Source organism: Seriola dumerili, unplaced genomic scaffold (assembly GCF_002260705.1).
Source record: "Seriola dumerili isolate Sdu_G_001 unplaced genomic scaffold, Sdu_1.0 BDQW01000216.1, whole genome shotgun sequence".
NCBI lineage: Eukaryota > Metazoa > Chordata > Actinopteri > Carangiformes > Carangidae > Seriola > Seriola dumerili.
Genome location: NW_019174471.1, coordinates 1,819,089 through 1,891,177, shown reverse-complemented (window position 1 = coordinate 1,891,177; position 72,089 = coordinate 1,819,089). Strand labels below are relative to the sequence as shown.

At 44.5% G+C, this 72,089-nt stretch overlaps 1 protein-coding gene across 1 annotated transcript; it reads left to right on the top strand.

The window, feature by feature from the left end:
- Positions 1-11,816: 11,816 nt before the first annotated feature.
- zeb1 (zinc finger E-box binding homeobox 1) lies at positions 11,817-61,146 on the top strand. Its single transcript, XM_022754080.1, has 8 exons — positions 11,817-11,880; positions 44,769-44,924; positions 50,788-50,949; positions 52,030-52,232; positions 52,780-52,885; positions 53,351-55,053; positions 56,164-56,344; positions 57,040-61,146. The coding sequence occupies exons 1-8, from the start codon at positions 11,823-11,825 to the stop codon at positions 57,807-57,809; spliced, it is 3,339 nt and encodes a 1,112-aa protein (XP_022609801.1). The 5' UTR covers positions 11,817-11,822; the 3' UTR covers positions 57,810-61,146.
- The last annotated feature ends 10,943 nt before the right edge of the window (positions 61,147-72,089 follow it).

Genomic DNA, 72,089 nt, shown 5'->3' with positions numbered 1-72,089 from the left:
CCTATTACTGATGCAACTGATTATGTCATGGCTGATACCTGATGCACTTAATAAGGTCATTATTGGCATTCATACCAATCCAGTGTATCAGATATATGCATCCATAATTTTAAGTATTTTTTATAGTGGTGGGTAATTTAATATCCTGTATAACCACCAAGACGGAATCACATGGCCTGGAAAACTGGCAACTGCCCCAGACTCCATGTCAATTGGTTATAATAATATAAATAATTGTAAGCTTGTTTGGAAATTTGCACCACTAATGTTCACTATCAGCTCAGGTAGGATTTGCATTATTACTTGGATAGGTAGTCTTTATTGTCCCAAGAGAGAGAGGTGTTTTCAAAGCCTGCACATGTTCAATTTGCACATGGAAAGCATACTGATACATGCAAAACACACATTGGACATATGGTCACATATACATATATACATTCATCCCCCTACATGTCTCCCCACATATACTTATATAGGCCTGTCCACATGCCCCCATACACATCTGCTGTTCACATAGTATTCAGTGGGGTATATTATTTAACACTGCTATACCCCTAATGGTCAAAATCTGTGTTAAAACCTAATTTAAGAGCTTATTATATATATATATATATACAGTGTATTTTCCCAAATGAGGTTTAGTTAAACACAGACTATAACAGCATATGAGTACTATTACAATGGAGGGAAATGGGTACATATACATTGCAATAAATGTTATGGGGTAAAAAGTACAATATTTTTCATGGGAATGTAATAAAAGTGAAAGTATAAAGAGTGTGATGATACTTGGAAATTTGAATGTGCACGTCTTGTGTCATGTATCTTGTGCTTTATGTCTCATGTATGTGAATGTACCTTCATTTCATGTTAGCCTTAATAAGAGATTGTAAGCAAACCCTCATGGTGGAAGGCATGAAATTGAATAAAGAGAATTAAACCAAAAAAAGATGATATTTTTCTTATTGTTTTGTTTATGCTGCAGGCAGCTTTAGGAATCATATGAAAGTCCATATTAATTAATGAAATACATTATAAGGTGACTCAGCTATGACACAATTGCATACCCATAAACACACACATTTAGACACAGATGTAAATTGACACACACATACACACACGTCCTTTCTGCTGGTGTTTCACACCACGCTCTTGAAGCAACGAAGCATGGTGTTGTTAGTTTTGCAATTTGAGTCACCTGGGGCTACACATGTCCTGTTGTGTTAACCACTGTCACAGGCCACAGTGTATAGTTTGTGGCAGGTGGCAATGCTCTCAACCCTTGCGTTTGTTTGTGTGCGTGTATGACAGACGGACAGAGACAGAAAAAGGTGCATTCAGTTGCATTAGGATTTCTCTGTGTCTTTTTCTGTCTCTTTGTTTCACACACACACACTGAGAGGCGCCAGCAGCGACAGAAGCCTTGAGAACAAAGACGTGTGATCAGGAACTTCAGTACAGGTGTTGTCACTGCTGCTTTTCTGAAAGGCTCTGTTTCATGCTGATAGTGCTCGGCGAGTAATATCAATATTTCTCATCTCCCAAAACAGGATATGAAAGAGGGCTGTTTTTTTCTGTAACCCTTGATGAAACACTGAGGTACCACTCACTCGCATTTGCGTTTCAAGACTGTAACACTTGATAAAATCTTCAGGTATCACTCTGAAACATATGTTTAAACATTTACAATGATATTCTTCTCTTCAGTAGCATGTGTGTGGCAGCGTATTGAGCTCTGGACTATGTGAGCTGGGAGCTTCTTTTTTTTAAACAACACATTGAGGTCTTGAATATAGAAAAAAAGTAGTTGTGGCATCTCTACTTTGTGATCAATACGAGGATCTTTAGCTCAGGGCCAAATAGAATTAAGAATTGCTTTAGGATAATGACAGTATCGACCAGCGCTCAGTAAAGCGTTTCAAGCTGTGGCAGGTTAATTCCCATCTATGAAGGTGTACAGGGAGCCAGTCTGAGTCAGGTTTGACGGTCAAAGTAATTCTCTCCACCATGCAACTATTTCCCCCCCTGTACCACACAGGCATTTTAAGCTACTGCAATATAATTCATGACCTATTCTTTGGAAACTGAGACATTTGAGAGTGTCTGTGCCATCACAGAAATAGAGAAATTTTGGCAAAAGCTGCGCTCTCATAGACCACAGTAGTAAAATTCAGCTACTGCAAGGTTATGCAGTAATTCATCCTCTCCATTGGCATGTGCCTACATATCTGGAAACCCAAAAGTCCTGAGGCGACTCATGGATGACATGTCATGAATTAAACGTCAATATGAGTTATCGCAAGATCAGGCTACAAAGCATTAAGGCTGACACAGTAATATAACATAATAACACAATTACAGTTTAGGAAGAAAAAGGGTTAGGCAAACAATCATAGGAAAGAATTAGCTCCTTTTGCATGTTCAAACAGCTAGTTCCTCCAAGGACACACAAAATTATGGCAAAATGCAAAATAAGTGGTATAAGTTGTTGCCTCTAGTCCCTTCTCTTCTCTGTGCTGATATATTTTTTAAGCAAGGTACTTTGAGTGAGCATTCCTTCTTGCATATTCCCTCTGTGAATAAAAGTAATTTACCTTGCTCTTGTGTGAGACGTTGAGGTGTTTTGATGTTTGGAGATGAAAATGCTTTGAGATGAAATATTCATTTTTTTAGTTGGCTTAATTATGTATGTGTCCACTGTCAAGTTGAAAACTGCTGCTCCTGTGAGGGATGTTTCAAGCGTACCTTTTTGCCATTGGCGCAGAATACATTACCTCCTTATTACAGGGATTGCCTGGCGTACACTCATATGCAACCTTATGGAAATATTAAATGAAGAGGCTGCACACCTCAGTGGACACACTGAATAAGCATGAGCATCTCCTGCTCGTGACTCATAATCTGAAGGTTGGGCTGATTGTCATTTACTATGTCATCCATTGTTTTAGCTAGGACTTCTTGTCATATAGACAGAGAGTATACCTGTGCATATACCTGTACTGTTTGTTCTTAATAACCTTATTCCAACAGTGATATAATGAATAGTGCTCTGGATTATGAGCAGATGGTAGAGGTGCCTGAGGTGTAATTTGCCTGACATCATGGAAGTCACATCTCTGTGAGTGTGTGTGTGTGTGTGTGTGTGTGTGTGTGTGTGTGTAGGGGGCATTTTCAAAAGGGTCAAAGGATTAGGTCAACCAGTATGGGAAATTCTCAAAATGAGAGTAAGATGAAAACACTGAAACCACACCACATAAAGCTACAACTATCAGCCAATTTATCTTAGCTTAGCTCAGAGACTGGACACAGGGGAAACTCTTCTGCTGTTTTTTACTTCCTGTTTTTGTACTGATGACATAAACAAGATATGCCATGCCAGTTAGTGAGCTGTCCAGCCTCCATTAGCATTAAAACTGAAAGCAGGGGGAACAGCTAGTCTGGCTTTGTCCACTCTGCTATAGCTCCCTAATTAACAAGTTGTGTGTCTTTTTTATAATGCATACACAGAGAAATGACTATTCTTGAGTCAGGTTAGAGACCTAAGCTCCAGCCATAGACGCTGCACAGAAATGCTCGACAACTCACTGAACCATTTTTCTTTAAGCTAGCTGCTAGACACAATTCCTACCAAAATCACAAGCTCTCATTTTGACATTTGTTTGTCCAAGTTTTTAAAAAAAAAAAATAATAATAATACACAAAAAAAACAAAGACAAGTGTGTTAATTAGTGAGCTTTGGAAGTGCTAGTCGGCTGGTTTGCTCTGTTTCCAGTATTTATGCTTAGCTAGGCTAAACATGTCCTGACTCCAGCTCCATATTTAAAGGAAGGAGTTTGACAATTTTGGGAAATACATTTTGCTTATTTGCTTATGTCTTGTGACTGTCTGGACTTCCTGCTGGTTGTCTGGAAACCTCCAAGACTCCAGGAAACTAATGCTCTCCCCCCTTAAAACTAAGCTAATCAATTCCTGGCACTAGCTTCATTTACAGTTAAGATATGAGAATGGTATCAATTTTCTTATCTAAGTCTAAGAAAGCAAATAAAATCTCCCAAAATGTCGCAAGCTTCCTTTAAACAACTAATCCCACGATACAAAGGAGAAAGCTGACTCAAATATCTGCAAACTGAAAGAAGGTATGACACTTTTTCTTGTTGTTGGATTTTCTGGCTGTGTTTAGCGTGTGTGTGTGTGTCCCAGCATCTGTGCACGTGCTATTTGTATGTAAGGTTTCCAAAGGCTTGACCTTAATGGCTTTGTTGCTCTGTGGACCTCTCCTCCCTTCCAAGCCATGAAGTCAAGGCCCTCTCGCACTCTCCAAGTTGTAAAACATGAAAATGAAACACTAGTCTATCTCACTTTCGGTTTTGTCCAGATGTCACATTGTGTTTTGATGTGTGATGCTCGCCACATGTTTCCAATAGGAACTTTTGGTGCATGCTTGGCTTACACTTTTGGGGTGAATACTCAAGAGGTGGTCAGGAACAGTTAGGTTACAATACACGTGTACATATCTGCAAATGGCAAGAATGCCCAAACATAAGCATACATTATACCTGCCAAGTTAATCATACCTAGTGATTTAGTAAAGTAAACTAAGATGCACACTCAGTGAGATTTATGCCATATAATATACATAATACTATCTTTTTAAATACTGCCAGGAAAGGCTTTAGAAGAGTTCAGTGTTTAACCAAATCTTGTAAATGCATCACTGATCATTTCCATAATATAAATACAACAATCCCACTTGATTTTTTTTGTAAAAACCTTTCCACATCAGATTACTGAATCTACTCACTACTGAGCGAGTCCCCCGCTTCCTGAACACTTCATTACAAACACTAAATGAGGACTATCTCTGTACATGTTTATTTCCAAAGCCTTACTGGCTGCTTTGTTATTATTGCAGTCATTTCCCGTGCTGGAATTTCATTTTGGGGCTCCCTTTCCGCTCCTAAAACTTACTAGTGGCCCGTCACCCTTTCAGCACCTCTCATTGGCTCTTGTAAAGGTGTGGGTGGCCATGGTTGGACCCTGAAGTGGCCACATGGACGCTGAGCTGTGAAATTACATTAAGCCGCCAGCCTGAGGCCCATGGCAATCCTCCCTTAATGAAAACTGTTTCACAGCGCTAGCTGCTCGGAGCGCCGGAGACAATCTGTTTGACAACTAGGGCTTAATATGGAGAGGTTGAGTAAAGGGACACCATAGTAATTGGCTGGCATTTTGGATGTTCATTTATAGTGCTCCGCCGCTATTCATGTGCAGAGAAAAATGTTCTGATGTTCTGTGAGTGTGTGTGGGAAAAGAGTAGGTGTGTGGTATTCATATTCATCCAGTGAAAATAGCAGTGGCCTATCACAGACTGAAACATAAGCACATACACAAACATATACCACCCACACACTATTCACTCATCGCGCCTCACCATTGTACCTATATAACCACGCAGTTTCAGATGTATTTCCTTGTAATGGAAATGATAGATTTGTATCTTCACTCAGGAGAAGGGCAACATATTAATTAAATTCATCAATGAAAAGTGAGCTAAATAAAAACATCTCTGCTATTAGTTTAAAAAAATGTATTCACCTTTCTCCCTCCATCCTATAAAAGTATTGAAAAATGAAATTACACTTAGAACTACACTTCTCTATATTTGTAATATGTAATATGTGGTGTGTAATAGTCAAAGGGGTCGCTTGTGATGACTATCCTACTGAGAATTATCACCAACTCCGTGGTTACGCCCTACAGAGCTTTTTAACTTCACTTAATTTTATCATTCGGACCCACAAACTGCTTTTGTCAACCCCAATTTCCAGCCGCAGCAGTCAGCTGTTTTCAGCATAGAAGCTCTGATAAAACCTGTACAAACCTGCCTAACGACAAACAGCAGACAGACAAAGCTAGCAATTAGCTAGATAACAGAGTGGAGCATTTAGCGGCTGAGGAACAGCTCAGGAGTTGGTGGAGGCCGAAACTGAGTTAAAGGAAAGTGAATATTTGACTTGCATTCACCAAATGGTGGAAAACCCGACTATGGGGCTATTTGTAAGTTTTCTCTGCAGCTAAATGCAGTTTCTTGCTGGGAGCAAGTGGTGGCGACAAGAGCTTCAGCCATCGTTGTTTTTATAAAGCGTGAGGTTACAATACGACCTCGACTTCATTTTTTTCAGCCCCGAAGGTTGCAGCTTGCTCTACCCCAAGGTGAGCACAAAAAATGTAAAAGTTAATGCAGCTTCTGAGAGCTCAACAGAGACAAACAACTCACAGCATGCTGTGAAAAGTTTTGATTTCTTAGTTTAATTGAACGAGTGACGTCCTTTTGTAATGTCTTCAGCACCTAACATGAAATTCCATTTAACTCCACCTCAGAGTCAGATGTCTCAAAACCTGAGCACATAAAACACAAGCTATCTGCATGGGTAGATCTCACTTATAACCCTTTAACAATACAGACATGAGGAAAAGCAACCTCTGTGTCTTATTTCAATTCCTCACAGACAAGGATTAAGCACACTCTTTCAAGATAGAGACTGAAAAATATATCTTTGTCACATCACCTGACTAATGACATCATCTTGTCACTGCAGTACACCTCAGTTCACACGTGTTATTTCACCACAGACTGGTTTCAACTGTGAGAGAAGATGCCTCCAAAAATAATGCCTTGATGGACTGAGTTTGACAAACCTTGCAGAGCACACAAACGCTGTTCCAGCCACAAGGACAAATGAACAGTAAAATGCAACAGGCGCTCCAATAAATACAGTATAAATTTAAACTGGGCTTTCCAGAGGATGGCTGTCTCCCTTTGACAGTCAGTGTGTGGGGAGAAGTGAGGGGAGAAGACTGGGGCTAGCCTGACCCGAGCACTGAGGCTGTGTGGGTGTATTCATTTCTATGTGCATGCATTTGTGGAGGATAAGTCCTCACACAAGTCTCCTCAGCCAAAACAAGTATATATCTTGGCCAGCAGTGTAGACAGGCAACGTTACGTTCACCCACAGGTCAGGAGCTCTCAGCCCTGTGGCCACCCACCCCTGTGGAATCATGGGAGTGGAGGAGTTTATGTTTGTTTGTGTAACTCTGAGCCTCAGAAGGGGGCTTCTTTTTCTTCTACTTCTTCTTGCATTTCAAATCCTTATTGAGTGTTATTATCTAATCCTGATTTTTGAGTCATCGAATGAAAAAAGAAAGGGAGTAAGAAAATAAAATAAAGGAAATGCTTATTTCTCAGTGCCCAAAAATAAAGATCTGTTTACTTGTCCTATTCAGCCATTGAAAACAGATATAACAAAATAACACTGATGTTGTCATTGTGGGTATCTTGGATTGGGCTTGAGACATTTTATGATGGCACGCAATAATGGTTGTCAGGGTCGCACAATTGTAATGCAAGAGAAAGCCTACGTTTGAGAGACATGGATGTTTACTAGGGAGATTCTAAGGCCTGCTGGGTCTGTGTGCCAGCTGAAGTTATGTAATTGCATGTGCCTGTCAAACACTGAAACATTGTAGTGCATCTGGTAATTACAGCAGTGGAGGAAGTATTTAGATCCTTCATTCAAGTAAAAGCCCTGCATCTAAAATGTTACAGTATGCAAATAGTTTTAGAAAAAATGTCTCAAAAGTAAAAGTATAAGTACTTAATGCAGAAAAACAGACCATGTGACTGTTACACAATTATATCATTATGCTTATTAGATCATTTCATTAGATTATTCTTACTGATGCATTAATGTGTAAACAGCATTTGTGATTATAGTCGAGATTATAGCTGTTTTTTAGAGGAGTAGAAAAATAAAATATTTCTATCTAAATTAAGCAGCATGAAATGAAATGGTAAAGCAGGGATATGGTAAAAAGCACCTCAAAGTTGTACTTATGTACATTACTTGAATAAATGTAATGCTACATTTGACCACTAAATGCTCATGCCTTTTAAAGTTTGTAATTCAGGCTTTCTGCTAAAAACTTTGAGACTGATAACAGTTGAAGTTTACAATCTGTGGCGTGCCCCTTTAATAAAGGAAGAATATTAAAATAGTTAGTGACGTCTGACTGGTGTTTTGGTTCTGTCCTGCTCACCTTTCCCCCTGACTAATATGTTTGGGGTGTGGCTCACTGACCAGCATGTCAGCTACTTCCTGTCTCAAGAAAAAAATCCATAGAGACGGAAGTGAGTTGAGAATACTCCGGCTTGGTTGAGAGGAAAACCAAGAGATTGACATCTAGTCCTCAAAACATTGTATTGTTGGCTTTCAGACTCTGACAGCATGCATTCAACTACTGTGAATACCTCAGCTGATATTTGTTTTAGGATTTTCCTCTAAGGAGCCAACTTGACCCAAAGAGAGAGACAGGAGAAAATTCTCAGGCGTGCAACAGGATCTGTTTATTTGCCACAAGCCAGATTGTTAAAAGAAGCAGATTTTAAATCAAAAACTGCTTTTCCCCTTCAAACTCTCACGGCTTTTCTGTGCACTGTGTGTGTGTGTGCTTCACTTCTGGGCTGAAATTGATCTTTTCTCTTCTCACAGTATCAGTTGCATCGTAGGCTCCACCTGAGCACTTTTGCAGTGCGTGTGTAGGTGTGTGTGTGTGTGTGTGTGTGTGTGTGTGTGTGTGTGTGTGTGTGTGTGTCTTTTAGATGGATAACAGCCCTGACTGCAGCTGAGCAGAATGTAATGGTGGTGATGGTGTTGTGTGGGGGGTTGGTGGTCTGTGGAGAGGGGAGGAGGAGGAGGACCTCACATTTAGCTGCCGTCTCTTGGGAGAGATTAGGCAGTTTAGTCTTTGCTGTGTCTCTCTCTATCAATGCCACTACCCCCTGTTTCTCCTCTCTGTTTAGAGCAGGGCAGGGTGTACCTTTTCTGTCGACCTCCTTTAGTACTTTCTGTTCCTCTCTTCTACTCTCGTTTCCTCTCTTCCCCTGCTTGCTCATTTTCTTTCCATCCATCCTGCCTGCTTCAGACACTCTGAGCTCTTGTGCATTCCCCCAGACAGTTTCTGTTTTACACCCTCTCGCCTTCTCACTTTTTCAATCCTCTGACCTGATAGAAATTCAGCTGATTCTCTTAGCTGACAGCGCAGATGGCTGGGTGTATGGGACAGAGCAGCCCCCCCCCCTCCAACAACTGCACACAAGGACCTCTTTCCCAACTCACCGATAGGCTGCTTCGGCTCGACTGTCCCACTGAGCTGATCCCCTGGTCCTGCATGGAGCACCATGAAGCTCAACCTTTAATCTCCTAAACGATCCTGGACCTAAGAGGATCAATACTCATTTTCAGGGAGCAGCATGATCCCTTAATGTAGTGTAGGATGGCTGCTTATCCCTCACTGTCCACCCTCCATTCCTCAGTTTTAACTCCCTCTAGCAAGAGCAGGAGTTGGCCTTTCATTTTATGGCCAAGTTTAGTTCAGACAATATCTTGGTTTTATTTCTGATATAATTTTCAGGTGAATAGCACCTGTATGTTGTCTTCAGGGGGGCTTTATGAATAAAGTGGCTCTGCCTTAATTAGCTGAGGTTCAGTTTCAGTGTGAAGAGGATGTTTTTTTTAATCAAATTACATTAATGTCTTGTAATTGACCTGTGACCCTGCTTTAATCCAAATTATAGGAAGCTTGCATGTGTCTAACAACTTAACCAGCTCTGTGTATTTCACATTTGCTCCAGTACAAAATACACAGAGATTTGCCAGAGAAAATAAATCACCCAGTTTTAGTCCAGTTGCTCTGAAACACATCAGAGATGTCTTCGGGCAATTTCGTATTAGTAGTGGTCGTATAATTGTTATTCTTTTTTTTTTCCACAGACGCTGAAAAATGACTTCATGCTAATAGCGGTGTGATCCAAGGAAAATGGGAAAGATCGGACTTTCCATTGGATAACAAGCATCCTATTTTTCCAGGCTCAGTGTGCAAGGGAGCACCGCTACAACCGCACAGTTAGCTGAGCGTCTCATCATTGATCTTTGCTGATGCAGACTGTTTCTGGGGCCTTTTTCATCAGGGAAGGGAGTGAGAGAGAGAGAGAGAGAGAGAGAGAGAGAGAGAGCGAGAGAGAGAGAGGGCACCCTCCCCCTTGTCCCTCTCAGAAAGGCTGTCTATTGGTAGAAGAGGCCACCTGGAGCAAGTTTGGAGGTGTTGTTTATGCTAAAGCTATTACTCTCTGTCTGGGCAGCCTGCCCTGAGAGCTGCGCTGCTCTGCTGCTACTGAATTATTCACCCCAGAGATCTACCATCCTATGTATACAAGCTGTCACATGTAGCTGAATGATAAGCTGATTGTCCAGCAATTAGGAGTTTGTTACTTGAGTCTGTAAATAGAGATTGATATCAAATTGTTGTGTGTATGGTTAAATGATGAAATCTTGAATGTGTAATACAAATATATTGTAGAAAGGCAGAAATCAGAGTGGCAACTTCTGCTTGCTCTTTAAATCACTTCCAGTGATTACAAAATGTCATGGCCCCATTAAACAGTCTTCCTTGATGACAGGACTCCCAACTTGAGGCAAAACTGGGTTACACAGTCTAGCTGCCACAATAGACTGAATGATGACAACATCTAACATACCAGAGGTCCAGGCACCAGAAACCTTATAGTCATCTGCTTCAGGAATAGCCACAGCCTTGCAGCAACTGCTGCTCTTCTGACCTATAATTGCATGTCATGGGACCTCAAACATTATTTCATTCTGCGCTGAGTTTATAAACTTCATCTTTCTTGACACTACAACTTTCCAGAAGAATTCACCTCAAACATGTGATCCTGGATTTTTTTTCTCTGTTTACACAGAGCCCACTGTGATAAACTGATGTGTGTGTATGTGTGTGTGTGTGTGTGTGTGTGTGTGTGCACTTACTGAGGTTTAGGTCTGATTGGACGCAGTCTGAACCTGCTGACTGTGCTGGCATGTCTGCATCCTCTTCATCACCGCTGCAGTGAGCTCGACTCAGGAGAACAGCAGGGTCTTTCTTTAGGTGGAGGATTGAATCAGTGATGACAGTCTCATGACCTCTTCCTCTCTGTAACACACACACACACACACACACGCACACACATACACGCACGCACACACACACATACACGCACGCACACGCACGCACGCACACACACACACACACACACACACACACACACGCTCTGGCTGCTGCACTGCTATCCTACTGTGCTTCACACACATGACACAAACAACAGGTTGTCAGGTCAGTCAGGTAGCAAAATGTCATATTTGAAGTGCTTATGGTAGTGTGCACTGATGAAAGAATAATTAATATTCCACTAATTGCGATTCCACTAAACGTGACAAATTACCAAATGCAACACAATATTACTTTATCAAAAACTATTTTTAGGACAAAAAAACAATTAAATAATGAATGATCAAATTTCCAATTTGCAACATGTTCAGGTAAACAATTAGTAAGAAGTACAGTAGGTAGTTTGCATGTTATAAGGGATGTAAACTAACACACCTCCTCATCACTATGCTACCTTTTACTTAGTACTATAAAAAACAGAATAAAAATCTGAATCATACGTTTTAAATGCAGGACACATTACTAATAGGCTGGGCAGGTACATCATTCATGCGGTCATCCCTCTCTCTTCCAGTATCTAGAATAAATGCTACTGGCAGCGTGGGTCGGGGAGGTGTGGGAAGGTGATGTCGTAAAGCTGAGTGTCGTAAACCAGGTGCGGAGAAGGGGAGGTGAAGGGGAGGGAGGAGGAGGAGGGGGGGGGGGGAGGGGGTGAGAGAGGAGGTGACTCTCCGGCAGCATTTAGACACAACGAAAGGATCATGGCGGATGGCCCCAGGTGTAAGCGCAGAAAGCAGGCGAACCCGAGGAGGAACAACGGTGAGTAAAACTACTTCCGACGCGGAGCTTTTCTCTCGGGGAGACGGTGTAGAGGCTGTTCTGTCTCCCGGTAATTTCAGCGAAAAGTTTGGCAGCCCGTAAGTCCAGTTTTTAGCAACAGAAAGTGCTGGGAAGTAGCAAGTGAGCGCTGTATTACAGCCCTATGTGGTGTACCGTTATACCTGGGTCGCGTCTCTCCCTCCGCCTAGCGGTCCGCTGCACCCGAGACCGTTACACGCACCTCACCCGTAATAAGTGGACCAGCTTTTGTCTCCACTTAACACCTCTTTATTAATTTTAATACACTTTGAACCTCTTTATAAACTCTACATTCATTGATTTAGTGACATTCTGTCGAGTTTTTGAGCCCACCACCAAACTCGGACCTGTTTAGTGGGGAAAGAGGCTACCTGATTGTTATTGCGGACCTCGACAGACTGCTTGAATAAAACAATTTGAGCCGGAAAAACATTAGAAATAACTGTGCTTTAGTTCAAAATGTCGTGAACATCATTTCTGTTTTTTTAAACATTTGGAAAACAACTGTTTGGTTTGTTCTTTCTCTCTTTCGCTCACTCGTAGCAGGTAGCGACAGGACACTGTTGCTGCACTGCCAGAGTTGACAAAACGTATTTCTTATGATTTAATCCTGCCTGTTGTGTGTTTCAGATTAGGTTTACATTAACGCCGATACCTTTCTAATGTTTTAAGACAGGAAAGGGGAGAAATAGGTGCTGTTGTGTTGAAGCACCTCTTCAGCGTTTCTCTTTTTTTCTTCAATCTCCAAGTTATTACAGTGGTTCAGCTCAGGGTTCAGTGTTTTATAACAAAAGTCTTTGACTGTAAAGTAACGACAGAGAGCTCAGTAGAAACATGGATGAGGTGACTGAGGTTCCGGAGAACGAGGAATATCTCACGCGCTGTTTGTCTGCCCATATAAGGACAGCGGATACTCTCCAGTCGCGCGCTGGGAATCCTGATTCTTGTAGGACCGTGGACGCGAGCGAACCTTTAAACACACAGTTTTTCTTTTTTCGTATGTTACTACTTATTTTAACACAGCCTGTATAGCAATAATACAAGTGGCTACATTTTCTGCGTTCCATTGTTTCGGTATTGAAACCACGTTATTGCTGCGTGAAAATGTTGTTTATATGGTTACAAAGTAGCCGACAGGATTCTCTTCAAGACGGGACACTTTGTTACCAGATTTCTCCATTGTTTGTAGAACACATGTAATTTTATTTTGAAGGGAGATGTAAATGTTTTTTGCGAGTTGTTAACGTCTGTTTTCCTGCTACGTCTTACACCGCTGTGAATCCGTAGAGTGAGAATTTACCATGGCTTTTACTCATCATGATTGTTATAAAGAGAAAGCGATCTTGTGCCGTGTCTATCACAACAGTCATGCTCATGTGTTGTGCCACCCAGTGTAGCTCAAAGGAACTGGGGTAACGCTGGAAATTCAGCGTTATTTTGTGGAGCATCAAAAATAGGATGGACGAACTCGCTTAGTAAGAGGCGATAGTTTATGTGGGGCTAGAAACAGAAATCAGTGTGAAGCCAGATGCGACAAAATGTGTTTACTGGTGCGGGTTGGCTGTCGTATGGATACCCGATGAGTGATGTGAAAAGTGGCATGCTTTTTTTTAATGGGTGCTATCAATGATTTCCACCGTCATTTCTCTTTTTCATGAGGTGTGTTCAGCTTTGCTTTTCATCCCTGGAGCGTGTGTGCAGCGAAATATGTAGAAGGTGTGGACACACCTCAGATAACGGTCCTGCTGTCAAGGTGTGGATATTTCTCTGCCTCGTGAGAGAAAGAGAGTCTCACTTACTCTGGAATCACTTCAGCATGTCTACCTGTGATTCATTCCCTTTTCTGTTTAACTTAACGGAGTTTCATTAAACTTTTCCCTGTAGTGATCCTATTGATATTTAAAGTCACATCCGTACCCAAACAGATGGGTTCCCTGTTATGTCGCCCCATTTGCTTCAAAGGACCGTCAAGATGTGCTTTAAAGTCCTCACTCCTGACAGGGCTGGTGATCTGTCATGTAAATCAACTTCTCTGTGTTTTGAAGAGAATTCCTCAGTAAAGTTAGACTGAAGGCTGCTGCTGCTGCTGCATGTCTTCATAGACGTGATTATAGTTGGCATAGGTGAAAAAAAAACTTTAAATAGCCATTGCTTGGGCTCTTATAATTAAGCAAGTCCTTAAGTTGTGCCCAGCTTGTTATGGTCAGTGGCTTTGCCAGGTCTCTGGCTAGCAGGGGGAGCTGAGATCAAGGTGAGCTACATTCCCTGCTGTAAACAGAGAGGTGTTAACAGCCTGCAGGATGACAGGTGTTTGCAATCGGCAGGATACTACAGCTTCCTTTGTCGCTTCTCTCCAGTCAGCTTCCCTTAGGAATAGCAGCCGTTCCCTGCAACGGTAATTTAACACAGCAATTTGGGAATAGAGGAATGCACCCAGTATTAACATTCTTTGCAAAAATAAACAGGGCTGTGCTGGGACAGCTTTGTACCCATGCTCGGGAGCAGGAGTCAGTGTTATGAAGACACTTTGAAATGAGTGTGCACACAGGTAGCTAGGATTTCTATTTATTTGACAGTATCACAAGAGTCATTTGTCACATCTCCTAATCTGTCTTTCTGTCTCTTTCTGAGGTACACTCACATTCACACTTACATCTTGATGAATCACGCATCAAATAAGGAAAATGAGGTTGTGGGCTTGGCACTTGGCAACAACTCATGTAATGTGGAAGAGCATGTTTATTGGCCTGGTAAAACTACACTTAAACTATACTTAGTGCCCTGGACTCACTCACCCTGTCTAGAAACTATAGAATACAGCCACATGCTGTGAGTTTGTGGGAGAATAATAAAAAATAATTGTTTAGCTGTAGTTACAGTTTGTTTGGTGAAACAAGCAATGTTTTGGGCTACATTGAAGCCTTCGGAAGAGGTGGAGATTGGCTCTGTAGGTCCACATGCCACTTCAATTCTTTAAAAGACATCTGTTTACATTTAAAAGGTCCACCCCTGTTGTGTGAAGAGTTTAGCAGAAGAGGAAATTTTTCATTTATCTCACAGCTTTTCACCAACTTCCTCAGCAGCTTCATTTGAAAGTGCCAAGTAAGAAGAAAATCCCCCGCCTCTGCTCTCTCTTTCTCTTTCTGTCTCTTCCCTCTCACTCCTCCTTCCAGAGCCTGTCCTTTATTTCGGGGAGGAGGGGTTAAGACACAGTAGCCAGGGGTGCTGTTGATTGCCCCCTGACCTGGGCACCCATGCGTGCCTAGAGTATGACTTCACTTTCCCCCTCCCTGTGCCATTGTGAGGCTTCCAGCATGTCCAATTGTGTTTGTGTTTAAGTCTGTTCAATGAATGGGGAAGAGAGGAGCTGAGAGGGGGGGTATAGCTTTTTCTCCGCTCCCTCCTTCTCTCCATCCATTCCTCCCTGACCCCTTAAACTGTGGGCTCCATGTTCCCTGCGGAGTCGAAAGGGGGATGGGGTGGGGGTGGGGGGATGGAGAGAGTTGGTGAGAAATGGCTGAGGTGACTAAAGAATTTTACAACAGGTGACAACTGTGGGACTGGTGCTGGCCAATGAAAAGCATATGACGGCGATCTCGTAGACCTGTATGGAGCTTAGGATCAGAACTAGATGTATGTAATGCTCCAGATGTACATGAGCAAAAATAGCCCATAAGAATCTTACAGCCTGTACAGGTAAAGCTTACAACCTCTTTTAATTCCCAGTGGAAAAAAGTTGTGCGTCCGGTTGAGCTTCATCCTTCAACACGTCCATCAGGGTGGGAAAAAGCCTGTCCTCATCTGACTGTTAAGCAGAATTAAAATTATGTGATGTACAACCACACTCCCACCTCTGTTAAGGCAGCTTAATGATTAGCTGCTCCCATGGAGGCTGAGAGCATTAGCCTATAAAAAGGTAAAGAAGGGGTTTTAAACCCAGAGTCAGTTTCAGTAACCCCCTTAACTGCGCTTGGATGTGCTTTATTGGGGTTTGTGTGGCTGAATGCTTAAATGAACCATTGTGTGTTCAGGCTTTAGTGAGAAAGCCTGAGGAGAAAGAGCCTAGTTACCTTTGCAGTTTGCCTGCTCTACCTCATACACTTTCAGTGGCCAAAGAAAAGGCCCATTCAGTGGGCCCGGCATGGGGAGGGAGAGCCCTTTTCACACTCGGCTTGTGGGAAACTTCTCCTCCATACTGTGCATGCCATTTGCATATGACCCATTCTTTTCCCAAAGGTCCCTGCGAGGGAGGAATCCATGGAACGTTCGCAGAATTCATCAAATCCCTCTCTCACGCGGCCCTCGGGCTCTCAAGGGCCTGCGTTGCAGCACTCTGGGTGACATTTTTGTCTTGGAAATGTAGCTTACGACTGCATCACGCTTGCTCGCCATAACGTTAACACATGCGCATCCCGGTGGCATTTCTGTCCCGTGTATTTTAAAGTGGCAATGTGTGCTACCAAGTGTGCTGTTTTTAATGTCAGGGTGAAGGCTTAATTTGGCACAGAAGGCAGGAGTTTCCCTGACTCCCCAGCATGGGCCAGGAGGGGTCCATCTGCATGACAGGACAATGTGATGGGGCCCGCGTGCCTTGGAGGCTCCCTAACCGATGATGACGCAGCCACCCACAGATGGCCAGCACTGTCCCTGAAAGGACAAAAATATCTGGAGTTGCTGAGTTTGGTGGGTGGGATGAATGGGGTAGGGGGTAATACAAGGATGAGGCGGTGGGAGCTTGTAGCGACGCGTCGGCTCAGTGAACTGGACAAAAACTCAACCGTTGCTCTGGAGCAAAATGTGTTCCCCCAGAATAGCAGCGTGTGCTGCTTCTCGCCTGCATGGAAGATCATTTAGGTGCTGTAATAACCAGAGCCGCTGCCTCCACACGACACAGCTTGTGGAGCGGCATCCATACTGACACGCTTGTTGTTGCTGATGTCATTGTGTTGGTCTGCAGCTGCTCTGACAGCCTTCAACCTAAACATTGAAAGTGATACAGAAGGTATTTGTAGCAGTGCAGTGCAGTGTAGGGAGGAGAGCTCAGTTAAGTGTATCATGTAAGCTAACTGAGCAGAAAAGCCTCTTCTCTGAGTCTCACTGAGTCATGGGCAGACAGGTGTGTTTGCAAGATGACTTCAACCTTATGAACTCCAACTTCTTTTCTTCACTCCTCTTTTCTTTTTGTTCCTTGTTGGACAGGTGTGGGGGTGAGAGATAATATTCTCTAGTAGTGTGTATACTCAGGGGAGAGATTACCTCTAAATTGCCATCCTGGTGGAGGTAAATGTTGTGTATAGTGTGCTCCACGCTGTCTGTTGATGTGTGTTTTTAATCATGTATTTGGTGGCTGCTCTTTAGGCCCACAGTGACTGAGACCCTTTGGGTCTGTCTGCAGACCCCTCCTCACTCCCCCATCATCACCACTACCTCCTTCTTTCCCTTCCCGCCCATCTATCCCCTCCTCTCCTTGTGGTCCTCAGTGGAGCGGTTAATGAAAAAGACTGGACTGACACAATAAGCAGAAGGCGGGCCCAGTGAGGGGCACTTATGCTAGCTTGTGTTTGTGGCAAAAACCCAAACCTCTGCTGTAGCATCACCCCAGACCACCTGACTGTCAGCTTGTCATCTTTTAATTATTGTCTTTTTTGACATAAATGTTGGACGTCCAGTCTCTTTTAAATGTGCTTGACCTTATTATAGTCCCACCATGTCTCTGTCTACAGGGATGAAATTAGATGACATCAGATGAGGAGTAATCCGCTGCCATGTATTGTCCTTTGAACGCAGCCGAGTGGCTGGCTCTTTGCCAGCCCGTTATGATGATCATATTGATTTTCCTCTCCGTAGCACACAGAACTGATAATGGCACTCCTGAGGGGGTACGCATTCATATTCACATACTGATCCCAGTCGTCCCATGGGCCACGGTGACTAACAAATCGAGTGCTTTTCTTTTCCCCCAAGCCTGTGCGTTGAGCAAGGCTAGGCTAGCCCTGTGACAGCTCCTGCAAAAAAAAAAACCTTAGTCACCCTGTTTGTTAGTCAGAGAGAAGGCTGGCCGCTATGCTGAATGTCAACATGGATAAACATCCACACCGGATTAATGAGAGGAGAGTGGCCAGCCTGAAAACAGAGGGAGGGCAGAAGAGAGGGAGGCATGGAGCATCCGCATCGCCCCATTTAACCCATGAACGTTTTGTTGAGCTCCCCATGACCCAGCTAGTGTGACCTAACCCAAGGAGGCAGCCAAGCCTAGACACACTCATTGACTGTTATGAAAAAGGAACTACATTATGTCAGTGAATGAAGCATACAAAAGGTTCATGAACAAAAGGTAAAGTACATAGGAACAGCTTTATATGTAGCCTGGACTGAACTGATACTGTGTCTCCAGAGCAGTAAACAGATTAAAACAAAGCTTTTTTTAGGGGGTAGTTACAGTATGTTTCCTCACTATGTTAGTGTCTTGTTTTCATACAGTTCTGTGGTGCCTGACGTTTGTATGTGGTTTCATCGGGTTCCTCATTAAAGAGACTCAACAGGCCTGGCTGCTGCTGTTTGAGAAGTACCTGTCACTGAATGAAGGATGCATCTACATCCGTGCTTTACAAACAGTTAAGTCCCCTGTTACATCACTCCATATGTTGCCTTACTTCTGCCACCTATTATTTCTACTATTTCAAAGAATTTTTTTTAGGTGGATTTTTTTTTTTTACAGACAGTCTCTTTGACTGTGGGAACAGGAATTAAGGTCGTGACTTTTGACCTGTCTCAGTGCACCTATCCTGGCTGCCAGCGTTCAGGTGTTTACAGTTAAAACACACCAGGGGCCTCCCCGAGCACACTCCATAAATATGTGTGTGGGTGTAATGTGTGTGGGTAGTGAAGGGAAGGGAGTAGATACCTTCGAATCTCCATAACCAGGCGATTGTGCATCTGTCTTCTTACTCATGCTGACAGGGCCCTCCCCTCTCTTGTTACGCTGGCACCAGAGCTTTTGCCTGCAAGTCAATGAAGCATGGCCTTTAATTGATCATGTTTGAAGTTGAACGACACCATTAATTAGTGCTTGCTCATCACTTGTTTGTTTGTTTTCTCCTCCTGTTCCCATCATAACACCCATCATTAGTTGTGTGATGTCTTAGCTGAATGCCATCAACAAAGCTATCAACTCACTTCTTTGACCCTTTATTCTCTCTTTCTCATTAAGCGTCTCACTCTTTGGCTCTATCTTGAGTCCTATGCATCTTTCCTTTTATTTTCGCTCTGTCTTTCTTTCTCTCATTCCTCTCTCTGGCAGCTGCTTTGGCTCCAACACCAGCAGGTGCTGTAGGCATGCAGCAACTCAGCTATACAGCGCTCATAAATAACACCTGACAAAAGTATGAGAAAGCCAGAGCTACAGCCGGAGTGAGGGAGGGAGGCAGAGATTGAAAGTTTCCTCTGGCACGAGAACAGGGTGTGGCGCACGGTCAAATGCTGGCCTTCTCAAGAAGGACATGTTCAGAATAGAAAGAGAAAATGTGAGAGCAGAGTAAAGAGGAGGAATGTGTGATTTTTTTATTTATTTTTTTACTGTGAATGTGTCGCCTGTTCTTCTGAAGTTGGAGCGCCTCCTCATTGCCAACTTTTCAATAAACCCCTTTCATGCAAATTTCTAGTAAATGGATCTTTTTAAACACAAGGCCGGCGCTAAGTGACTGGTTAAGGAGGAACTTGAATTTGAAGGAAGGGCGCGTTATCTTTTCTGTAATTAGGATGTAAGAGCTTGGAACAATGTTAATTATGCTCTAAAAGCAAATGAAGAGGTCAGGAAAGAAATTATATGCACACTTTTATAATCATCATGAGTAATGAACCAGCACTCGGAATAAATGAACCCATAAATCAAGGACTATTAATGAACACAGCTCAAAATCAAATCGAGGCTGTCTCTTTGCCATTTTATGGACTTCAAATCCACCAATGCAAGACACACATCCTGTCTCATCAGAAGCTATCGATCAGCTTCTCAGGGCGAAGGTTAGTTTGTCATTTTCTCTTGCCTCACCGTGAACAAAACCAGGAAGTGTGTGAGAGATTACGGCCCAGGATGCAACCTGAAAGCCCTTTATCTCTGTGAAAACAAGAGGCTTCCTGCGGCCCAGCTCCCATCCAGGCCACCACAACCCCCACCTCCTTCGCCGACCCGGCCCCCAGCACCTGTGACAGCCTATTTAAGGCTCCTCATCAGGGGCTGCAGAGACCACAAACCGGGGCAGAAAACATGAAAGCCTGGAGAAGGAATCAGTGCTATTGCTAAGACGTAGGCCTGGCTGTTTCACACCACACGGAGGGCAAAGAAAAAGAGCGTCTCCTTTTAGACACATTAAAAAGATTTCGCTCTGTAAATTGAAGGGTAAACCCAGGAACCAAAGGTCTGCTTTTCTCTAGTGCACCTCACTATTCAGCTCAGACTTTGAAATAGTGCAGAGGAGCACTGCAAACTGTGTCTAGCCAGTGACTTCCAGCTCTTCCAGTCACTTCTGACTTACTCATAAAGAGCACAGAGCGGCTGAGCACAGTGTGACGCATAGGCCTCAAGACAAGGTCCTGTCTGCCTGTCATGTCATTGTCAGTCATTTGAGGAAGTTTCTGACTTAAATTAGACACATTTGTGTGGCTCTTTTGTTCAGCTATAGTGAAACAGTTTCCTGATCCTCTGAAAGACCCCAACCCCCACCACTACCACCACCACCTTTTCAACATAAGATTTCACCTCTCATCAAGCAGTTTTGATGAGTAAGCAATGGCACATTAAAGCTTGTTGGTCACCTAATGTTTAGCCTTGGAAATCTCTCCTTGCTCCTTTTGAGTTGCTGCCACAGCTGGCAAGGGTGGTTTGTCTTGACAGTGGCCTGTGCTGAATTTCAATGACCCCCCCTCAACCTCTCCCACCCTCCCACCCCCCCGGTCTCATTATGCCATCGCTGCTAACTGGCTCCTATTCACTGCAGTGTCCTGACTTCCCAGAGGGACCTAGATAAACAAGGGCTATTCAGTCACTGAAAAGCTCACCCCCTGCCAGCCTTGGGCTGTCCTTGTTTCAGTGCCAGGCTGCAGCGCGTCTCGCCCGCCACCAACCCCAGCAGCAGCGGGCACGGTGCCATCAATTCTTCAGCGACACACAGCACACTTTTAGAGGGATTAAACTTAGACTTAACTGTGATGACTGATAAATGGCTGCCGTTAATGTAACGCATGAATGATGGGGAAGGCTGGAGTGGTGCAAGCAAGTGGTGCATATATGTCTCTCTGCGTGGGTGTGAATGTTTCTGTATTAATATGTGCTGTGTGTCAGAGAGGCAGCAGTTATCTGTAGGTGTGGTGTGGTGTGATGGTGCAGGCCAAGCTCACTTCCTGTTGTTACAGTCCATCAGGGAGATCAGGGGTGGGGGATGCTCCCATGAGATTACCCCGTGAGAGTCACATGGTCTGGCTGCAATGCATTGAAAGGCCGTGTTATTTGTATCTTTGTGCGTGTCTCTGTGTGTGTTTGTGTGGTTTTGTGTGTCAAGCGTGGTTAGTGAGTGCATTCCTGACCCCCACCTGAATTCTGACCTGAGTGTGAACTGTCTCTGAAGCTCTTCCTTCTATTTTTTTGTCTCATTTTCTGCCTTTCCCTCCATCCTTCCTCCTAATCAACAGATCTCAGAGGAAAACTGCTTCTCCCTTGGGTGCCTCTCTCTCTCTCTCTCTCTCTCTCTCTCTTTCTCTCTCTCTCTCTCTCTCTCTCCTAACCAGATGTTTAAAAGCTGTTTGTTTGTTTACCCAGTGGATGTCACTTTGATTGATGCCTCCCATAAAACTGCCTGCACACCAATGACACATACCTCTGTATCAGAGTACAATCACTTAAAGTGGGAATCATACAAATCGACCAGTTTAATTGCATCAGCAGTTGGCCACAGCTGTTGTCTGATTACAGATGCCATTGTGATTCTGGTGACTGAGGACGATTGGTGAGCAAGAGGGACAAAGTCCTGTAGGCTGTAACAGCCCTCCTGTCCAGTCTACCTCTATCACTCCCTGACTGGCCAGCTAATTTAAAGCAGTGTCCCTCTAATCGAATGGCTGTCTGATGAATCTATTGAATCAGGACAGATGTACGCCGGGGTGTGGCAGTGACACAGCGTCTAGACACAGCTGAAAGGTGAGGAGACAACTCCAACGTGACGCAGATCCAAAGGAATCCCACCCCTGTGCCCTCCTGTACTCTGCATTTTAACTGAGTTTGTCCCTCCTGTCAGAGTCCTTGGGAGGACGGGGAGGATTTCTCAGAGCACTGTGGATTATTATTTAGATTCTGAAGTACACCCAGAAATAACATTAGAGCTGATTGAAGAGTGCATTATGGTAACAAGCTAGCAGGCTTACGTTTGGGTCAGGCCTTATCTAGCCCTCCTCTTAGGATAGGGCAGAAGCCCCGGGAAGAATTCCACCTAATAATTGTATTGCCCTGTGACAGATAACATTGATGTAAAGCTGTTTATTGTTTATGATGAGTCTATTGAACCTGAGCACGCTCTTCCCCTTGTCCTTGGGGAGCTTATCCCTCAGGCAGGGCTGACTGTGTTTTTATTAAAACCCATTTTTAAATGGACCAGGCCCCTCGATCGACAGGCAGATTAACCGACTAATAAAACATACATCACGATATATAGAGAGGCCCTCCTCTGAGACTCTGGCTATTAATATACAAATATGGAGGATTACTGTCTGCTTGTCTCCATGGTCGTGGAGAGGGGATTAGGGTCCTGGTCCAGACAGATTGGATTTAATGTGTGTGTAAGGCTGAATTACAAAGCCTTTATGTATGTACAGACATGATCTCCTGGCTGAGACGCCATAACATCTTGTTCTGTTTGTCCATCAGTCACATCCGTTACACTTGTGGGTCAGGTCCAACCTGTTAAAACAGAAACATCTCATTATTATTTTATTCTAAGTGTTTATGTACCATACCACCTTGTCAGTCATAGTCTCAGTCTGTACTAACCTTCTTTTCTGTATTATATAACACGTTTGCTTGACAGATGAATTTGATGTCCTATTTCCAGTAATTGTTTACTTTACTGATATTTTGTTTGTTTTGATGATTCAACAAAATAGACAGTTACACTTTTTCTGTATGTAAAGTAAATAGTGATCATCACAAATAGTATCAAAACAAGCATTTGTCATAATGTTACAGTGAATCTATGAGCGTGGCTTCCTGTCAGAGTTGCTGCACAGCCTTTATAAAGGCATCAAACTGCTCTCTCCCCTGATGTGCCTGTACCTGTGCGTCCCTTCACCGCTGAGGACACCATCAACTCTCAGTCAGTGAGAGTGAGACTCCAGTGAAACTGTTTATCGGCATCTCAGTGACATTTAAGTCTGAAACAGATCAATCTTGAGCCAAACAAAACAGGAGAATTCAGGCAAACATCCACACAAACACACACACACACACAAAACACAGGCAAGCAAACAGAAAATCACGTTACTCTCTTAACTTCAACAATCAACAATTTCATAGTTTACAGCATGCCTGACGCTGAGAAATTAGTCCCAGTCTGGCATGCATATTGTTCACTCTAGCAACTAATGTGACTCCATTTCAGTCTGACACACTATTGAATTGACAAATTACTAGATAAGACACAAAAATTTTGCCCTTTCAAAAGCACAGAATATTCATATATTGATGTGATTGTCTCAGAATACCTGTCTTACAGAAGTAAGTCTCCCTCTCCTTCAGAGCTATGTGCCGGGAGCTCAGGAGTCATCATCTTCAAAAGTAAAAGAAAAACTCCAGAGATTTGTTTTAAGTCTCAACTTCCGCTCTGAATCCCTAGTCCATCTCACTCAGGATTAAACTGTAGCCATGAGGGAATCCATGATAAAGACACATTGAGATGGGTTAATGCCCAGGCGTAGGTAAAGTGCTCGTGGGATACAAATGACTAAATTGACTGTGGCTATAATCACAGAAAAGTCAAAATGTGTAGTATCCTATCCCACAGATGTCCTAGAGATATCACTGGCTGTGTGTCCTTTACCTGTTTTAACATGCGGCCCACACAGGAACACACACACACACACACACACACACACACACCCTAGACTGTTTATTCCCAAGGGCGCCCAGCTAAAGGAGAGAGAGCCCCTTAATCATGTTCCTGTCCCACGTCCTCGTTATCAGCCACGATTAATGAGCTCTCCATTAATGAAAAAAAAAAAACAGGAGGTGCCAACCCCTCCTGTAGTAGAGAGAGGCAAGGGGGGAGGGTGTGTATGTGTATGTGTGTGTCTGAGTGAGGGGGGCTGATATTAAACGCTCCCCAGGTGCAATGACATCACCCTCCAAGGTAGATATGATAGCTGTCACAGCTTGCTTTTGTTAGAGATGACAGGGTGTGTGTGTTTGTTTAAAGTGTATTAGCGTGCACTTGTGTGTGTGTACATGTGGCCTCACATTCAATACTGTGTTTTGATTGTTCAAACCCAACCTCTCGGGTCTAATCCGTTTTGCCTTTGTATATCTGTCTGCCTTTTTTTGTCTATGGCGGCTATACGGCGTGGGGAGGGAGGGAGGAAGGGAGGGAGGCGAGGGATAAGGAGGGCTTGATGAGACGGTAGGAGGGGGGGGGCGGCAGGTGCAACGGACACCCGGCACAATCACCAGCGCTCGGCAAAAACAGCGACAGGAAATCAAGGTTGTCTTGGCAACCTGGCACTATCGATTAAGCGTGGCCGTCTCCGGGCTCGCATCAGAGTCCCAGTGGAAATGGTGCTGCGTTGGGTTTCGGGAGAGAAGAAGAAGAGGAGGAGGGGGAGGAATTGATGGTGGACAAAGAGCAGGAGGAAGAGAAGTGGCAGGTGAGCACATCAGGGATGGACAGTGATGAGTATAGGTGATTGCATCCTGCTCAGAAGTGTCTCACCAACACTTGGCTCTACTCTGCCCTCCCTCCCCCTCTTTCCTCCTTAACTGGACATCCAGCTCAGTTCCATGTTGCTCTGAGTCTCTTCTAGATTTATGAATGCAGAATACTTCTCATCACTGAGTCATTTCCATGGTTGAGGCCTTCTCAGAACCCTGCAAACATTTAACACGCCTGTGTCCCTCCGTCAACTCCTGCCTCCTTTGTACTCTCCCCCTACATCTGTCTCTATATATGGGTCTACGCGAGCACACTTCTCTCAGTGTTTCCAGGCCATTAGTTCACATTGTGCAGTTTGATTTAAGGACCCTGTGGCACACATGAAGAGTTTACTTTTCCATCTCTACAGGGCACGCAGGGTTGCTGTGCAAACCCCGGCCTGCACACTGTGATTTCACCATAATTGTACACTGAAGTGGTGATGTTGCATAAGCCCTGCACAGAAGTAATCAATACACAGTATTGACTTGTTAGGAGGAGTATTTTTGGCTGATACTGCACTCAGTTGGTGTATTTTAGACAGGCCATGTATCTTTCACACTCGCTCTCTGTCTTTCTTTCTCTCTCCTGACAGAATGTGAAATCACCCAGTCCCAAATCCCTAGCAGATGTGTCCTCTCTCTCTCTCTCTCTCTCTCTCTCTCTCTCTCACACACACACACACACACACACACACACACACGCGCGCGCACGCACGCACCCCCTGTCTCTCTCTGTCACACACACTTTCACACACAGGTCAACATTCAGAAAAAATAAAACTGTTGCTTCTCTTTTATTATCAGTTACCTTTTTATTGTCAAGACCGTTGTGTCCGTCATCCAAATTAATTTTATTTTCCCACCCACAACATGAACCAAACACTTATTAGACTGGGATGGTGTGTTGCTGGAGGAGATTTAGTGCTATCTTCTTTTTGGAAGGACAACAGCACAAAACTCTCCCTGTTTCCATCCCTCCCTCTCGCTTCCTCCTACCCCCCGTGGTCAGTTGAACACAGAGCAGTCCTCTGTCCTGCCATCATGTGGGTTTTACAGCCTGTTTAACCCATAGTCTTCTGGTGAGCCCGGCTCTGTGTTGTTCCACACAGTGCTTCATTTAGTGAGCTCAGTATCTCATTTTTGCTTTTGAGAAAAATGCTTGTTTACTTTCTTGCTGAGAGTCTGATGAGAAGAGCAATACCACTCTCATGTCTGTATGCAAAATATGAAGCTCCAACTAGCGGCCACTTAGCTTAGCTTAGTTTAGCCTGGGAATAGGGCTAAACAGTTAGCCTGGCTCCAAAGGTAACAACACCCAGATTTGATCACCTCTAAAGCTCACAAATTAACATGCTACATCTTGTTTGTTTAATCCCTACAAAACCCAAAGTGTAGAAACAACAATTTGTGGTTTTATGGGGGGGTTATGTGTAGGACTGTTTCTTGGCTGGGCATAGTGATTTCTCCTCTGCTTGACTGGCAAACTCACAGTTACGACTGCAGGAAGTCACTGTAACCCTTGGCAAGAAAGTAAATAAACATGTTGCCCTCTTTATCACAGGTTGTTACTGGTTATTATTCTGCTCGTGAAGCTTGCTACTAGACTGAATTATGCCCAAACCCTTCAGAGGTTCATTCATATTCTTAATAATTTAGTGCTGTGGATCCAGAGACATATCAACAAGGTAAACAACTCTTTAGTCAACTTTGAATAATTGCAACTGAAAAATCAACCTTGTCATGGTTCTCTAACAATGGATCCCAAAACAAATACATAACAAAAATGGCTTCATTTATCTATGTGGATATGTAAATACATTTTTCCTGTACTAAAAGTAGTTTCAAGTGTGAAAACATGAAACGGGCTGGACTTGGTGAGTTATGGATGAGAGCAGTATAAAATGGCACTGAACACAACAAAATAACATGTAGCCTAGAGTGATGTCTTACAAGACTGTATGGGCGCCTAACATCCCCACTCCCCTCTCATCTCTCTTTATTTGGGGCTATTCTGGGCTGGACTAATGTGGCGGCGATGCTGCGTGCTGAGTGAGTCAGCGGTCATTAGGGCGTGCAGACAGCACTCTGCCGGAGGCCACAGGAGCCAGTCAGTCTAATGATGAGGCCAGTGAAGTGCCGGGGACCTGAGCGCTCACAGCATCCTATATCTCCATCCAATTAGACTCCTCTGGCCCCACCCATAGTCACTGTTACTTAGACTGTGCAGGACAGCTCTTGGCAGACACCCCATTTAGCTGTATTCCCATTACTAAAAAAAGTGCTTCTCTTTGCCGACAGAGCGACAGGTTTCTGATTGATGTGCTGGTGATTTCATAAGTTTCTCATCTTGCATGCTTTCTTTAAAACTCACTTATTTCTTATTTATATGTGCATATTCTTTTGTTAGCCAGAGCAAAATAAAGTCTTGTCTGCATGCGTGGATGTATCAGTCACTGCTATCTGTAGTAACCGTCGTGTAACTGACGGTCCTTGAGAGAGAGAGAGAGAGAGAGAGAGAGAGAGAGAGAGAGAGAGAGGGAGGCTCAGCCCCAGTGCTCAGATCCAGTCATCCTCCCCTGGGAGAGGCTGACTGAACAGGAATGTAAACATGGCAGCTAAATAAACTGCTACGTGGGGCACAGAGAGAGAAAGAGAGAGAGAGAGAGAGAGACAGAGAAGAAGACAGAGGGAGAGGAGAGAAAGAGAGAGTGCTTTTGGATGTGTCAAGATCACTCAAAGGGAAGGACAGACTATTAGAGGGTAGATCTTTGCAGTTTGAAGTGGGATATATCTCAGAGTAAATGGTCTGGAGCAGGACAAATGCAATAAAGGGGATTTTTCTTTGACCATTAGCTGGCAGCGGTTATAATCAAAGAATTTAACCTGGGCGGGGAGATGACATCCGCCGTGCATCGAGGCTTACAAGAACAGCTCAGCATTCCTCTCCCTCCCCTCCTTTTAACACCTTATCTCAACCTCTCACTCTAAAATAAGATGCACACTCACACCATGTCACATGGCACCAGCCATCACACACAGCTCCTCAAGTACTCCCTGGACTTTGAAAGCTTGAAAGTGCAGGAGGTGTGTTCACACTGTTCGGCCTTTTTTGTGTGGAAAAAGTGCTTCCCAGTTGGGTTAGCTGTCACACTTATTTAACACTTTCTTGGCACTTTATGTTAGCTCTACAGTTGTACTGTTTTCAGAATTGTATTTTAAAGTGTCAGGTGTTGTATATATCGTGAGGCCTCATCGTAGATGTGATTGGTTAGCTCTTGAAAAGCAGTCAATACTGATGGTACGCTGCTAAAGATAATTCACCTTTCAAATTTAGAGAAAACTTTGGCCCACTGTACCTACAGTCTTCTTTCCACTGATCCCAGTGCAGGGGGAGAAAAGCATCTTGAAAAGCACCTCTCCATCTGTGGCTTCTTTAGGGCGCGCTCCGACTCCACCCCCAGTAGACATTTAATCCTTCAAGCTTGTTTTGATGTGGTGATCTGACTGTTGAGCACAGGTGCTGCAAGCTGCTGCCATGAGGTCTTTCTGGTTGCTGTAACCCCGGGCAGGTGGCAGCCATTACAGCTCTGTCTGAGGTAGCAGACTGGCACCATTGCCACCACACAACGTGTTCTGCTCTCCTGTTCCACAATGGAAACCTGTTGACAGAGTAGGTGACTAAGCTGAGCTGTCCCACTACCAGCAATCCTTTCCAACCTTCTCCTGAAAAATTACAAAGTACTACTTAAAAAGTACTTTTTTTTTTACATCCCTCCAGCACTGCTTCACATCCCTGCTCCCAGGTCCCTGTTCTTCCCTGTTTTGCTTTTTTCTCTCCTCCAGCCTCTTTCATTTTCCGCCAAGGTGGATCAAAGAAAAGACTTCTATGGAGGCGTATGGAACCAGACTCAGTGTCAACAAGTAGCTTTCTCTGATTCACTGCTTCTTAGTTTTCAAGAGTTTAAAGTGGAAAAAAAATCACCCAACAGCTTCTGAATGCTGCACATAAGGTCACAGGCCGTGTCCACAGGTTTCTCTTCTTATACCACATTATACTTGTGCCAACAACATGTCTGTTCTATAGTTTGCTAGCTCAACAATCCATCCTGATATTCTACCTGATGTCTTCTTCTTATGCTTCCCTTTGTCCTCCCTCCACCTACCATCACTCCCTCCCTTCCATCCCTGCCTTCGACACCGGGCGCCGGGCCAGAGGTGCTAAACAGCATCTTAACCTGGTGTCTGAGCCTCGACTCATCCTTTATTCATTCCCATTAAAGGCGCATGAGAGTTGTTCTCTCCCTGTAGTCGCTGTTGTTTCCCCCCCTCCATTAGAAAGACAAACGGCTGCAGTGCAAGTGTACCTACCTAGTCTTCCATATATAACTAATGGATGGGTGTGAATGAAATATGCATGCAGGGTCTCTTCTGATACCTGTGAGTCCAGTTTGTGACAAGAGAGACCACAAGGTGATGCTGAGGATTGAAGACACAGCAGCAGAGTATTCTTTTACCATTGTCCTTATGCTTTGATTTTTTTTAGCTGTGTGGGTTCCTTGGTAGATCAGTAAGAATTCAGTCCACGCTGTATTCATATTCATGTTCTGATAAGTCTATATTTGTAATTGTTTTCTTGATTATTAAATTCAGTCTCTCGCTGCTTTCAAAGTGGGATAAAAGGATGGTAAATATCCTTGACATACTCATTGAAGGAAGCGCGCAATCATCTTGAAATATTTAAAACAGAGGAACAAAAACAAAAAAACAATACTACACACACTCACACAGAGCACACAAATGCCTCCAGCAGCGCAATTTAACTGGCAGTGTGCCAAAATATTCCCCAGGATGTAAGCTCTTAGGCTCGCTTATATATTACTTCATGTAGAGTACACACACGCACACAAACACACAGGCCAAACAATATCAGCATCTCCCACCTTTACAACCCTGTTTCCTGGTTTAAAAAAAAAGGAAAGATAAAGAGAGGAGGAGAGCAGACGATGGGAGGAGAGGAGAGAGATAAAGGTTAAGAATGGCGATGAAAATGGAGAAAAGTGCTACGCCAGCGACTCCGCGCGGGAGATGGACAGGAGTGAGCGTTTCTGTCTGCTGGTGGAATTTTGAGGGGTGTAAGGAGGGGGTGTGTGTGTGTGTGTGTGTGTGTGTGTGTGTGTGTGTGTGTGTGCGCGTGTGTGTGTGTTTTGTGCTGGGCAGGTAAATTGAATATCAGCATATCCTGTGGACTGTCATCCTCACCCTCCCTCTTCCTCTCACTGCAGTGTGCAGGCTGCATCTCAATCGATTAACGTAAATGGTACAATTGGAACAAACATCACTGATGCCTTAAAGAAACTCTTTTACGTTTTAGTGCATTTCAGCATGTGCATGTATTTTTACTTGTGCTTGGGAGTGTTTGTCATTAGGTGCACCGGTGTATGTGTGTACACAGAATTTGAGTTACGTTCAGCAGAGGTGGGCTGGGTATTGGGCGAGAACCTGAGCAGTAATCCAGCCGGTTAGTTCCCAAGGAGCCATTTAAAATGAGCGGAGGCATTAGAGAGAGTTTGGATGAGGAGGTCAGGATTTTCCTTTAATCCTCACACGGCTGCTGGCAGAGGAGAGTGACGGGGGCAGAGAGGCGGCAAACTGCACTACTGTCACAGTGTGTTTGGGGAGGGGAGAGGTTGGCACTGTGCCACTGTAACACTGTTATGTTTTTAAAAAAAACACTGGACACTAATTACAGTCAGTTAGCATGGCACTGAGGTTACATAGCTGCACAGATATAGACACATGCACATAGACAAACACCAACTAGATGTATATTAACCTTCTGATGTGTATAAAACCACAGAAACATATTGGCTCGCTCACTCACACACACACACACACACACATCCATCCACACAAACATGAGAGGGCTTAAAAAACAGTCCAGATATCACCCACAATCCCTTTGTTTAATGGAGTCCTGTTTCATTAATGAAAAGCTATTGTGTATAAATGTCCAGATCAGCCACATAAACACACACACACACACACACACACACACACACACACACACACACACACACACACACACACACACCTCCTGGCCTCCTCACCAGGCCCATGGATAAGGGGCATTACAGTAAAGTAGCAGGTGCCTAGCCATCGCAGCCGTGCACGGACTGATTTGATGGTAATCTATAATCTGTAAGGCTTTGATGCCACCGCTGTGCTTATCAGCCAGGTTTGTTTGGCCAGGCTCAGAGCGCTGGTTTTAACAGGATGACAACACTGCGTGATTAACCTTTGGTGGTTTTTCAGCGCTACTCTTTTTTTTATCATTGCTGCTGTTTTTATTTATGCATGAACGGCTTCATGGTTTTATGGGGTGTGTGTGTGTGTACAGGTATTTCAGTGTGTGAGTATGTGGTTTTTTTCTGTAGAGTGGTGAAATGTTGTCATACTATCTAAAAGAATTGTTTATTGTAATGAGTCATTGACCATAGGCCTCTCCGTCCTCAGATCTTTTCCTCTGCTGTTAATTTTGTCTTTAGTACAGGACACCGAGTCTGTATTGTTAATACAGTGTTAAACATTAAAGGTCCATGTTGTATAAAGGTAGATGTCCATGTGTTGTTTGATCATAAAGCAGGTCTAGCTTCTATATTAATACTGTGAAAGTATCAAAGCACTTAGTCCACAGAGAAATACACACAGCCTGTATTCAGAAACTGAGTCTTAAAGTGAGCCGTCAGGACTTCTGGAACTTTGTGATGTCACAACAAAGCAGTCACCGCCTTTAGCCATGCCCCACGCCCCGCCCACCTGGACCAACTGTCCAGCCCTGCAGGATTTGTTTTCTCTGAGTGTTTACCTGAAATCTGCTGTATTTTTAGTAGATCACTCAGAAAACAGTGAGCCAATCAGAAGAGAGGCTCAGAGCCTCCTCTCTTCTGATTGGCTCACTGACCTGTTGTTACTAGAGCTCCAGAGAGAAGCCTGAGAGAGGAGATGTAAGACTACACTGAGATGGTTTCTGGTTCTTACAACCACAAATATATCTTCTTATAGATCAACACTTCAAATAAAAGTGTAAAATATGGGACCTTTCAGGCAGATTTTCTCTTATACATATGTCATTTAGGTATTCTTCACCATCTCTCTTTATCTCTCATATAATCTAGTCTGTGCCAGAGAAGTTGTGTATTCTCTATAATGGCATTATAAATCCATATTTGTTGATGATTCCACCATGTCACCGTGCGCTGGCTGGAAAAGCAGCAGACAGTGAAGCTGTTGGTGGTGACATATACAGCTCACATGGCGCCAACTGCTTTTATTGGACAATAATGGGAGACTGCCATGGATGACTTACAGGGACGCAGCCGCAACCCTCCATATGGAGGGGGTTTTTATTTGAACACTGGACGCTTGGTGCACAAGTGTGGCTGGTTTCGCTGTAACGCATGTGAGCCAATGTATGAAGGTTTCACACCACAGCAACACCTAGAAGTGTGTTTGGGTGCAGCTTTGGGGTGTATGAATGATTGTGTTTGTGCCTCATGATTTCTAAATCGTGTATCATAGGTGAAGCAAGGTGGGATCTAAGTTTTCATGTACTGTATATACACCTGTCTGTGGTTGTGAGTGTGTTAGTGTGCTTGTCCCAGTTCCTGGTGAACTTGTGTGTCACACAGTCACTTGGTAAAACTGGGTTGACTTGGGGAGCTCATGTTATGATGCTAATTATGTTAGCTCCACCATATCAGAACAGGATGTCAGGTTATTGCTATTGCTACATGTTGAGCTTGTTTAGATTAGACAATAAGGCAGCCGCTGGAGAAGTCGGCCCTCGTCAGCTCATTACGTGGTCGTGGGATGAAGTGAGCCAGCTAATGAGTTAACAGTGTTAGGTTATCAGATTAACCTGGGCACGCACCTCCAACAGCATTACTGCACTGTGGAATTTACACTGTGCCTATGTGAAACTGTGATGTACCCCTAATGCATTTATACACATAATAATAGGCTTAGTAAGTCCTTTATTTTCAGCAAAATAAATGTAATGAGAGTAAATGACTAATGCAATGTGTAGTCGAGGTTACAGCAGATACTGTATCAAACTCAGCTGTTTTATTTTATTCGGTGTCACCTGTTGGTCATCAGCTGTTTTTGTGCGAGTCACATGCTGTCTAGCTTCCTCAGTAAGTAGTCACCATCCTGTCTCCTCTGGCAGGTACTGGAAGTGTCGTGTCAGCCCTGTGATAGCCCCCTTCAACTTCCTCCTTCTCCAAAGATAAAACTTCCCCTTGTTTAGAGGCTGTGGAAATACACTGCAGCGGAAAAGATATTAGAATGTGGTTAAGGTTAGTTATGTGGTGATAAATGGGAATTCAGGCTAATTATAAACGGCAGTACGTATTACAGGAGTATTTCATGTTCCTCTTGAGAGCCAGGTTCTCTCTGCTCTACTTTCTCCCTCTCTCTCTCTCTCTCTCTGTTGATGTCCATCTCGGGCACCTGGGAGGAAGCAGCTGTAGGTGGTGATTACAGTTCAGAGACTCCAAAATAACCTCTCCTCCTCCCAGCTCGCGCTCTCTCCCTCTTTTCTCTCCTTCTCAGCCACCCTCTCCCAGCCTTCTTTTGTCTGAATCACCCCATCATCCAAAGAACAAATGTAAGAGTAAAAGCAGACAGACAAAAGAAGAAAGATTCAAACTGCTCTGAATTACTCCACTTCTCTGCTCCTCGTCTCACAGGGGCTTCATTATTGTGTGTTCCTGTGGTTGTGTAGCCATGTAAATAAAGTGACTAATACACACTGCCTGGCTCATCAATATGAGGAACGGTGGGCTCAGCTCATACAGATGAACACAGGATGAATAATGTTAGCTGAGCATTGCTGCATGTGACCGCCCCTCTCTCCACCCACATCCAGTGTGTGTGTGTTTGTGTGTGTAACTGTGTGTGCATGTGTTTACTGTGCTAAAGCTCCCATCAATCACACGCCCATCACCTTTCAGCAAGCTACACACACACACACACTTACACATACACACACTAACACATACACACTCCTGCTGAGTTTATTAAAAGTCAGTGTGTTATCACTGATCTGTCTGACAACAGCTGTACACCAGTGCACACATGCACACACACATGCACACACACACACACACACACACACACACACACATACACACATACACACATACACACATGCAGTCAGCTCTAACACAACCATCAACCGTCATGTTGGTGGGAGACAAGAGGAGCTGGTCCCCGGGACAGAACTGTCTTTCTTTCCTCTTCCTCTCGGCTACGGAGCACATCTCCACAGTGGAACAGGAAGGTCGGTTAGCGGGGTCACGCTCTGCCCAGTGGAATTCCCCCTGAACTGCAGGGAGTTTGCAAGGGCAAAACACATCTCTGTTTGACCCAGTTCAGACACCGTAGTGTCAGAGACACAAAGAGCAAGCTCCTCTTCTACCCACGCTGTGTCAGCTCTAGCAGAGTCATGTCGTTACAACTACAACAACAGTAATGTGACTGGTGAAATCAGCACTGACCTAAAGCAGGGCTAGATTGACTGGATGTCCTTGGTGAAATTCTGCCCATGTGCCCCTTAGCAAAACACTGAATCCCAATGTATGTGGTCTTCCCGGAGGAAGACAACCTTCCAGGAACTCCCACAAGAAGCATTATGTAATATAACTTATTAAAAAACTGGGGTCACACGCACAGGTCACCAGGAAATATTAGTTTTACAGTACCAGAAAGGCTGCTCTGATAGATAGTCATCATAATCAGAGATGTAGGTTTTGCCCTCAGGACAGAGACGTTATCAGATCGGGGTCTTAAGTGTTTCTACTTGGGAGTACTTGACATGAAAAAGAAAGGAGGCTCTATCCCAGAAAACATCTGGCTTGTTCCCTGTTAAATGACTTCACATTATGGCTGACATCACATGGGATAGTCCCGAGAGTCCGGTCCAATGATTGCAGTGTGCTTGGGTAATCGAGGTCCCACCCTCACACACAAGAAACCCTGGTCTGTCTCCATCCTGCAGCCTCAGGGGGTAGCAACCAACATCTGACCAGAGCAGGAAAGAACATGACTAAGCTGAATGAAGGACAGGACAGCTGTATGTAACTTACATACCCTCAGAAAGCAACAGCATTGATTGGCTGGCAGTTGCATGAGGCTCACTGTTTCAACATACTGCACATCAGAGTCTTGGTCTTGGTTGACTTATTTGTCCATTTCCACACTCAAAAGCTACAATTCATTTTTCTCTTGTTTACAATGCTGGAATGCACTAAGTGTGGTGATATAACAGAGTACATAAGAGCCCCACAGCAGCACTGTTTGACTCACTGTAGGCCCATTACCATAGATGGCAGAGGGGAGTGAGAGATCTGTGCCTATCGATTGCCCCAGCTCGACTGTCGATACTCCCCTTCAAATTCTGACACAGCCAACTAATGGTCTCTGGGGTCAGTGGCAACCAGACACACGCCCACGCACCATCCCAGCACCTCTGGGTGTAATGGACAAAAGAGGGCCCATCGATACATCAATACACGACGACCTGCATTTACCTGCTGCCTCAGCCATTTCACCAATCAGCAGCATGTTGAGAGGGCGCATTAACAATGGTGCTGCTCACTCAGACTGTGATTTGTAATCTGTCCGCCCCTGCTCTACAAATCAACGTTTACGTATTAGTTATAGCAAGTACAGTCGTGGTATTGAGCTAGAAAAAGCAGCGCAGTGGATGACTCTGACCCCCTTACACACAGTGTAGGTGAGGTCCTGCAACATACTGTATATACACACACACGGACGCAGTGTTTCTCGCCTGGTTTAGCAAGGCAGATTTTGGTAACTGTCCATCCGACACGCCGTCTGTGGTCCAACCTCATGGTCATTTAACAGCAGGGTAATGGGGTGAACGGTACTGGTTGACTGCTCTTCAGCTCTGGTTGCCCCGGAGGCTGGTGTTGTGGGGAGAGGGGGCAAACCCTTCCTGATCACACGGGGAAAGGCCACTTTGCCTGGGGAGAAAGGAAAGGACGTTGGAGGGGGGGAGACTGAGGTGACAAAAGAGCTTTTGTAGATGTAAGTTTACGGCATTAACCCCTTTCTCCTCCCCGCTTCACATGAATAACAAGAAACCACTGTGACAACTGCCTCAGGGTGGTGTGTTCGATTATGTGTTTTTTGTGTGTGTGTGTGTGTGTGTGTGTGTGTGTGTGTGTGTGTGTGTGTGTGTGTGTGTGTGTGTGTGTGTGTCAGGGGTTGTGCAGGACATTTGGCCTCAGGAGTCTTGTGACAGAGCTGACATTCTGAAGAAATGAGAAAGCGGTCAGCTGTTGTCAAAATGCCACAAAGAGGAGGATTTTCTACAAAAAGGAAGAGCTCTCGCTGCACTTTTGCATGTTAGTGTCAGAATTAGTGAAGCCACAGTAGGTTGTCAACATGGATCTCGGCCGCGGCGTCATTGAGGTGTGCTGACCTGCTGATTGCTATAAACGGGAAACTGGCAACTGTTGTAAAATTAGATGTAACCAAAAAACAAGAAGGCACTTCTGGGTTATTTCTGCACTTCCACCTGTCTGCGTATGTGCATACAAGTGTGTACAAATGTGTGTGTGTGTGTGTGTGTGTGTGTGTGCGCTGCCTGTTGCCCTGCGGCCTGTCCCCTCTATGGGACATCTGTCAGGCAGAGCCACAGTGTCAACACCTAACCTTAACTGAGGCACAGGCTACCACAGAACACACACACACACACACACACACACACACACACACACACACCAATATAAACGTCATCCGTTGCCGTCACTCTTTTTATTTATGTCTTTCTTTCCTCCCGTCACATCCTCGTTGTCTCTTAGCTTCATTTTATTATTATTCACTTGATTTTTCCTCTTTCAACAGCCACCCTCGTTTCAACCTTTTACGTCTCCTTTTCCCAGCCGTCGTCTCTCCTCTGTGCTCTCTGCGTCTCCCTCTCTCTCAGTCTCTCTGACAGTTTGTGACACTCCCTCCCTGGGGCAGCCATCAGTTCAGATGAGCATCGTATGTGACAGGCCAGCTTTGTCTTTTTAAGCCATTAGCAGTTCCTCTCCTCCCACCTTTCCGTCGCTCCCCTCCATTTACCTTTTCCTCAGTCTTTTTGTGTTTGTGTGCGCACATCTCTTGCTGCTGACTGGCAAACTCTGTATTAATCTACATAACAAACACGACTGGAGTGAAGAATTGATGAGTGTAAATACGTGACAGTGCTGATGACAGTTATGTTCAGTCTCCTTAATGAACTGACGGGATTTACTGATGCCAGTGATAAGTCTGTGCAGTAAGGTATACCTACAGGTAAGCAAGATTTAATGAGATTTTCCAGTTGGAGGATTGTTTGGCAGTGTACTTTCCCTCACTCTTCATGGGCCAGTGTAATTCTCCCTGCTCTGTACTCCCCCACAGTAAACTGTCAAGCCTAATACAGGCAGGAATGTCCAGTCACCTGCTCCTAAAATGCAACAGCCCTGTGCTACACTAACCTAATATAGACCTGCACGACACAAGCAGGTTGGATAACACCGTTATTGCTCATTGCATATATTTAAACACACACCTCAGTATGTCCCAGCTCAGCTGTTGGCCCACAGTGCTACAGTGTGGAAACTAAAATCATGCTACACAGTTATATGATATGATTATATTATGTTTAAATTTGATATAATCATATGATTTTTAAAAAAAAATATGTCAAGATATGAAAACTTGATGGATTATTTGTTAGTTGTAACTATGTTTGTTGGATAGAATGGATAATATGATCTCTAAATTTAATTTGAAATGAATGCATGATCCGGCACAGCAAAAACTAACAGGCTAACAGGCATAAAGAAAGACTGGTAGCATTTCAAGTGTGTTAGCAATAACTTCAAAGCCCTTAGCTGTCTGACCCATGTGTGTCCGCAGCAGCTTTTATACAGAGATCGTGATATATTGCTGTTAAGAAGACAACTCATTTGCTTGTTTACACTGAACCAAACAGCGCTAGTATAATGCTGGTATTTTAGATAGCTTGCCTGCTTTGAAAAAAAAAAAAAGAGGCATCCTGTCCCGTACAGACAGCACATTCTGTGTTCATACCTTTTATACCAGTATAACAGCAAGGCAGAATAAAGGTGCTACATTCCCGCCTTGAACGGGCTGGGTAAAAGGGGATCAAACTGTGAAGTTGTATTCTATTGTCTAACAACACATAGAGCAGACTCAACAGTTTGGCCTGCCTCTTGTTGATGATAAATGATTATCACACCTCTGGATTCATTCGCCTGTTGCCTGCTGTACACTTTTAATACACAAGTGGATGATTTTCTCATGGGCTCAAACTGTATCTGCTGACCCCGTCGTGCTGCTGTCGTTAGCGTTGAAGTGGCTGGATAAAAAGGAAACAAGCTATGTAATGAAGTTTGATTCTACTGATGTAACTGACTACATTTAAACGGGCTGAATACCTCTAGGCGGTTGCTCTAATAATATCGTCAAAGGGCCTCCACTCAAAATGTCAGGCCTAGACACAAACTGGCAAAATCAAAGGGAGGAAGACCATTATACTACTGTGCAGCCCTCAGAAGTCATCAGTCTGTAACTACAGGCTGAATGGAGTCTGACAGCAGAGGTGGCAGAGACATTTCATTTGTTCTGCGACACTCCAATGAGACTTGACGGAGACTAATGTAACATTAGGCAGGTTTGTGTTTGGTTGCCTCCCTGGTGTTACAGAGGTGCTGCAGCCGCTAACGGAAGGGAAACAACTGTTTACCCAGGTGTTTGCCGATGCTTTCCTGTGCCGCCTAAATATTTGTGTTGCTGTTTTGGTGTGGTGATTTCCAATACATTCATCAGTGAATAATATCAAACCAAATACACGTTAGAGCTCAAGTAACATAGTTTGTTATGACTTTACAGGCCTGATAACTGAGACAAGGGAAAAAACAGTGACAGATCAACTGTAAAAAAGAAAAAGAAAAAAAAAAGTATAAAAATGGAGCAGGGGGGTAAAAGAGAGAGCAGGAGGAAGGTTGTTGCCAGAAGCGTGCCTGCAGGTTTTCTGGGCTTACTAGAATCAACAGCAGATGTTTCCTCTCCTCACCTCTCTGTTTTTTTCTCCCCCCGCTCACCCACCTCACCTTCTGTTTCGCTGCTCTCTCAGTCACCTGCCTACATCGTACAAAGCCCAGGCTAGTTTTCTGGGTGGGCATTCTTTCACCAGAGACCTGCTGAGTGTTTGAGAACTGGAGCAGGCCTGTTCACTGATGGAGAGGGAGAGATGGTGCAGAGATACTGTAAGTGGGTAGCGTGTGTTGGTAGGAGCTGTAAAGAGTAGCATGAGTTCTTCAGGACCTTTTTCTTTTAGGTGAACGTGTTACTCATCTGATAGTTGATGGATATGCAGCCAAGGTCATGTGACCACCCATAACAATTGAGAGCCTTCCACATGCCAAGCATGCCTTTTAACGGCACACACACACACACACACACACACACACACACACACACTCTTCATTCTCACTTAGGTGTACCAGAGTTATTACCTTGGATGGGTCTGTCTCACCTCCAACATAAACATGGGTTGGGAGACTAGTGTAAACTTGGTGGCCAGGGCATTGCTGTGGATCGTGTGTGTGTGTGTGTGTGTGTGGTGTGATCACACCCTCCGGTCCCTACCAGCCCACCTGGCCTTATTTAGAAGAGCTGAGAGGAGCCAGAGGCAGCAACTCTCCGAGGACGCCCGGTGTAGCAGAATGTGTGTGGCTCATCACCGTGCTCATTAACCCCGGAGAGAAATACTGTGGCCTGCCACTACGATTCGGCCCTGGAAGAGTCTGTGACCAGAAATACAGTCTATTGTCTGGGTGTCATTTCGGTACAACAGCACTATTAGGACTAACCCAGCGTAATAAAAGCATTTGGCCTAATAAGAAACACATTTAATAGACAAGGTTTTGTAATTTTCTTTTTGAAAAGCTTTCCACAATCTCCAGGGTGCAGTTGGGTCTTTTTTTTGCTTTTACTAACACACATTAACACCCACTGACTTCCTTTACACTTGGAAGTGTCATCATGCAGATTAAGAGAACAATAGCCACCATTAGCATTAGTGTTATCATGGAAAGTGCTCATCAGATGGGAGATGAGTGACCCAAGGAGGTCTATTAGCGCACGTGCTAAAACCTTGATCAGCATCATTAGGAAGACAAGAGCCCATTGTCTTCTAGCTCACCTCTGATGAGCTGTGCTCCACAGGTTGTTGTCGTGCTTTGTCTTTGATGGAATAATCTTACCTAACTGTCTGCCTTGTATTTTCCAAGTTGAATTTGCTGACTTTACAGCTCTAGTAGTCGTGGTACATGTAAATACACAACTGCACCAAAAGGGACTAATTCCCATGAGTGCCAACTGCTATTTTTACCTCCATGTCGATGTTGTGCGTCTGCTTTTTTGCTCTCCCAGACAAACTTAGAACAATGAGTAAGAGGCATTTGATGTTGTTTCAGGAGTTCTTAGAGCTGAATGTTGTGCTGTGTATCTATGGAGAACGACACAGATACACAGCAGTGCAGGATATGACTGGTGCTAGATGTGACTGGCCTGCTCTGGTATGGTTGGCAGACACTTGACTTGGCTTAACTGGGACCCCTAGTGCCCTCAACAGCTAACTGAGTATGTGAAGGGATACTGTTATGTGTTCACAGTTATATCTATTAGCTGCTTTAACCAACCAGCTTGTCTGACCTGAATGGGTTAGAAAGTTAGAGGCAGCCTGCGAACAAGCTAACGATGAAAAATCCCCAATTCTTTTGTTGTGTTATCGGCACTCGAGTTGACCTTCCTGGCTCTGTGGGAGGAAGGCTGTTGTTTTAACAAAACCAGCGGCGTTTACCTCAGAGCTGAATGAGGCGCCTCACCTTGAGACGGCATACTTGAGGTTTTGAATGGCATGGCTTTGTTTTACTTTGGTTCAAGCTGGGGTTTTTTGTAGTGGTTGGCTTCCCTGAGAAAATGGCATTGCAGAGCCGCAAGGGCAGACTCTGTGACGACAGGGTCTGTGCTCTTTGAGGATGCCTGTGGTAGTTTCACCGCTGCCTGCCTGGCCCTGAGCTCCAAATGAGATAAGTGGTGTACCTCAGTGAGGGAGCCTGCACCGAGGCTAAATATAGAGACACAAGAGAGGTAGAAGGGCAGACAAAAGAGTTGCTGCTGCTCATGATGAGTCAATCTGTCTAATCACAAGCAGAATAGCAGCAGACCTCAGAAGACGTGTCAGTCAGAAATTAGTAGCAGGGAGAGAACATATCCTTTGATCTGCCTCTTTAAGAGCCAAACTCAGAGAAAAGTGTTTTGGTTGGACATTCCAGACATACCACCTACGTGTTCTGGTATGGGGCTGTCGGCCTGCACCTAAGACGTATAGGTTTCGGGTTCCTTACAGATGTTCTTATAGCTAATGAATCAAGATAAAAGCCCATTTCAGACGGTAATGTGTTTGTTCACAGGCTATATATGTTTCTCTGTGTCCCCATCCAAAGCGCAGTTATTAAGCCAGTCACTCACACCTTGAAGGCCTCCAAGCACAGAGATAGCTCACTCCCACAGAGGTTGAGATACTGCCATTCCCGTCTGGCATGCCTCAGTGTATGAAAACACAAACCACGCGATCTAGTGTTGTACCAGAACACGGCAACAGTGACTTTAAGTTCCTGAAATATTCATTAATCAGGCCAGGATCAAATAGCACAAGCTTTAAATAAGTGTCGGGGAGTTTACACAATTACAGGGGAGAATCTAGAAGAAGGAAACTGTGTTCAGATCCGTGACGACACGTCTGCCGAGGGGATCCTCTCCAACAGGATAACGCTGGGCCTGTTTTGGGAGTGACCCACCCAGTCACCCATTCCTTTGCTAGTAATTGATACAGCATGGCAGGTGTCATAACAACACATCCCCGTCCACAGCAAGCATGTGCAAGTGTGGCTGACATGGACTGTCTGTGTCTGGCACTGCCCTTCAATAGACCCCTGGGAACTTTGTTAGGGGGACATGTGACGGTGAGGGTGGAGAAATTCAAGCAGCTTTGGCTTCAGTTGTTTACTAGGGTATCACTGAAGGGGACTCCAGCCGCTGCCAACTGCAGCTTGTATGTGTAGCATGATGCAAAGATGCGTAGGTGATGAGTAAACGACGTATGGAGCGGCTCACACATCGGCTTGTTTGCAGACATCAGTAATTCTGTCAGGAATAGAAACTCTTTGAATGGACCAGGATGCTTTAGGTCTTCATGGGTAAATGTCTTGTTTATCATGTGACATGGATAGCTACATTTAAGACATAATAGGTTGAGGCTACTGAGCTCACAACACAAGCTCGATGGCTGCAGATTCACTGCATGTTTCTGTGTGTGAACATGTGATCTGTGGTCAGGGGTTACAAACTTAAACCCACAGCCGAGGCTACAGCCTATTATTTTCTCAGGTGTTGAACAACCTACAACCTATGTAAGAAAGCAAACTTTGAGAAGTAAGCAATTCACTTCCTCCACCTACCATTGCTTTCTCTCTCAGATGCGTAGGAGTCATCCTCCTGTTGTGTGCTAGTATGCTAGCGCTAATGAGGCCAGCTGTCCAAACGCTCAGCCGGTCAGCCAGAAGGGACCGCAGCCTTTGTTGATGCTAGGTGTTACATCTACACACACTTTTGTTTCAACACCGCCAACCATTTGGCACAGGAAGAGCATCTCCGTTCACTCCCCACACCACCCTTCATGCTTTACTCTTCCTCTCACCCTCTTTGCTGTACTTCGCAGCTCTCGCTTATATTATCGCGCTCACCGTTGCCACCTCCCGTCTGAACCCACCAGCACATTGATTTTTCTCTCCACAGCTTTATAGTCGATCATTTTCTCTTGACACTGCTGGTGGAGAGTGTTGCCTTTGTAATCGCTGACCTCAGCTCCACACCTGAGTGGCTGTGGCCCTAAACAGCCTCTCAGACTTGTCCTAAAGTACCGTCTGTTTCAGAATGAAGTGCACCCTGTTTGGGCTGCGGAACAGACAATACATCACCTGGCACAGTTGCTCCGACAGAAAGGAGAAGCAGGAACAGGGAGACAAGAGAGAGGGGAGAGAGGAACAAGTACAGAGGAGTTCTCACAGTGCGATGTAAATCTAATTAATTATCAGTTTATTTGTTCGAGGTCCCAGCTTTGTGGCTAAGAACATTACATAGACTATTGCATGCAGAGTAATCCAGGTACAAAAGGATGTTGAAAACTACAATGTGGTGGCAATCACATCATTGTTAAGAAAAAATATTGTGAAGTGAGAAATAATGTGAGGAGAGGAAAGAGGTTGCGAATGAAATAGCTCTCCTGATGAACCCCGATAGGATTTCGCAGCTGCAGCACAGCGGCATTGACCCTGTGAACGACTCGCCAAATAACAGTGCTTCTCCCTCCTCCTCCACTACCTTTCATCCCTCCGCCCCCACACCTCCCTCCTCCCGCCTCCCCCTCAGCCTGAACCTTTGCACGTCTATGGAGTCTGTGTGAATACCAACCGGTTGTAATGACCTGCACAACGCAAGAGACAAAGGGAGAGACCTCACCAAAACAATTCTCATTGATTGAAACAGAGGATCGTGATTCTCCCAGATCCGCCTCCTCCCCAACAAAAAACATTAGCAGCCACTTCAGAAAGAGGTGGGCGAGTGGGGTTGGGGTGAGGAGAAGAGAGAGAGAGAGAGAGAGAGAAAATGTTCAGGTGCTTTGTACTGGCAGTGCATATTCAGCGAGTGAATGCAGGTGGTGTGTTTATGTGCGAGTGCTGTGTGTGGTGTGTGTGATGTGAGATGAAGTAGCCGGAGAGGTAGTTTCAGTGCTGCAGCCCGGGCCCTCTGCTGACTGGGCTGCTCTCACTGGAGAATTGATTTGGCCTCCGAGAGGATCTGTAGCTCTCTCAGTGGAACAGAGGGATGGAGGAGGGAGGGAGGGAGATGGAAGAAGAGTGGGTGGAAGTAACACAGGTGGAATTGAGAGATGGAGGAACAGGGTGGAAATGAGAAGAAGACGCAGGAACACACACACACACACACATCTGAAGAAGACAGTCGGTCAGGAAAATTTACTCCCTGTAATAACCCTCTCTGTAGGTTGGCTGTCTCTGTGTCTCCTGGCTCCTTCAGCCCATAACACAAACGACCAGGTCACACCGACTCCCACACAACACACACACCACTTCAGCCTGCAGTCTAATGATCTCACACGCTGGTACTGTCTGCGTCTGCAAGTGTCTAAGTGTGAATTTTCTGTTTCTCCGCAACACGGAGCCCGATGTTCCAGAGCTTGTTTTCACTGCAGATTCAGATCCTTCTCCAGGTTTCGTTTGATTTCTTTTATATACATTGAAGCATCAAAACAGCCAGTTGCATTACTCTTAACAGCCCTCATTCACTGTGTTGTTAGTGCCCCAGCTGTCTTATTCTCTCCTGCTTTAACAACCCACTCTCCCCATGGGGATCATTTAAGTTTCATCTAATCTACTGAAGTTGGGCCATGATGTATTTAATTGGCATTTCCAGCTAACAGCCCTCTCCTCCTTCCAACCATTCCCTTTAATAGTTTTGACATTTATATTTAACCTCCCCAACTCATGGCCTTTCACATTCAGCACTCATAATCAAGAAGCACATACAGCACACCTCCTATTATCTTTATTAAGGATAAAAATACTGAATGTGTGTAGCCTCTCCACTCTCTTCTTAAGACTAATTAAAGAGTTGACACAATCAGACTAGTCATTCTAACCTCTGCCCCCCTCCATCGTGTCCCCTCATGCAGTGACGAACTACAATAATGTGGTGGAGGCCGGCTCAGACTCAGATGACGAGGACAAGCTGCACATTGTGGAGGAGGAAGGCAGCCTGGCAGACGGGGCCGACTGCGACAGCACCCTGCCAGACGACGAGCCCCCCAGGGAGCACTGCTGGGACCCAGGTGAGACCAAAAGCACACGCACGTCTACAATGAATCATGCGAATACACCATGCACCATCTTCCTACCCACTGTTTCCGCCATGTTCTGAAACGTTACCCACTTTCCTGCACAGTGTGAAAGTTCAGCAAGAGTTCACATTCAACCGTGTTTTCTGCTTTGAAATCTCTCTTTCCAAGAATGAGAGATAAATATAAGAACTTGATTCTTTTATTGAGAGTTGAGAGGGAAACATAAGGTCTGTCATGCCACTTGTGTCATTAAAATTACACTGACACATTTTACGCTTTTACACAACAAACGACAGGTGTTTTCACTCACTGTCAGTCATTAGCGCCTTTTAACATGATACATACTCCTTACTGCTCAGAATATGAGCAATAGTTACAAATTAATCCAGCACATAAAAGCAGATATGTCATGCAGCCTCTTTATGTTTTGTTATGACATCAATTGTGTGACTGTTGCTGTCTCATTCTGGCCTCAGCTGACGTGATACAGGCTAAGTTAAGAAATGTCTCGTTGACATCTGTACACAGTTAAGTACCAGGCTTTGTCTCATTGTGAGGCACAGAGCGTAAGGAAGCAGGTACTGCACGCAGTGGATATCCAACTAAGGCAGGAAGTGCGATATTAAACAAAGACAATGCCAACAGAGGGAGAGACCTTCAAGTACAGAAAATAGCCTTGTGACCAAAGAGCCAGCGGAGAGCTTTATGGCACTGGTGGGCATTAGAGGGGCCACAGTGAACTTCTTTTTACCTCAAACCCTGTGGAAGTGACATCAGAGGCAACTCACATCCACAGGAAGGGCTGACATCACATACACACACACACACACACACACACACACACACACACATACACACACACACACACACCCCTCCAAAACAACAATTGCAGGTGCTGAAAGATGTTGGTGTTTCAAGCTGGGCCCAAGGCTTCCACGCTGTGCTGCTGACCCCATACTGCATGTGCATATAAATCTGAGTCAGTGCACTTGTGACGCTGTTAGTTTCAGGTCTTTGCCAAGTACAGTATGTGCTGTGACAAGCCCATATGTAATTAGACACTTTGACGTGATATTCAACCGCAACAATATTTATTCTAGGGTGTTGCTTCTTGCAGATTTCGGCTGAATTTTTCATAGGTGAGAGATGTGTGAGACTGAGGGGGAGCTATGATGTAGCAAAAGGTCAAGTTAGCCCATGCGTGAATGTCCAGCGACCCATCGGTGTAACTTAGGGAGGGATTTTTAGAAATTCCTCTCCAGTGAGTTTACCTCAGTCAGTTTCAGTTGCACGGTTTCGGCTGCTCTTGCATACGTACACACAAACTGCAGACCTGTGCACAGCGTAGCCACCTATTCCCCAGACTATGCTGTCATTTTCATCACCGCTCTCCAGCTGTACCTCTGCGCATAAAGGGAAAGTTGGAGGAAGAATAATGTCATTGGTTTTGGCCAGAGCCTGTGAACATTAAACACTTCAAAAGCATAAGTTACACTGTAACAGCTCAGCGAGCTGGCTGTGCTCCACAGTTATGCCTGATCAGGCATATTTTCTTTTGCCTTCACTCATGTGCACACGCACACACACACACACACACACACACACACACACACACACACACACACACACACACACACACTTCTCTTTCGCACTCTCTCCAGCCCTCATCTCATACATCAAGCAACATCTTTGCTGTCACTCTGGGTTGGACTGATGAAACACAGTGAAAGCCACAGTCCTTTATACAAACACACTTCTCTCGTCTCTCATCCCTTCATCCCTTCATCCCTCTCTCTGTTGGTTTCACTAAGTCTCTGGCGCAGCCTTGAAAAATGACCACCACCCACTAATCTTCTCCTTAGCGTAGGCCAGTTTGCTTCAAATTAGAGCCTTGACACCCCTTCTCCTGAGACTGCTACGCTCCAAAACCAAATAGTGGTTTTTCAGCACTTTGCCATCTCTCCTTTCCTCCACTGCTTTTCTTTTTTTTTTACACTCCCATTCTCCCTCACCGTGTCTCTTGTTCTGAATCATTCCTCTTGATTATATGGTATCACGGGCCCCCTGCTCGCTGTCATTACTCATTCACTCCTAAATGATTATATAGTAGTGGAGCAGCCCAGAGTTGGTGCAGTAAACTGCAGCCTGGTCTCCTCTGAGAACAGGCTGACAAACTCCAGGGAGGAACAGGCAGAGGGAGAGTTGACCTGGGAGGGCTTCTACTTTGTATTTGATGAGTTGTAGAGCATGATTACATCTCAGAGAATGGGCAGGGTGGAGTTGGAGAGCTTTGAGATCGTGAGGCTGCAGTGGCACTCGCTGACAGCCAAAGACTGGGATTAACTGCATGGAAATAAAGAATAATGCTGCACAAAGATGAGCAGGTTCTATGTTGAGTGTGTTTGATGAGCACTCTAATGCTGCACTGCATTATTCCTGCTAGCAGTGAAGCTGCAAGGCTTTCAGGCACAATGACACTCAATATTTCCCCACTGTTGGCCTGACATGCTGTGATGATGTTTGATTGGTCTCAAATCCATTTGGATCATCTGTGCAGCAGGGACTCGGTGGACACACAGGAACACCTACATTCCTGCGTGCTATATGTCATGACGTGATGTTAAAACTGAGCCACCCCTCTGCACAGGAAAGGAAGGATCTCCAGAGAGCTGGGAAGACAGTCCAGAGGAGACACATTGCACAAATGTTTGATAGCACCAAGCCAAGGATAAGCAAATCATCCTCTATTTGGAAATAACACATCTATTTTCTGACCTAACCTCCACCTGATGGGAGATAGAGGTTAACATCTCAACTAATTGTTGTGAAACGTTTGTGCTGTTTCTGCAAATCCTCATAGATGATATGTCTTTCCCATCCAAGATAGAATCTATGACTGGGTCTGGACGCACGACCACAGGAAACAGTTGGGGCAAAGGTCAGCCAGGCCAGGAAATGCATCATGGGATAGCGTTGTATCGTGTTGCAGAGATGTGGGCAGAGAACGATGAGAGAGGAGTGTGGGAAAGAGAAAAGGAGAGAGTGGGTGGTCTGGTGATTTTTGTTCTAAGACATACTGTAGTTAGGTTACTCTACTTTTTTAGATCAGAGCTGCAACAGAACGTCCTGCTCCAACCTCACAGGGATCTGAGTTCTGGGGCTGATTTCCACTTGTGCAGTGGTGCATTCACATCCCTGCGTCAGCACATAAATGGTCTGTGTGATGTTTCATGTCAGGGGAGCAGCCTGATAACGCGGAGCCACCTCAGAGAGGCTGTGAACCCTTCTGGCCTCGCTCTGTACTTAACAAAGGACAGGAAAGACAAATACACACACACACACACACACACACACACACACACACACACACACACACACACACACACACACAAGCAGAGAAGACAACAGCTTGTCATACCTTTGCACCACAGACCCCCAGCTGGGACTCTACTTCACACACATGCTCAACATTTTGTAGCCTGGAGGTGTGAATGTGTGTTTGGATGCAGCCGTTGAGGAGCTAAACACCGTCAGATCAGCACTTTCCCGCATGCCATACATATTTTACAATGTCCTGTCAGCCAACTTAATTGTGAAATATAAAGCAATTCATTTAAAGGGATAGTTTGAATATGAAGCTACAGCCAGCTGCTGGTTAGCTTAGCTTAGCTTAGCTTAGTTTAGCATAAGGACTGGAAACAAGGGTCAGAGAGCCAGGCTAGCGGTTTCCACTGGTTTCCAGTTGATGCTAAGCTTAGCTAACTGAACACTATCTTAAGCTTGTGGCGATCACCCAAATTATGGACCAAATAATTTTTTTTTTGTGAGTATGACGAAAGTTATGATATTATATTTGTTTTGCACCTTGTTTTCAGTTTTAAGCATCTCATATACTCATTATGTTTTGTTTGTTTATTGTATTATGTTGTTTGTTTGTTTTTTCCTCCACACGCCACCAGTTCAGTCAGCCAGTTAAATGGCTTGTTTTGCCCGCTCTCAGTAGTCCAGCACAGTGACCTTTTTTTTTTTCATATGCCGATGCAAAACCAGTATGACGTCTGATGCCAACAGGTGAGCAGCAGAGAGAAGTTCATCCTCTATCCATGTGCCTACCTCTAGCTTTCTTTCACTGCTTTGGCATTACTGTGTGTTCAGAGTTAGAATAACCAGGGTTAATGGGATTGTATGCATGAAAACCTTCGTAGGGTTTGATCTCTATTTAGACGCTTCAGTCAAAACTGGTCCAAACCACTACAAGAATCATATTTAATGCTCAGATATGAGAGTGGTATTGATTTTTTCACCCAACTCTTTTAAAAAAATAAAAGAAAATGAGCATATATCATAAAATGTGGCAAACATGTCTAGGGGGTGTTATTTATGCTGTTGAGGTCATGGGAGAAAAGCTGTGTGATACATCGGGGGTTAGCAGCCCTTAATGTGTTCCTGACCCTCCACTGTGGGATGAGAATTCCTCAATCTGACTTTCTCAGCACCTGCTGTTGGCTCCTGCTTTACACAGACACACACACACACACACACACACACACACACACACACACACACACACACCCACACACACACACACACACGTTCAGCAGCAGACATCCTCTTTCTCTGTATCATCTCTCACGGGTTTGTTTCAGGGAGGGAGGTTTCTTCGAATGGTCTTTAATAACCATAGCAACAAATGACTGTGCTCATATTGTTTCACTGCTTTGTTAAGGTGCACCAGAGGAAGCCAGAGCAGGGCTGTGTGTAAGAGTACTGGTATTCACTGTGCGTCTGTGAGTCATGAAGTGCTACACCTGTTCCCATCTCCGAGGAGAACACAGCTGGCGCCGTCTTTCAACGTGCACAATTCACAAAACACAATTCTCAAATCTCAACTAAACAGGGGGAGCGTTTAAATCAATCCATAGAACATCTGCCTTGTAAACATCACCACAGTATTCACAGTAGCCTAACTTTGCTCTTAGCTGATAGCACACCCTTGTAATTATTCTCTGTAATGACACGCATAGGCACACTAACATATCCATAGAGGAATAATGCTCGGTTTAATCGCAGACACACTATACTTGCTTCCGGCTCCACTTCAGGAAGCGCTGGGCGAGCAGAGAAAGAGGGAAGGAAGCTTTAGTGCATCCTAAACTCCATCCTCAGGTTACACTTCCTCTAAAAGCCGCTGCTCGGTAATTAGTGCTCGTTACACTAGCTAGCCAGGCTCATGTGATGTGGAGGAGGAACACACTCAGCTCCCACATGCAGGTTCTCATTCGCTTGGATATTAAGCACAGTCTGAAGGCCAAGCCTCTCCAGAGAGCAGAGCACCGTGCGTGCGTGCATGTGTGTGTGCGTGCATGTGTACGTGTGTGTGATGTCTATCCGCCGCAGTACATCAGGACAAGATTCATCACCTAATTATCATTCTCTGTCTCAACAAGTACCTTACCTAACAACATTGTGAATAGAGGCTTGCCATTCAGTTCTTACAAAGAGCTCGATGCTCATACAGTAGCCTGTGGCCTTTGATGCTAATTAGTTTTCTCGTCCTATTATGAACAACAGCACTCAGGATGTTTGTTTTTTTTCCCGTCGGCACTGCATGCCTCATTCCATGCTGGTGAACATGTCATGATCAAGGATCCCATTCACCTATAGAGACACTGAATGTGACATTATTGGAATATCACATTTCATATACAAAGGTTGAGGTGTCATGTGTATAACTTACAACGATAGAAAGGTATGTAAGTCTTGAAATAGCAGGCTGATCAATAGTACCTTCTTGCAGGCATGACTCTAATCAGTGTGTGTGTGTGTGTGTGTGTGTTTTTTTAACCCACCACAGCGAAGGAGGATGGTGTGTCAGATGGTGAGGATGATGTGAGCACAGACGCCCTGGTGGAGGAGATGCTCCAGCAAGGAGACACAGCGGTCATCTACCCAGAAGCCCCCGAGGACGAGCCGCAGCGACAGGGCACCCCCGATGCCAGTGTCCATGATGAGAACGGTAAAGGACGTCAAGAAACAGTTATCACAGCCCATTCGTCTCACATGTGAACCAAGAAAAGAAAAACAGAAATACTGTTATTTGCTCTTTTGCTTTAAATGTGATTCATATCTTTGTTACTGTTGCAGACAAGCAGCAGCAGCAGATGTAGTGCCCTTAAATCACACTCACACTAAAATAAACACCAGTATTTCCACCTGCAAGCTCACAGTCAATGAGCTGTTGCACCTACCCAGTAATTACTCGCCCCCTGGGGTTGGTTCTACCTGCTCCCCGTCTCACCTCAGGTGTTAACTCCACCCCATTAACGCCACTCTCAAACATCATTACACACGCCGCGATTTGTTAAGTGCAGCACACTGGGCTCTTTATGGCTCCCGGGCTTTTGCCTTTCACCTGCTACCACAGAGGGGGGAAAAAGGAGGGGGGGCAACACCTGAGTAAATTTGTCACGTCTGTGCAAGCTCTGACTCACAGCTACCTGGGCGATAATGTGTGTCCATTCCCATCCCGAGGCCCTCACCTGTCCCACAGGGGAACTTAATACATCACCTGTTAACAAAGTAATGCTTTACCTGTGTGGGAGCCAGGCAACTGAGACCCTGCTGCTCACCAGCTTGGATCCAGGCAGGTGGCAGTTGTTTACCAAGCTCACTTTTCCTAACATGCGTGGGTGTGTTTGAAACACTTCTGACACACAATAGGCAATCAGACGATGGAATCTCAGGTGTGAACGCTGTAATCGCCAGCTTTGTGTCTGCAAGAAGTATAAAACCAAAAATAAAATGCAGTCCTGTTTTTGCAAAGCAGTGTACTATTTTTTACAAAGACAGGAAGGTGTTACCACAGATCAGTCACCAGCTTTTATCCATCTTACCTGGGTGCTGTTTACCTGTGGGGGAGGACCTTTCAGTGATTGGTGAAATAGCAGAGGGGTGTTACTGCAGCAGGTCATGTGGAACATCAAAGAGCCTGGCCCCTCCCTGTTGACCATGTGTTTTCAGCCCAGTCCTCTCCATTGTCATTACAATCTCTCCTTTTGTGTGTGTGTGTGTGTGTGTTTTTTTTTTTTTCATTCAGGAACTCCTGACTCGTTCTCTCAGCTGCTCACCTGCCCGTACTGCGCTCGTGGCTACAAGCGTTACAGCTCTCTGAAGGAGCACATCAAGTACCGGCACGAGAAGACCGAAGAGAGCTTCAGTTGCCCCGAGTGCAGCTACAGCTTCGCGTACCGTGCTCAACTGGAGAGGCACATGACGGTCCACAAGGCCGGACGGGATCAGGTAAACACTGGACTGGATACTGATAAAACACATTCACTGGTTTAACTGAAAACTGATCAGATTTTTTTTGCTCTTAATGCTTTAAATTGTTAGTGAAAATACAGTTTTTTTTTTATTGGATTTAAATTCTTCCTGCAGCTGGATGATTTGTGAAAACCTCTTTTAAGATGGTTCTACTTCTCTGGTAATAATAAAGTCAACACATGAACATAAATATTTTAAAAGACTGAAACCAACTAGTGGTTTAATGTTATTTATATGGATCAGTCTGCGCTGAAGATTTTCATTTTCAAATACTGGATCACTTGTGATTTGTCTCAGCAGCGCGCCACTTGTGTTGTAGTTATCTCATGACAAAGTGATTCTACATGATTCAACCCCTGAAGCTGAGTCCTGCTTCTTTTCAGCTCTCTTCCAAACATGATAAATAAACATGAACTTTTGCCTCCGATTGATTAATGACATTGTGACATGAATTAGTATCAGTTCAAAGGTTGTGTTTTCATTGTGTATCTCGCTGAGTGACCCCTCTCCCCTCGACTCACAGAGACACATCACACAGTCGGGCGGCAATCGTAAATTCAAGTGCACTGAATGTGGCAAAGCATTTAAATACAAGCACCATCTAAAGGAGCACCTACGCATCCACAGCGGTGAGTGGACAACCCCCGTCACCATGGCAACGCTCTGTTTATACAGTATATGGGTGTGTGCATGTACTACAGTGGGCCTAGTGTACACATCTGCCATGATTCTCTGTTGGCCGCAGATGGTTCAGTTTCCATTGAACTAATATTTATGTTTTATTTATATTTTAGCCAATTCCCTGTATTTAGATCCCCTTCACTGTGTTTCAGTCCATTGTGTGCTATTCCTTAATGTGCTATAATTGTGTTTCTTTTTGCATTATGGGACAGCAATTAGAGAAGGGCAGTTCCCAGTGGTGCCATTTCATCAGCGTTTAAGCATCATTGAAATGCATTAGAGCTCTTTCCTGCCGTAGTGCTCATAGCCTAGCTTGCTCATTTAGCTTCATTCACTAATGGAAATCTGTTTCTCTCTCTCCCCCCACCCACCTCTTTATTTCTCTCTCTCATACATATTGTGGTTTTATTCAGGAGAGAAACCCTATGAGTGCTCCAACTGCAAGAAGCGGTTCTCCCACTCAGGTTCATACAGCTCCCACATCAGCAGTAAGAAGTGCATCAGCGTCATCTCAGTTAACGGCAGACCGCGGCTGGGGAACACCAAAACCCAGACCCAGGGTCCATCACCAGTGCTGCCCACACCGCCCTCAGTCCTCCGCACACAGATTAGAGAGAAGCTGGAACACAGCAAGCCCCTGCAGGAGCAGCTGCCTCTGAACCAGATCAAGACTGAGCCCATGGACTACGAGTACAAGCCGACAGTGATAACATCCCCAGCTGTGACTGCCATGAACGGTGGGGTTTTCAACGGCGGTGCTGCAGCTCCTCTGCAGGGCACAGTGCAGGCCGTGGTCCTGCCCACTGTGGGGCTGGTGTCGCCCATCAGCATCAACCTGGCGGACCTGCAGAACGCTCTCAAAGTGGCGGTGGACGGGAACGTCATCCGTCAGGTGCTGGAAAACAATGCCAAAGGCCAGGGGCAGGTGAACTCGGGGTTAACCACTGGAATGCTCCACCCCCCACAGCAGCAGCTCATCTCAGCCATCAGTCTGCCTATTGTGGGTCAGGATGGAAATGCAAAAATCATTATAAACTACAGTTTGGACCAGGGCCAGCTCACAGCCCAAAACCTGAAGAAAGAGCCTGAGCCAGTCTCACCAGCTCACACCACCACTGACATCTTCAAGTCCCAGAAACTCCCAGAAGATCTTACAATCAAAGGCAGCAGGTCCAACGAGACTAAAGAGAAAGAGGAAAAGACCACTAAAACTTGTCTCCTGTGTGATAACTGTCCCGGTGGGCTGGAAACACTCCACGCCCTCAAGCACTGCAAGAAGGATGGTCTCAGGCTGAACGGAGCAGGCCTGGATAAGTCTGAGTCTGCTGTCGCTGCGCTGCTGTCAGAGGGAGGACTCTGCAACCAGCCCAAGAACCTCTTGTCCCTGCTCAAGGCCTACTTTGCCTTAAATGCAGAGCCCACCAAGGACGAGCTGGCAAAGATCTCTGACTCAGTCAGCCTGCCTATCCATGTGGTTAAGAAGTGGTTTGACAAAATGCAGGAGGGTCAGATATCACTGGGTGCTCCAACACCCCCCTCAGAAGAAGAGGACACCTGTGAAGCTAACAGTGTGGTGTCTCTGGTCCCAGGGAAGGACACATCCACTATGAGCCCCTCTGTGACCCAGGACAGCCCCACAGAGGCCACCCCAGCAGAGATCAACGGTGCTCACAGCTCGCCGGCCTCCCCCTCGCCACTAAACCTGACAGCTGGAGGTCCGGTACCAGCCCAACCCCCCCAGAGCACCGAGGGACCCCTTGACCTGTCGCTGCCAAAGCCCCCCAGAGAGGAAGCGGAGAGAGTGGTGGCCAAAGCCAGCGTTTACCCCTCCCCTTCCTCTCGCTCTACCAATCAGGATCAACCCCTAAACTTAACTTGCACAAAGAAAGAGGCATCGCCACTCTCAGCCATGGGCGCAGGCCCGGTCGCACTGTACGCCAGCCAGCCAAGTGCCAAACCCCTCGACATTGTGACCACAATGCAATGCCTAAGGGCTCTAGCCACCAACAACAAACAGACTATCCTGATCCCCCAGCTGGCTTACACCTATACCACTACAGCAAACAGCCCCGCGGGGACGGAGATGCACGAAACCATCCACCTCAACGGAGTGAAGGTGAGCAGCCATTCATGTCCCGGTGCAGCAACAGCTGATCTGGCCAAGAGCTGGATGAGAAGATTGATACCACTCTCACATATTCTAAATATAAAGCTACTGTCAACCACTTAGCTCAACTTAGCACAAAGATTTGAAACAGGGGGGAACAGGTAGACAGGCTCTGTCCAAAAGTAACGAAATCCACCCACCAGCACCTGTAAAACTGTTAAAACTCTAAAACCAACACATGGTTTAATGGGTGGTTATGCAACAAAATATCACATGTTAAATCAGTGCTAGTAGGCAGATGTTGTTATCTTTGGACAGAAGCAGGTTAACTGCTTCATTGTCTTATCCAGTATCCATTTTGAGAAGCAAGTGGACTGGAATCAAGTTGGCTTTTCTCCTTTCACAGTGATCAGTCAAACTCTTCAGTCCAGATCATTACTTCTCATTGTTCAAAACCACTAGAACATGATGAATAGTCTGAAAGCATCCAAAACCTAATCAATAAGTCATATATAGAAATGTCAGAATCCAGCTCTTTGTAAAAATGATAGCCCTTAATAGTTCTTCATTGTACAGACACCTAATGCGCCCCTAATGATGGATGTAGATCTCACTGGGTGTGTGAGTGATCTTCCTGGGCTGTCGCCCAGAGGACATGAGGCTGCACTTTACTGCAGAGCCCCTATTGATCCGCTGGAATCTGTTTAAACGCTACACCTCTGCCTGCCTCATTGATTTATTGTTGTTGTATTATACTTTCGTGTTAAGTGGATTGGCATAGACCTGCCTTGTAAAAAAGAGCCTTGTGTATATATATCCGCTCCTTAATAATGCCTCACATCCTCTTTCACTGCATCAGTGGATGAGTTGTACTAGCACAGGGGCAGGAGAAAGCTGCAGGTATACTCATAAGTGAACAGTATGTTTATGTTTCAGGCCAAGGAAAGATGGTAAAGTGTCCAGAGAGTATGAGTAGGGAATGACACAGCATCATTTCCTGCAAAGCACATACACTGTTCTGTTTTTGACTCATTCATTGTCTTTTTGCCATAAAACAAGCAGAAAAACCTGGGCTTGAATTCCTACCAGTGTGTTAATATGATTTCTCATATTCTCCAGGAGGAGAAACCAGACACGGGCTCAGAGGGTGTGTCCGCTGTGGAGGAGCAGAATGACTCAGACTCAGGCCCTCCGAGGAAGAAGATGAAGAAGACGGACAGCGGCATGTACGCCTGTGACCTGTGCGACAAGATCTTCCAGAAGAGCAGCTCACTGCTGAGACACAAATACGAACACACAGGTATAAACTCACACTCTTTGTTTCCTAACACACAGACACAGCCAACGGTCACAGATGGACCTTGGATAAAAAAATGAAAAATAAAAAAAACAACATAGAGCCGGAACTTGTCTCACCATCGCTCACTTTTGAGTCCTGGGAAAGATGAGTCAGAGTGCGAGCTACAGTGTAAAGAGGGGTGGACACCTCCATTCCAGCAGGTATTACTCAACATGCACAGAAGAGGTCTGAGAATTTCTTTCCGCCAACTCCCCACCTCTGCACTGCCAGCTTCTCATGTGAAGCACCAAATGTTGCAAGAGGCGAGCTCTGGTAGTGATTTTGCTCTGAGAGGATGACTCCGTGGCCAAGCTCAGGTCACTGCTCTCAGAGGCGTTTCAGCTTTTTTTTTCTTTATTACTCTGATACCTGGCGTCCAAACACTGTTCTCAGCTCCAGATGACCTCATCCTAGGTGAAACTAGCTGCTCTCTGCCTGGGCGAAGTTTCCTTGAAGGTTTTTAAGCACAATCGTTGTGATTTTGTTGTGTTGATTGGAAATGTTTTCCTTGGATACATTGGTCAAAGATATGGGTAAAGGCTTTCTCAAGCTTTGGCACCTTTCATGCGACAGTGTGGGTGTTTTCCTCCCATGTCTTTGCTTTTCATTTTCCTTAAATATGTAGACTTATATATTCCTTTTGTCTTCCTCTGCAGGGAAGCGACCTCACGAGTGCGGCATCTGCAGCAAGGCTTTCAAACACAAACACCACCTGATCGAACACATGCGGCTCCACTCGGGGGAGAAACCGTACCAGTGCGACAAGTGCGGCAAACGCTTCTCCCACTCGGGCTCCTACTCCCAGCACATGAACCACCGCTACTCCTACTGCAAGAAGGAGACGCAGAACCAAGGAGGAGGCCGGGAGAGCCCCGAGGTGGATGGCGAGGTCCAGGCTGAGTTGGAGGCCCTGAGCCAGGCACAGGCGCAGATCCTGGTCCCCTCCCAGCTGGATCTGGATGAGCGAGGAAGCAGCACAAGAGAGGATGAGGAGAGCGAGGAAGAGGAGGAGGAGGAGGAGGAGGGGGAAGGCATGGTGGACATGGACGAAATCCAGGTAGTGCAGATAGGCGACGAAGGAGGGGATGAGGAGGAGGAGGAGGAGGAGGAGGAGCACGGGGACAGGAACGAGGAGGAGATGGAGAGAGTAACAGTGGAAGAGGGAGGAGAGGAGGAGACAACAGAGGTGGAGATGAAACTGGAGGAGGAGGAGGAGACTGACACGAGGCAGGAGGAGGAGCTTGAGAGTGTTCAAGAAGAAGAGGAAGTCAAAATTGAGGAAGAGGGGGTGATGGATACAGAGGGAGGGGTGACGGAAGAGGGGAAAACAGGGGAGGTCACAGAGGAGAGCGGGGGCGAAACAAACAGGAACACAGTTTCTGAAGACGAGAAGCAGACGCCGCAGGAGGAAGGAGATACTGACTAAAAGAGGAACCAGACTCCTCCATGAGACACAATCAGAGTCCTCCTCTCCCTGAGCAGAGGAAGAAAGCAGGAGATGATGTCTGGTCGCTCTGACAGCTCGTTTCAGTTCACTACTGTGTAGAAATCCAGGTGTGCCTGAAAAAATACTAGTGACTTTTCCACAGGAGAACGATTTCTCACTGTTAGAAAAATCCATTTGTAAAGAAAAAGATGAAGACGAACATGAATTTTAACAAAGGAAATGCATTATACAGACTTTGGAAGCTAGAGCCGACATGTTTTAGATAATGTTTTATTACTAAAACACCTTGGGTCATTTCTTTTTATCAGTGTTACTAATTTTATCACTCATATTTTAACCTTTGAAAGCTGTACAGTTGGGAGATATTTCTATACCTTTTTATTGCCAATGAACAAAAAAGTCAGTATTTTATTAAGTTGGAAGGAAAATAAGAAAAATCCTGTGCACTACAAGTGGCTTGGTTTACCTTGGATTAAGCAGTTGAGTTGTGTTGTCTACCCTTCAGTATTACCGCACTAGATATCGCCATCACGCTAGCAGATGTTAGCATTACTTTTACTTTTTTTCTTTTTTTGGTGTTGTTTTGATTGGATTGTGAGCCTTAAGAAGAAAAACAGTGGAGGGTGGATGGGTCTTTTCAGTTGTTTAGTTCCTTTTAGACTTTTAGACACATTGATGTCAAAGTATCTTTTACAGGAATAGTTTGACATTTTGTGAAATACGCTTATTTGCTTTCTTTGCGAGTTGAATGAGAAGATCAGTACCAATCTAGAGTGACCATGTTTTCAAACCGACAAACCGGGGCTGTTAAGTGTACCGCACGTATTTCAGAGCTTAGCACACCTGGACGCCATGAATGCAGCATTTCCGTTGTCGGGTACCTTGCTAAGGCAGGAGTAAGCCTCCTGGAGCTTTTTAGACAGCTGACTATTATGACAGCTAACTGTTAGCATACTGGTTCTGTCAGGAAGAGCCACCAGCATCATGGACTATGACACTTGCCTATGATTTATAGACTAGCAACAGCCTTGACAACGACACATTGATTGATTGACACACATACAGACCAATCAGTGTTGAATTCAGACACACGGTGCATTGTTTATGTTTTTATATTGGATAATAATGAGTGGAACAGAACATGATAAACATCTGTATGGGCTGAAAATACGTAGGGTTTTTCTTTTTACAACCCTACAGCTTGAAACTGGGACAATCCCAGACAAACCAGGACGTCTGGTCACTGTTTACCTGTTGCACACCTGTACAGTAGATACATGACTACAGCCAGCAGTTGCTAAGCTTAGCATGAAGACCAGAACACAGGGAGATGTGTTTTTCCTGCCTATCTACTGCTGCACACTCCAGTCCAGTAGCTGGTGGTAAAACAGCTGTAAGCTGGTTTACCAAATGGCAATAAAACCCAAAGAAGAAGAAGAAGAAGAAGAAGCTAGCTGAAGTTCACAAATAAAAATGTTGTAGCTTCTGTTTAAAACATGTAAACCAAACTGTAATGGTTGGGGTTTTAAGGGGGTTTTTCTTGGACAGAGCCAGGCTAGCCGTTTCCCCCTGGTTGTAGTATTTATTTATTTACTGTGCAAATATGAGAGTGGGATCTATCTTCTCATCTGAGTCTTAACACGAAAGCAAATAAGTGAATTTTCAAAAAATGTCAAACTATTGCTTTAAATGTTCAGAGTGAGCAGAAAGGAGATGTAGAAAACTGTCTGACCCCCCTATTCCCCCCCCAACCCAACCCCCCCCCCTCTCCGAGCCTTATGCAAAAAAATCAAACTAAAACAAGACAAACATGCATATCAAAAGTGCCACAGAATATTGCTGTTGAAGTTTAGCAGCTATGATCAGGTATTGCCGGGTCCCAGATCAACCAATAAGCCGGAATACTGTTGACTTTGGCTCACCACACCTGAGAGAGCAGAAATCTGCCTGACGTATATCCATGTACCGTAGACTTTAGATGACTCGCTTTTATTTCTACTCTGAGCAACTAAAACAGTTACAATGCACATGTTTCAAACAGATGATGATTATGATGATGATGATGATGATGATGATGAAGTATGATCTCTAACTGTTAACTGTGTCCTGCCTTTTTCGAAGCTCATTCAGTGCACTTGTTTTAACACACCACGAAACGCTCAGACGTCTCTTCAGGTAACAAAACGTAGGCAAATACGAATCCCAGGAGTTTAATTCAACAAACTTTTTACCTGTCAGTATTATTTTTGTGTCTTTTGTTTGTTGTTATGTTCTGTTTCAGTGTGTGTGCTGTACGTTTTCAGCAATGGCAGTATTATCCCCACCCCCAACGAGATGGGTATGTCTGTTTAGTCATAGAGAACTTTTATATTTATGTGTCTTATTTTTTTATATTTCTTTATGGTTATTTATTACACTATGTAGTGTACAATACTGTAGTTTGTATTAATACGATAATATATTTTAGTATGGAAAAAAAAAGATTCAAAGGCAAATAACTACACGCCTGGAAAACGAGACTCCGGCATACTGAAGTATGTTTTTCAAACAGACAAAATTATGTTTTTCCTCGGGAAAAAAAGAAGAAGAAACTCGCACCCTGCAAGCCTGAAAATTGGAACCTGTGACCTCTCTGCATCCATTCTCATGTTAGTTTAGTTTTCTTTCCCCTCTCTAATATAAAGCTACTGAACTCTTGAAAACTAATTGTATGTCTAATAGCATGAGTGTGTGCTGTTGTATTGAAGGATGATGCTTAACCACACAAACTGTCCTTTTTTTGCCAAGCCAAAATAATATTGACGTATGTTCTTATGTTTTTATTTGTGCCAATTTGTTACTTTATATGTCAGTGTCAAGACCACCCCCACTTTTATATGCCCCCCCCCTTTTAACACCCTCATCTTTTTTTTTTTATAGAGATTGTTTTTGTTTTTGTTTTTTGTTCATTTTTTTTATGACTCCCCATCTCACAATAAATACATCAATTACAAGCTGCTTGGTGATGATATTGTCATTGAGAGTAAGTTTTGAAATCACACAATATTAAGCTGTTACTTGCACTGCAATATTCAACTAAATATTCCAATTTAAAAATCTCACAAGGGACCAGTTCAATAAAAACAAAACCTGACAACATGTTGAGAAGTTGGTTTAAATATTTAACCTGAATGTCCTGTTTTTTTTTTACCAGATAAAAATACATAGACCTTCTTCGGATTATTTAATCAAACTGATACCTCACTTCTTCACGTCTTAAGAGAGTTGCTCATAAACATGTCAATGTGTAGAATTCTGCTACAGAAAATATCAGATTACTTCTGTTTCACAGAGACCAGCTGTAAAACCTGATTAAATACTGTGGATGTTGCTTTGAGTGTGTTAGCAGTGATTTATATGCAGCACTACACCCCCCAAATCCCAAATTAGTCTGTTTCTGTAGGTTTATCACAGTTTGTTCATTAGAGCGTAACAGTTCGTCAGAGCTCAGTAACTGACTAAATATAAGCAATGTCACTGTTATAACATACTGTAGATGTCTTTGCATAAGTCTCACAGTATATCCACTGACCACTTTGTTATTTACAGTCTAATGCAATCCAATACAACTGTTATATAATGTTCTTTATAGTTTCACAAAGATATTTCATGCTGGTCTGTCGTGTTGGTCCAGTCTTAATTTGCTCATAAATTCGTCTAATGACAAATTTTAAGCCAAAAACATGAGACACCTTTCCCCTAGGCTAACTCAGGCCAATGACCAATGTTACCATGGTAACAATCAATGACACCTGCACTGACCATGTAGCACCCAACAACAAAAAAACTGGAAAACTTGGCTCATAATTTGTGGTTTGATGATATTGTAATGGCGACAGCAAAGAGAGCTGAGCGGTTGAATGCAGTTCCTCGGTCGGCCATTTTTTTTTATTTTGAAAACAGTCTTAATTTACCCAGAATTCATTGTACCACAGTCTGGATTAAGTAAAGAACTAAACTGCTTTGTGCAACAGATGAATTTAGAGTCTATCTGAAGTCTGAATATTTATTTGTCACAGTCAAAGTCGTTCTAGGTGAAATCAGCCCCAGGTCTTCAGAAATGCTAGCTAAGCTAACTAGCTGCAGGCTGTAGCATGTTTAGCATGTTCTTATCTTCTCATCCATCTCTCCTTAAAAAAAACTTAGTGTATTTCCCCAAATGTCAAGCTGCTCTTTAAAAACTAAGATGCATTATATGAATGAAGGAGCTGCACATAGTCCTCAGTGATCAGTCAGAGCCCCCCCCCCCCCCCCCCAAGTTCCGGTTTTGCCTGTGGTTATCGAGCCAGCCCAAGTCAACCCTCTATTGAATCCAGATTAGCGTTTCTATGAAGAGGTCCGACCTTCCCACTGCCCCCCCAGCCCCAACCCTCCACCCAGCACTGAATTAATAATGGAATGGACTAAAAATCCATAGTCTGTTGAGGAGTTGAAAATGATACAATAGCCGGTGAACATATTTGATAGTTCTCCCCATCTGTCTTCCCAGAAAACTCACTCAGCTTCCTGGAGATGAGGAGGGGGCGGGGAGGGGCTTTATAGAACAGCTCTCACTACAACATTACTGTGTCAAGCAGCATCTTGTAATTGTGCCTATTATAAATGTCTTTAGCAGTGGTCACAGCAGCGCTGAGGCACGCTCTAAAACAAAGGTCACAGAGTGTCGCCTGTGGCTGCGTGTTCAGGACGCCGGGCCGTTTTACAGGCTTTCAGTCCAATCCACGACTTCAACCCAAGATACTGCCATATGTTCTGCTGGGCTCAGCATTTCAAAGGAAAATTGAAAAGCTATAACTGCTAAGAGGATATGGAGTGCTCTTGCCAATAATGGTGCAAAAGCCTGATGAAGTATCATGGCTGCTGGGACTCTGACACCGAGCCAAACCCATGGGGCTGAAGCTCCCCGGGGAAATTTAGAGAAGAGCCGGGAGGAGGAGGAGGAAAGGAAAGCTTGTGCTCAGGAAATAGCAGTCACTTAAATATCATGTTCATTTACTCAACCACTAAATAGCAGACCATACACTGAAACTGTGTGTGTGTGTGTGTGTGTGTGTGTGTGTAGGGACAGGTTAATATGCCACTTCATGTGACAAATCGCTGTTTCAGAGCTCCATTTTTAACACACTGGTCAGCATAAGCTCATACATAACTGAAAATCTATTCATGCACCTACAGTGTATGTAACCTGTGAAACACAGAGAAACACTGAATATATTTGTCTGTTCAGACCAAGAGAACTGCCAAACAAACAATTAACCATTCGAGTCACGAAACATGACTTCTATTCGAAAAAAATGTATTATTTCATGTGGATATTTAAATAGCATGCCTGGTGCGACTACATTATAAGTATATAATAAGAATTTGAGTGTATCAGAACAAAGTCCACATATTATCAGATGTTCAAAGCAATACATCTGGCTCCATCACACATTCTTGTGTGTACAATAATATAAATGAATCCAGCATAATATAAAAAAGCAGAACATCACATAACATTACACTGACATTTTTTTAACCTAATCCTCTACGACAGATCATACATTTACATTTACACATTTGGCAGAAGCTTTTATCTAAAGCGACACACAAGTCCGGCAACTTGGGGTTCAGTGTCTTGCCCAAGAACACTTCGGCACGCGGACAGGAGGAGCTGGGGATCGAACCACCAGCCATAAGTATTTTACTTTTTATTTCTTTGGTTCAGTTTTCACCAAAATTTCAAGAGGCAAAACATGGTCAACTCAAAATCTAACAAAGCACATGTCACTGAATTATAGTCTGACATTTGCTTTCTCAACAGAACATCACTTCCTTTAGCTTATACAAACAGCAGTTAGGATTTTTTTTTTTTTTTTTGCAGAAACCAGTATTTAAAATAATGTACAAGAAGAATTTCTTTTGTGTTGTGTGTTATGTTATTTATTGAAGATGCTGTTTCATTTTAAACATAGACATTCTTCCAAAGGAAAATGATGGTTGTGACAATGTTTGTTTGTTTTTCAGAGATACAGCGAAAGGTGTTTGGTCATCTAAAATACAGTAAGCCGATGTGCAGGAAAACATAGAGCATCAGCGTAAACATCCATTCACACCCTGTAACAGACAGTATTCAACACAATATTTGCACAGTGATCAAAGGGCAGGAAATTACTATTCTTTTCCAGTTTGGCTCTTTGCATGAGGAGTTTCCCACATTCTGTTGTGAGATCTGAGCCAAAGTAAAATACTGTAAAATCCTTTGTATAATATGATTCATGACTAACACTTGTATGTTAAGTGCTATGTCTTATCACAAGTGTATAATAAGAAAATGAACGAGTCTGTCCGTCTCAGGAAACATTGAACTTCAGGCTATTTTGAAATCAGTTTGATTGTTTATGACACACATCCATGTGTCCTGTTTCCTTTGATTTTAAGAGACAATTAGACACACACACAAACACAAGTGTGTGACCAACAGCAGCGGTCAAAGGACTATGGGGTCACCGATAGAGGAGGGGTAGTGAGAACATCCATGTGTGTGTGTGTGTGTGTTTAGCAAAGGGTTGATTGGATTGTCATTGTGCTGTATTTAGCTCATACCTTAAACACCTCCCTGGAGAATTACCCTTCAGCTTCAGTCATATGAAACCAATCGTTAACCATGTCGAGATTCACCAAGGTTTTAGTTGTCCTTGTTAAGCAGGGACTCATTATCCTGGATCCTGGTCACCTTTTACCAATCACCTTAATCACAAATAAAGCTTTCACTTTTCCTAAAGCACACCCACACACACACACACACACACACACACACACACACACACACACACACACACACACACACACACACACACACACACACACACACACACACACACACACACACACACCTCTGTCCACACATCTCTCTCTTCTTGCCTTCCAGCTGAATCCTATTACGGTGTTTCTCAGAGATAAGCCCTGGTGAAATCTATCTATAAATTAAATTTATGCATCATCGTTTAAGCTTGTAATTGCTCAGAGACTCTATTCATTTTATTAGACAGCATATCTTCTCTGTTGCTGAACTGAATGTGTTAGTAACTGTTATTTTGTCCTCTTTTGTGCACTTTGGGTTGCTTTGTAATAAGGACAATGAGTTGATAGCTCCACATGCACTCATTCTCTCTCTCTCTCTCTCTCTCTCTCTCTCTCTCTCTCAAACACACACTCACATATATGTAGTATTAACGTTCTGGCAGTTTCATGCTTTCTTTTCAGGGTGAGGTTCAGGGCTGACTTTCACCACTTCCCCTCCTCGTTACCACATCAGGACTCGAGTTGCGCTAGAAAAACACCGGCACAACCACAATCACCTCACAACCCCTGCCTCTACACACTGTCACACACACACACTCACACACTCAGACACACACACAGACACACACACAAAGTGCCAACCAGCCAGTGTTTGCAGGTATGGCCGGCCCTCCCACATTGCTGGGACAACACGGAGCGGCTCTCAGTCATGACTAGAATAACAAGGAGCTGCACAAAATTCAATTAAATGGTCTGCTCTTTGAAAAGCTACCACCCACCTGCCTGCACACACACACACACACTTACACACACACATGCTGCACTATGCTGTAAGTAACACACCTCCACCCGACTACCCACTCTTGTGTGCTTTGGTCCTCCCACACACACAGGAAAGCATGCATGAACACACACTCACGCAAATATCCATCTCTCCTCTCTCCTGAGTCTCCACTGTGTGTGTGTGTGTGTGTGTGTGTGTGTGTGTGTGTGTGTGCCGTGTAATCCCATTGTCCTGTCCTCCTCAGAGAAGCTTGGACCTTCAAGTGTCGTCTCCAAAGTAGCCAGCTGATTGGCTGCTGGAGGTCAGTGGCTAAGCCCATAAAAAGGCGTGACATCTCTTTACAATGCTTTAAATGTTCACCTTTTTGTCCTCACAGGGTCTGTATGGTACAAGGACTGTACCTCTGCCTTTGTGTCAAACACTAACTGATGTCTGTGGAAGTAAATGACACGAATACCTTCTTTAATGTAACTGAACAAATGGCACTTCAGAGAGGATGATGCTTCTTCCTGGTTCCAGACAGAAGGTGAGAGGACTCCTCCTCTGTTTCCTCATCAGGTTATGATGAAAAACCGAATGATACAGATTAACATCCTGTCTTCATTGACACCATCTTAGTCTTCGGTCATCTTCCTCGTCTTCCTCTGACTCTGAAATTCTCCAGTGGATATTCCTCCAAAAAGCATGTGAACATTAAACCCTCGTTCTAAGATGAGCTGATTTTCCAGAAGCTTTAACATTTGCTGTTTGAAACATGGAGGGTCAGAAAGGTCAAACTTAGGAAAAATGCTCTAAAACAGGTTTTTGTTTGATGTTTCCTGCAGCAGCAGTTTGGTTAGAGGAGGAGCAGAGTGGAGCAGCTTCTGCTCGACACCATAGCAACAACATCCTTCGATAACTGTCTTTACATGCATCTTAGCAGAGGTAGAATTCCTGTCAGGAAAACATGGACTTGTGTCGGTGTGGTTGGATGGGATGACAGTTTTTCTTATTATGTGCGAGGTAAATCTTCCATCCAAAGTTTTTAGCTATGCAGTGTTGGCCATCTGGATGGTTCACTGCTTTAGTTTGTGAGCTTGGCATCAAACCGCATCTCTTTACTCGCCCAGAGCCGTCTCCGGCGGTGGAAAGCCACACCAAGATTTATTTGTGTTTTGCTTCTTTTCTTTGCTGTTGAACGTGGGTTCTTGTCGGGAGCGGTCCTTTGGGATGGAGATAAAGATTGTTTTCTCTGAGCTTCAGCCATCTCTGTGTTTCTGTGATGTTAGTCAGGAACTGTACGGAGCTGCAGTGTATCTTCAAGCTCTGGAGGAAGCTGTTCTTCTTCATGGGACTGAGGGCAGACTAGACGCTACACTGACTCACACAGCATCTAGTATCACAAAGTGGTATTACAACACGGGACGGGTTGGGGCTAGTTGGTTAGCATGCTAATTTCAGTAGATATCTCTAAAATACAATAGATGGAGGTCTTGGTCATGACATCATCACTGTGGCTCCTTCACACACAGATTTTACAGATTCACATTACATTGCACCTTTAACTATTGAACAGACCGCCATGAATTATGACATAATTAAATTAGTAAATACAACAATTTATCCATTTTCCCACCAGACTTTTCCCTTCATCCGAGACACAGTCAGAAACCAGCTTCTACACTCTCAGATAGAAAACTCCAGGACATCTCTCTGTTGACTAAGAAATGAAAAAGTGAGAAAAAAATACAGTTGAATCAATTAAACATGGACAAGATACAAATGAATTTTCTTTTCTCGTCCATGCAGATTTATGACCTCTTTATCTGTGCTACAGCGCCATGTCTGAAGATACTGTGTGAGGAGAGGAGAGGAGAGGAGAGGAGAGGAGAGGAGAGGAGAGGAGACAGATGACCTCAGATAACTCCTCTCTGATCTCTCTCATATTCAGGTCTCCTCGTCCCACAGAGGTTTTCTTTCTGTCCCGTCTCTTTTCTCCGCTTCTTCTCTCCACCCTCATCCATCCTTCCTATTAGGAATGGGTCCGGTATCTCCGTCGTGCTGTGCTCGACCTTTGGCTCGTACCCAGGTGTACACGCCCCGGTGGAGATGACCTTTAACCTTGGCCTTTGTCCGACTCCTCTGGGAGATGTCGGTGTGTGTGTGAACCGGGGTTAAACGAGGTGCCCTGTGCTTTAGGAACGCTTGATCGTCACACCTCCACTCCAGCAATACCTGAGCGTCTATCCTCCATTCGCCCATCATCACAGCCTTCGTTCACTCCTCTCCTCCTCCTCCTCCTCCTTAGATATGTGGTTTCCCTGCTTCTCCTCCAGTTGGTCGGGCTGAGAGGCTTGGACGGCACCTGTTGTTTTGAATCCAGCGATTATCAACAGTTTTGTTCTTCCTCCCCGCTCCTAACAGCAGAGACTCACGGCCCCGCTGAGCTGCTGTCTGTCTGTCTTGTGTCTGAGGCACAAGCTCCGGAGGCTCCGAAGCTTTTTACATAATGGGAAACAGTAGAAAGTGTAAATAATGAAAGGAGTTTCTATTTGCTAATTAGAGACAGAAGCTAAGAAAGGAAGTCTTGTTTGTGATAATTTCATATCATCACGTCTGGGTGAATTCCTCGCAACAAGCAAAGTCTGAGAGACACAGTAGGATTTCAGTTTGACTATGATGCATTTTTAATTGGCTTTTGAGAGTGTTTTCTATCTCCTGCTAAAAGATGGTTGAATTTTTTTCACACAACAGACCAGATGGTGAAAATAGTGATTTGCCATTAGCCAACAGGGAAGTTGAACCACTTATTGTAAATGACAGCCATAATTAGTTATGTGTCATTCATTCATACAAGGTACGAGTGGCAAGTCTTTAATTCCTGTAATTTGAATTTTGATTTTTAAGTGCATCATGATTCAGACACAGAAGCAGAAGAATCTCTTGAATCTGGTACTGAAGAGCTGGATGACACGTTACTTAACATAGTACAAAGGCCTGGAGAGTTATGATGTTAATGATAAAGTTTTTATGATTATAGCTTATTATAATTAAGACTCGCAATTGAAAGAATTGTTTCACTGTTATTCCACATTACAAATTTTATCCTAGATGATGTAGATGGATGCTAACTCGCTACATCACATTAAGACAATCTAAGCTTTTAGCCTGCGATGGAAAAGTTTTTTTTTCTTAAGAAGGTTCTAAACTGAGTGAAATGACCTGGAAGTATCGGAGCAGCAGCCATGATAAGAGCTCATTCAGTTCTCTGAATGATAAGGAAAGGAGCTTCGGTGCTTCCTATCTCATCTCCTTTAGCACTGGAAACACTGGACCTTCCTTAACGAAAGGAAAGGAGAAAATGCCGTCCCATAATTCCTTCCTGCAGCAACATTTAAAGCGAAACCACTATTGTAGTTTCATCAGGGTAGACCACATAAAAAACAACAGAGCACCTGCTTTACGTTTGTGACACGATCCAAAACTTCATGAGTCATCGTGAAGAGCAAGCATATTGAATTTCTTAGTTAACAATATCTTCATCATAACAAAATACCATATACATAAATGTTGTTTATTTTAATGGCTCAACTCATTCTACTTGTGTATTCCTCTCATGTTATCTTATTTCAGCATTTCAATCCTGTTTGTTTTGTTTCCTGGGGTTAGAAAGGAGGATTTTTCAACCGTCTAATAAATAAAGTTGGTTTGAAAAAGTTCAGTTGTGTTCTCTCAGCACTACTGTCCTCTTCTCCTGAGTCCTTGTGAAAAGTGGTTAGGAAAGGAGATTTAATCTTTTTTAAGGACACAGGTCATGGGGGGTCCACAGGAAGAAAAAGACGACAAATAAAAAGGGATCCACATCAAATCAAGTCAACACAAAACACATTCCTCAACTGCAACGCCAGTGGTTCCAGATGAGAACCTGACGGAGTCTTACCTTATATAAAAAAAAAATAGCTATGTTCACCAGCTAACTGCTACGTTTGTCTGTCTGCTGTTTGGTGCTGGGTTGGTAACGTGCAGTGGGTTTATAGGAGCTGTTTCCAGGCGGCTGCTGATGAGAGAGAGAGAGGTGAAACCGAACCACGCTGCAGAACCAAAACAAAGAGCTAAAAGATGCTACAATCCTCAGGGGAACTGCAGTTTGGTCATAAGTCTCTATTGGTTCATCACTATGTGCATCAAATGACCCAAAAATATAGATCAGTGCAGCTTTAAAGAACATCCATTTGTAGGTTCACGAGGCGTTCAGGGCCTGTTCTGCAGATGCACGTCAGTCAGTGCTTTGACTTCACTCACCCTCATCTTGCTCAACTTGAGTCAGTCGTATTTTCAAAGTGTTTATTTTAGAAATAATCTGAAGATTCTCAGTGTTGCTCAACATCCTGAAACACGTGTTCTAACCTTACTCTGCTGCAGGGATGACAGAGAGGCGCATCTCAACTAAAAAGTGCTAATCATGAGGATTTCACGTCAGTAGAGACATGTTCTGTCAATAGAAACGTGAGCGAATGACAGAGATTCTGACTGTGATCTTGTGTTTAAACTCGACAAACCTGATGCTAATTCCCATCATTATCAGTCATACAGACACACGTTCATTTTCTGTGCTCATCATAACCTTAAAATGACCCCAGAAACGAGGCTCCCAGTCAGAGGGAGGGCGATAGAGGGAAGGGGAGAAAGGGGCGGAGGGAATAAACCGAGATGATGACGAAGGATCCTAATCAGTCCGGGCAGCATCCATTCTCTCCTTCTGTCTCTGTCCGTCCCCATTTCCTCGAGCTCTTTTCATTAAGACACCGGAGGCTTCGTTTCCACGCCGGCGTCCGTCAGCACCCCCCCTGACCTTTTGATCCTTGCCGGAACCCCTGCATGTTAGCTAAGTGATGTGTGTGTTTCCAATTTGGCCGGCGGTCAACGCCTCTGGGCTGTGACGTGCCTTCTGTCCCTGTCATCATACACTGGGTGTGTGCTGAGGGGGGGGGGGGCAAGGGAGGGGGTGCGTTCCTCAGGCAGACAAGATGGAAGTGATCCAGAGATCCAGAGATGAGAGGAAGACACACTTCGTCCTTAACAAAGGTGAGTGAGTGAGAGAGAAGATAAAGAAAGAGATATAAAATCCCAGGAGTGCGAGTGTGTAATCAACCCTGTCTCTCCTGATGCCCCCCCCCCCCCCCCCCATATCAGGAAGGAGAACAGGTTGGAGCCCCATCTCTCTGTGCCAGATGGCTCCACATTGACAAATCAATTAGGCTCCACCTCATCACCAGGGGGACTGGGACTACAAACCTGCCTGCCTCCACCCCCACCACCCTGGGGTCCTCAGTCGACCACTCCTCCATCTCTCCTCGCCTTAATCACCCCCCTGATCCCCAGAAAGCTTTGCCTGGGTAAAAGAGGGCAAGGAGGCAAGAAAAAAAAGATAAAACAAAGAGGCTGGCAGCACATGAATCACCTAGCATCAATATGGATGACTTCCATGCTAATGCAGAGGGGACCGGAGAGGAACAGTGGCAAAAGCTTGATTTTGTGAGTGTGTGTTTGTGTGTTTGTGTGTGTGTATGTGTGTGTTTGTGTGTGTGTTTGTGTGTTTGTACCAGCTCAGTCAGAGCAGATTTGCCATGTGCTGAAGAGCCAAGTGTCTCTAGTTGTTTTTTTCCTTCCCGGTGTGGAGGTGGCAGAGGAGGAGGAAGATGAGGAGGACGAGGAGGGAGGGTGGACGTTTTGGGGAAGCTAATCCAACGAGAATAAACAGCGCAGCCTGGAGCAGGTATATGCATCTGGGTCGCAGAGGAGAGAGAGGGGGAATGCATGTTCTTCGCTACACCCTAGTGGGGGCGGAGAGACACTGCAGGGAGAAGGATGGACAGAGGCAGAGCCACAGAACGACTGATGGTTCCTGATCAAGTTCAGTGCAGATGGGAGGTGTGCACGGAGTCACTGAAACAAAAATCTGTTAAAATGTCACACATTTATAGAAATGCAAACAGAGGCAAAGGTCAAAGAGCATCCTCGACCCCCACTGTTCGCTGTGTCAGCCTTGAAAAAGCTTGTGTTAGTTAGAGTTAGTTGAGTTGGAGATTATAGAGAGAAAACTGTTGCAGAACCAAGAGCCACAGAGCCGAGGGGAAGTCCAGAGTTGGAGGACTAGTTCCTGTGGGTTTTGCCACTGCAGGCAACACCTTTCACATGACACACACACACATTTGATCTGTTGTAAATATCTAAAAATATTGATTAGCGCAGATTTAAAGTTGGTGAAATGTTGTATGGTGCGTGTAGACGAGCTGGTGAGGAGGAGGATGGTGAGTCTGTGAGGAAAAATAAAAGCAACAAGAAAGAGATGTGATTCTGACAGTGCTGGCAAATTTTCCCAAATTTTTTTTTCTCCATAATGTGTCATCTCCATCACAAACGCTACCACGCTGAGGCCTTCAGCTCGCCGATGAAGGAGTGAAGGGGAATGTGGGAGGCAGCTTTTTACATGTTGGGAGGGGTTGGTGGGGTGATTGAGAGGTGTGTGGGTGCCCTCCTGGCTCGGCTCGTTCTCTGCGTCCCTTTACTCATCCGATCTGGGGGCAGCGACGAGAGAGAGAAAGCGGGAGCTGATGCCGAGACCCCTGGGGAGAGATTAGCGCTGACAGCACAACAAAGAAGAATTATGCCAC

Excerpts from the sequence above, each read along its gene's own strand:
- zeb1 (XM_022754080.1), top strand. The coding sequence starts at position 11,823 with ATGGCGGATGGCCCCAGGTGTAAGCGCAGAAAGCAGGCGAACCCGAGG. Across the intron at positions 11,881-44,768 it reads GAACCCGAGGAGGAACAACG|TGACGAACTACAATAATGTG; the intron begins GTGAGTAAAACT and ends CCCCTCATGCAG. Across the intron at positions 55,054-56,163 it reads TCCACCTCAACGGAGTGAAG|GAGGAGAAACCAGACACGGG; the intron begins GTGAGCAGCCAT and ends CATATTCTCCAG.